At 33.0% G+C, this 72,089-nt stretch overlaps 8 protein-coding genes across 10 annotated transcripts; 3 read left to right on the forward strand and 5 right to left on the reverse strand.

Annotated features, from left to right (window-relative positions):
• Positions 1-6,338: 6,338 nt before the first annotated feature.
• LOC124530175 (rapamycin-insensitive companion of mTOR) lies at positions 6,339-25,267 on the reverse strand. Its single transcript, XM_047104179.1, has 24 exons — positions 25,059-25,267; positions 24,635-24,911; positions 24,399-24,530; positions 23,797-24,029; positions 23,456-23,678; positions 21,966-22,119; positions 21,738-21,842; positions 21,535-21,660; positions 20,787-21,452; positions 20,528-20,716; positions 20,242-20,450; positions 19,754-20,144; positions 19,427-19,650; positions 18,340-18,526; positions 17,593-17,857; positions 16,929-17,481; positions 16,113-16,231; positions 15,470-15,560; positions 14,909-15,058; positions 13,680-13,832; positions 13,304-13,437; positions 12,570-12,749; positions 11,231-11,334; positions 6,339-9,927 (listed from the first exon to the last, which is right to left on the reverse strand). The coding sequence occupies exons 1-24, from the start codon at positions 25,093-25,095 to the stop codon at positions 9,685-9,687; spliced, it is 5,145 nt and encodes a 1,714-aa protein (XP_046960135.1). The 5' UTR covers positions 25,096-25,267; the 3' UTR covers positions 6,339-9,684.
• A 444-nt stretch (positions 25,268-25,711) lies between these two features.
• On the forward strand, positions 25,712-30,157 carry LOC124530401 (zinc finger protein 43-like). 2 transcript variants are annotated; one of them, XM_047104564.1, is made up of 10 exons: positions 25,712-26,040; positions 26,394-26,485; positions 26,624-26,915; positions 27,440-27,665; positions 27,885-28,139; positions 28,318-28,465; positions 28,560-28,626; positions 28,769-28,912; positions 29,609-29,755; positions 29,876-30,157. In XM_047104564.1, exons 1-10 carry the CDS (start codon positions 25,906-25,908, stop codon positions 29,963-29,965), a joined length of 1,596 nt encoding a protein of 531 aa, XP_046960520.1. In that variant the 5' UTR covers positions 25,712-25,905; the 3' UTR covers positions 29,966-30,157. The 2 variants fall into 2 exon arrangements, with proteins under 2 accessions (XP_046960520.1, XP_046960519.1); XM_047104563.1 differs by having other exon boundaries at positions 29,609-30,157.
• A 147-nt stretch (positions 30,158-30,304) lies between these two features.
• LOC124530403 (mucin-2-like) lies at positions 30,305-31,825 on the forward strand. Its single transcript, XM_047104565.1, has 2 exons — positions 30,305-31,105; positions 31,214-31,825. Exons 1-2 carry the CDS (start codon positions 30,327-30,329, stop codon positions 31,242-31,244), a joined length of 810 nt encoding a protein of 269 aa, XP_046960521.1. The 5' UTR covers positions 30,305-30,326; the 3' UTR covers positions 31,245-31,825.
• A 514-nt stretch (positions 31,826-32,339) lies between these two features.
• LOC124530469 (prothoracicotropic hormone-like) lies at positions 32,340-34,677 on the reverse strand. Its single transcript, XM_047104649.1, has 4 exons — positions 34,658-34,677; positions 34,172-34,528; positions 33,533-33,577; positions 32,340-32,532 (listed from the first exon to the last, which is right to left on the reverse strand). The coding sequence occupies exons 1-4, from the start codon at positions 34,658-34,660 to the stop codon at positions 32,395-32,397; spliced, it is 543 nt and encodes a 180-aa protein (XP_046960605.1). The 5' UTR covers positions 34,661-34,677; the 3' UTR covers positions 32,340-32,394.
• Positions 34,678-40,101: 5,424 nt separating this feature from the next.
• Positions 40,102-46,742, reverse strand: LOC124530276 (putative zinc finger protein 840). Of its 2 annotated transcripts, none has more exons than XM_047104350.1 (9): positions 46,454-46,742; positions 46,266-46,351; positions 45,880-46,132; positions 45,499-45,577; positions 44,814-45,005; positions 44,241-44,388; positions 43,621-43,687; positions 43,267-43,410; positions 40,102-40,428 (listed from the first exon to the last, which is right to left on the reverse strand). In XM_047104350.1, the coding sequence occupies exons 1-9, from the start codon at positions 46,556-46,558 to the stop codon at positions 40,153-40,155; spliced, it is 1,350 nt and encodes a 449-aa protein (XP_046960306.1). In that variant the 5' UTR covers positions 46,559-46,742; the 3' UTR covers positions 40,102-40,152. The 2 variants fall into 2 exon arrangements, with proteins under 2 accessions (XP_046960306.1, XP_046960305.1); XM_047104349.1 differs by having other exon boundaries at positions 46,448-46,742.
• A 532-nt stretch (positions 46,743-47,274) lies between these two features.
• Positions 47,275-48,203, forward strand: LOC124530277. Its single transcript, XM_047104351.1, has one exon. The coding sequence runs from the start codon at positions 47,514-47,516 to the stop codon at positions 48,201-48,203; it is 690 nt and encodes a 229-aa protein (XP_046960307.1). The 5' UTR covers positions 47,275-47,513.
• A 17-nt stretch (positions 48,204-48,220) lies between these two features.
• On the reverse strand, positions 48,221-49,271 carry LOC124530278. The gene is made up of 3 exons (XM_047104352.1): positions 48,853-49,271; positions 48,755-48,773; positions 48,221-48,507 (listed from the first exon to the last, which is right to left on the reverse strand). Exons 1-3 carry the CDS (start codon positions 49,036-49,038, stop codon positions 48,326-48,328), a joined length of 387 nt encoding a protein of 128 aa, XP_046960308.1. The 5' UTR covers positions 49,039-49,271; the 3' UTR covers positions 48,221-48,325.
• Positions 49,272-50,212: 941 nt separating this feature from the next.
• On the reverse strand, positions 50,213-51,765 carry LOC124530279 (zinc finger matrin-type protein 2). The gene is made up of 3 exons (XM_047104354.1): positions 51,509-51,765; positions 50,890-51,131; positions 50,213-50,572 (listed from the first exon to the last, which is right to left on the reverse strand). Exons 1-3 carry the CDS (start codon positions 51,621-51,623, stop codon positions 50,333-50,335), a joined length of 597 nt encoding a protein of 198 aa, XP_046960310.1. The 5' UTR covers positions 51,624-51,765; the 3' UTR covers positions 50,213-50,332.
• Positions 51,766-72,089: the final 20,324 nt, after the last annotated feature.

The following is a 72,089-nucleotide window of genomic DNA, read 5'->3' on the forward strand; positions in this document are numbered from 1 at the left end:
CTCGCAAACTGTGCTCGCGCGCGTTCTCGTAGGAACGACAGGAAGAGCAGACGACGTGCGTCGCCGGAGGTTCTTGTGGACATGCGAGGTCGGCGGCGACGGCCGCCAGCCACGCGGCGAACAGCAGCAGGCTCGCGGGCCTGGCCCGCGGCCCGCGCGACGCTCCCAGCGCACGCGTGGTGCGGCAGAGCGGGGAGGCGGCGCGGGCAGCTCGGCTGAGCGACGAAGCGTTGTGCGACCGCGGGCGGCGCGTGCGACACTGCGCGCGAGTTGCTGCAGCCGCGCCGCGCCCTCACCGGCCCGCACCGCGCCGCCCGCCCGCGTGTTCCAAGCGTGACTCACCTCGCAACTGCCGCTGCCGCTCGAGCGTTGCGCTGCACGCTGCAAGCTCTCGATACAAGAAAATGCGCCCAAGACTTTTCCCCGCCCGCCCCAAGCCTATATTTTATTTAATACAGTTCTTATACACAAGTAATCCATGCTAAATTTTAATTTATATCTCGTTGTAGCATAAATATACAAATTGTTATACAAAATGGATAAAAATATCGATTTTATGACCATTGTCAAACATTGGATAAATCTTGTACTTTTTTCGTAAAGCTGAAAAATGTATGAACATGCAAGTTGTATTTATTTTAAGAATAATTTTATTCTGGAAAGTAACATGTGAAGTAGTTCGTTTATATCAGAATATATAAATATTTTGACGTTTCACTAAAGAAAAGATTAAGTGTTGTACGTTTATTCTCAAGACTGTTTCTCGATAACATACGAGTATGAACTTTATGGAGCCAATCGTCTATCTTTTTCAGGCAAGGTGCAAAATTTATGAAATAAAAAAAATATGTCTAGCATAGCTATAGATTATAAGTAAATATGTTTCTATTTAAGTTCCAAAATCTATAAAAACGTACCATAATCTTGAAAACAAAATTCGTTTCCACCATTGCCATCATAGCAAGTATTAAACACCATCAAAAATAAATTTAACGTGTTATTACGAAAGAACATTACATATACATACATTTTTTATTAATGTTCAAAAAATCTTAAGCTATACAGAATAATAAATTATATATTTATTGAAAGAGAAAAATACATTATAGATGTGTAAGATATGGAAAGCTCCAATTGAACCTGATTACGGATTACTAATGATGGTAAAAAAGGTAAATATCCTGTTTTGAATAACTGTATCTAATTATTAATTTTTTTTTGTTACCAATTACTTATAATTTTAGAAAATTTGATGATGTTCTTTAAATTTTATAGTTTTTAGAAATATTATATCTTCTACACTTTCGCACTTTAATTTTTTCCTAAAAATAGTTTAGATTAAACTTAGTGATATAACTGAATATTTTATACCAAACTACAAACATCTAAATCCTTTTAATTGTACCCTTGAATCCCAACCGGCATTCAACGGTTGGAATTCCCCAATGGAGAAAAATTTACTCAAAATTCCGATGCCCTCAAACAATTCGATTTTATTTTCATCCAAGTAATTTAAGATATACATAATTTAGTAGTGAATTTTTACGCTATTCAAATTGGCAGGTGAAAGAAGAATTTTTGAAAAAACATTTGCTATATTTTCACCGATTTTGATGAACCTTGAAAATTTTTTTTATTTGACTGCCAAACTACTACTTGACTGCTACTTGACTTGGACTACTTGTAATAAACCAAATTTAGTTCTACTTTAGTTACAAGCAGATACTTTTAGTTTTAAAATTATTGTCATCATCATTCTGGGTGAATATACAATATACCTATATACTTAATATATTTTGGTATTTTACTTTTATGAAATCTTATAAAATATGCTTTTGGGTCAATGTCAGAAGGCTTTTACAAGCTCTTTTGAATCGTCATTTAAAAAAAATAAAAAAAATACAGACGAATTGATAACCTCCTCCTTTTTGAAGTCGGTTGAAAATTAAGCAAAGATACCACCGGTTCGGAAAGTAGATTCTACCGAGAAGAACCGGCAAGTAACTCAGTAGTTACTCTACTCTACTTCAACATTTAAAAATACAGTCATATTGGTTAATACTTTTTATATGTGTGTGTAATGTATTCTGCCTGGAAGTCAACAGGTATTAATTCCACGCTTTTTTATCATCTATAAAATCTTGTATCAAATAAAATGCATTTGTTAAAAACATCCCGAAGAGAGTCTCTAGCTCCAAGATTATAAATGGACCGGATTGCTCTCTTTTGTAAAATAAAGACAGATTTAATTTCTGCAGCGTTACCTCAAAGTAATATGCCATATGACATACTATGTGAAAACAACCAAAATAAACTAGACAAGTGGTATCAATATCAGTTAGTTGTCTAACTTTTTTAACCGCGTATGCTGCGGAGCTGAGTCTTCCTGTTAGGGATAATAAATGGGGACTCTACTGAAGTCTAAAATCAAATTTTACTATTCCCAAGAACACCGTAGTATCGGATACATCAAGACGGGCCACCGTTTAAAGATTTTGACGACCTCCGTGGTCGAGTGGTGTGTACACCGGTTTTCATGGGTACGCTACTCTGAGGTCCCGGGTTCGATTCCCGACCGAGCCGATGTAGATTACCATTAGTTTTCTATGTTGTCTTGGGTCTGGGTGTTTGTGGTACCGTCGTTACTTCTGATTTCCATAACACAAGTGCTTCAGCTACTTACATTGGGATCAGAGTAATGTATGTGATGTTGTCTCATATTTATTTATTATTTATATATTATAATTTTGCTTTCTAACATTGGGTGGGTAAAATCTACACATTTTGTTATTTGAGCTTTCAAAACCAAATTATTTAATTTAAACCAATCTGTGATAGTGCACCATTCACATCGTCATAGTCAGTTTTTTTCCTGACGACCTTAAAAATCTGTGAAGTATCGTCAGCAAACAATACTATATCACAAATACCTTTAACATAGAAAGGAAGATCATTTATATATAATAATAATATATAATACAAAAATATATGTAATTTATTCTGATTATAATATGAAATAATAAAATATATCACGGGAACAATTTTATTTAATAGTATATAAAAGCATTGACGAGCGTTATGAAAAAAGTAAAAAGAGTATCTGAATTTTATTGTATTAAGTATTAACGCTAGGACGCCTAGAACACCCTGTTAGCATACTATAAAGTCTATATATTTCTGTGTATATATACATAATATAAGTAATTCTTGTAATCACACTGAAGTAAAAAAAGAATTTTAATATAAAAACTATTGCTCTCTAAACTGGTGTACAAATCTTTGATTCCATAGTCAGTTAAAATGTTTTGTTAATAATATTGCCAAATTATAGGTACTACTGAAATTGATAATTTTTTGGAGCTACGATTTTCGACAATAGGACCTTGACCTATTTTTTTAAATAAATGACATTTTTCGGATAATTTTTCTAAGAACATATTTCTATTTCATCATTTTTAATGGTAGTGTTTACGTCAATAATATTTACATAGTTTAGCTATGTAAATAAATAAAAATACAGAACACTAGTAATAGTATTTTGTTATAAATTTACGAAGTAATTATAGCTGAGAGGAACGCAAAATCCTTACAACAAAATGGTGTCCAAGTATGATTGCTAGCGACAGATGTTCGACCCTTTAATAACTTATTTAAAGTGGGAAATCATCTCTAATATTTGCCTTAGTGGATGTAACATGGACGTTAGATATAATTTTATACCTGTCATTGGTCGTTCGGTCACCCTATTGGTAGTGCCAAGCTGTATACCTCCAAATTGAGGTGAAATGTAAAAATTCGACCTCACACGTAGTACGGCTCACATCTCTGGCTGGGAAATTTTCAGTAGCACCTTCGTTCATTTGTCCATACCCAATACAAAGCTTTTTGAATTATCGACAGTAAATTGATCCTTTCCATCATTGATGTTTTAAACTTTGCTTAAAGATGTTGGCCACTCGGCATCTTATATTTTTTTCCGGAGAGCTGAAGTTGAAGTTTTATCTACATTACCTAGGTGTCCGAAAATCCGGGGTGCATGTCAGTCACCTCCTCGTGGTGTACCCTGGGCAACGGGGCCGGCTTGAGCTTGCTCGTCGGCCACGGCTTAGACTGGCGGGAGGGATGCCGCGAGGCTGCTTCTGGTACGTTCCTGGTCGGCGTCAGGGCGGATCATGTGAGTGGCCTCGTTGGCTAGGAGGGATGGGATAGGGAGGATGAGGAGGAAGGCGCGCACTAGGCGCGCTTTCCACGGTAGTCATTCAGCCGCCTTACGGCGGCTGCCGCTGGTGGGGTCGCGGTTGCATGCCCTGGTCGATCCCGTTGCCTCACCACTCGGCGACATGGTGGAAACCCGAGGATGGTTTTAGTGGGTAGAACAGGGCCTTCAGTCCTGGCACGGGGCCCTTGTGGCCACGGTTGAGTCCCACATACCCGTCCCGGTCCCCCGGCCGGGCGGGAGGCGTAAATGCCTTTCCTCCTCGTAAAAAAAAAAGTGTTCGAAAATCAACAAAATCACAACGGCGCGATTTTTAGGCATTTCACTCTCACACATCTTCTATGACACCGGTTATTCCGAAATTATAATATTTAAGAACATTCAAGAAAAGAGCTTACACTTTTTTAAAAGCGTCCATTCCAAAAAGAGATACGGTAAGGCAGTGGTAATCACTTTTCATCAGGTAGGAATCATTTCCGTTTGCCACGTATAATAAAAAAATTGAATTGGACTAATATATGTATGTATAATTTAGACCTATTCATGAAAAACCGTGTTAAGGTCATCGACCTTGGTACCGGGGCCTTCTAAGGTTACAGCCATGACCACTTTGTCATCAGTAACTCGGTTCTCGTACTGAAACTTTGATATGCCGATATATCTTTAAGTCAAATTGACCACTTTAAAGAGATTGGGCAGTGCCCTGGTTTCGTATAAATCAAAACTACCTATTCTCAAATTCCCCAAATGCTGAGGATAGTGGCTGGTATATGCATGTAGTCTACGTGGCTTTCTTCGTCACATTTTTGCTCGAGACGATTCGTAATAAGTCTCGAATGCAACTTGTAAAACATATCTTAGCAATTATATAGGTCTTTAATTCTCCAAAAATATATTAGATTTAACTAGATTTTATTGACTAGATAATTTTGTATTGACATAATTTCGATAAAATCGCAATTGCAGGTTGCATTTCAAGTGGTATCTAAATCCTATTTTCATTCTTTTGCAAACTTTGTAATTACCCTTCCAATAATATGGCAAGTAGAAAAGTCAATCATCAAAACTACCAAAAATTCTTACGCAAAATTACTTTGTATGACGTGTCCTAATACGTAATTTGGCCGGAGTTATCAAAAAAGAATATTCGGAGCTTCCGAATTTCTTCCTTTTCGGAAGAAACGGCATCTCTGTGCATTTTCATCAGTAGCAAATTATTCTCAAGTAATACTTGGAATTAATCATTTATTTCTAGGTACTCTACATTTTTGAACCCGCGAACTAAGCTAAAATTTATATAATTTAATCATTATATAAAGTTAATAAAATAAATTAACGTTTAATGTAAGCGTTTAATAACAAAACGATATGTACATTTTACGTTTTCTTTTAATTTCAAAAATGTATATTAAGTGTTAAGTATTAAGTATACTAACAAATTTTGCCGATGCTACACGCATTGCCATAAAGACAATTTAAGGACCACAAAAAGATTGCCTGCTAGCATCGATTTTGCCATAAGATATTTGGGGATTTATTTTTGTATGTTTTTTTTAACATTTAAAAAAAACTTAAACAAAGAAACAAACAGTCATAAGATATTAGTGTTAAGAAAGGATTGCACGCAGTATACCGCGGCCGAAGTAAAATGAGGGTATGACGATCATCATACTTAAGAAAATTCGCTGATTTCCGCCAAAACTGGATGTATCCTTGACCTTGACGCTAATTATTATTTTTTGAAAATTACGCTCTTGATTGGATGGTTTTGAAAAATCTATTAGATTATTTCGACTTCGCGAATCCAAAGAATATGCATACATTCCATATGAATTAACTTTGATCCTGATATATTAGTTGTATCAATTTCTTTTAATAAAAACCACGTACTTATTATACAAATATTACACATTAGGAAATATGAGAGCCAGGTTGAATTATCTCTTGTTTAAACAGTAAACATTGGATCCAAGGAAAATAAAAAAAATGTAGTATAAAATTATATAATGATTACAATTTATAATTAATGCGAAATATCTGTTACAATATGTTAAATATAATGAAAATGTAATTAGTAGTCAAGGAACTGGCTCAATGGCACTATACTTCGTTATTTTTTTTTAATATTTAGCAATGTTTTAGATTTAATATGAATGAAAAAGGATTTTATCTACATTATATAGCAACTTTAAGAAAATCTTGCTCAAATAATAACTTTTCTATTGTCTTTAAAATAATCGCGGCATCGTATACCTCATATAGACTAGCCTTATCGACGGAACAACTGATCATATTTCACGTTTACTTTATGATATCTAAAAAGAAACACCTAAAACTATATAATATAAATGCAGATGTCGAGAAGTCTAACTACAACAGAAGATAGGCTAAATGTTTATAGGAATACTGTAGTTTATCTTTGAGAACCTTAAATAAAAAATCATAATTTAACAAATACATCTAAAGGAAAAGATAACTTAATCTATACATTATAATATTGAGACGATAACAAGTTATTAACAAATATGTATTGTAAATAAGTGACACCCTACACGTTTAAATCATTTATTTGAAATATCATAACATAAACTGTATATATTTTAGTTCAACAACGAATGAAGCAAGACAAATGCAAATATAAGATTCGCTAAATGTTTGAACACAGCGGTGTATTAACTACGAGTTGCATATAATATATTGGAGTCATTTTTTGACTTTAGGTGGGATACATCACTAGAATAGGCAGAGGTGAATTTAATTGTCATCAATTAAACTAATTTGATAGTCGCATAAATAAAATAGTACAATAGTCGCTATCGCTTACTTGTTAAGGAATTAAATGAGAACTTTGAAATTTGCCTTTATGATCAATGTGTTCATTGGATATTCTTTATCAATATTGTTTTACACAATTTAGATGTTAAATATCTTCACGAAAATTAGATACATAGACATTTATATTGTCAAAGGCTGGTACATTTTTAAAATTATTTCAATATAAACTAACACATTTCAATTAATACGGTAAACTAATTTTACAAGTGTATATAAAAAAATATAAAAAAACTTAGTAATGTGGGCAGTTAAGTTCAAACATTGGCAGTGGTTTAAATAAACAGGAGTAATATATATTAATTGTATATGAAAATAGGAAACTGGAGCGATATTTAGTGTATTGAGATTTTAATATAGTCTATTTTATTTGGTTCTGTACAAAATAATAAAAACAAAATCCGAATCAACTTGACAAGATGTGTTTAAAATGTTTTCGTTATTTGGAAAGTAATTAAATACAAAACATTGTCGGTTGTTAAATATTTTGTACACAGTCTATGGAATCAGTACGAAACAAAAAATGGTTGAATTCTAATCAATTTAAAATTGAACTTTTCTTAGTCAGTTAAACGGTGTATTTAACATAAACTCGAAACAAATACATATTAGATATACATAGAATATAAATTAAATTGATGACTAATAACATCCGTCGGCTAGGAGAATGTATTTCTGACGCTTGTCATTAATTGGTCATAACTAGTGATACAATACAAAAAAAATAGATCACATAACCAACAACCAATGGACAAAACCTAGCAAAAAATCGCAAAATTATAACGTATACTTATTATAACTTTACTTATAAACATTATTTGCCGGAGGTTTAGCTAATATGAGTTTAACACTTTCATCATTAATTGGACATACGTTAAAACCACACCCGACATAACATTTACAGGTAAACCGGTATTATTTAATGATATTATTCGTTAGTAGGACATTTATGATGATAATAGATTTGTAGTGAGTTCTTCGACACCTCAAAGTTACAACGTCTATTAGATCAGAGACCTGTCACACATTCTCTTAGCGTTCGAACATTACATTAAAAATTTTTGCTATAGGATTCGCATATCTACAGATTGGAGAGAACATAAAAATAATCACACAAACTTTATACAATAAAAATCAATTCTTAAACGAATACCTGCATCTATATTCCACACATATATTTTTTATAATAAATATACAGAACCTCTTAATTAAATATAAATAGGGGTGCTACATATGTATATATATGTACTCCCAGGAACAAAATACTACTAGCTACACTTGCTTGTGTGGCAATTTGAAGGGCAAACAAATTTGTTTGTTCAATTTACATTAACAAATGAACGCACACAAACTACACGTGTCAGGCAACTGAACTCCACACATAGTTTATATCTAAAACACGAGGTAGTCATATGGGGAAGGGACATGCCACTGCTCGTTCCAATGGCAGCAGTAAAGACAAATTTGACCTTGAGTTGACATGATGCTCTAAAATGGTTTGGTTATGGATACGATTAATGTCGGTGAAGTTGTCATCGGAACTTTGAAAGGAAATTGAAATTTAAATAGCTAAGTGGAATAGCGTTCAATTAAAAATAAAATAATTTTTAATCAATAACTACTTGAATATGAAAGTGTAACATTTGTTTATCTATCTTCTTCTGGCACTGGAATATGCTACATATGCAAGTAACAAATTAATGATTACACTCTTTGCTTGTCATGGTTGAGCGGAACAGCAAAAACTTTACATCAAACCGATTTTTCAAAAGCTTCAAATACATTTTATAATATATTTTTTTTAATTTTTATATTTAGATATTTATGCTCGATACCCTATTTTTTCAACTACGACGTGTCTTTTGGATAGGGATCCGTGAATATTCATATGTGAATCTAGACTATTATTACCCTACAGCTATATAAGTATAGTTCGAGAAATACAATAATAATTTTGGGAATGTTAAATTATTTGTTAATATATATGCTCAGTAATGGACTGTTATTATTTATCAATGGCGTGATAAAAAGTCGGAAGTTTATGTACAACGGGTTTCATGCTCAATATTCTCTTAAAGGTATTAAGAACCACATATTTCTGGCAATCATTAGTTATTTGGCAATACATTATAAGTCTATTATAAGTAAAGCAATATTTCAGAAGAATAACAAAGCTGAGATTCTAGCAAATAAATACATTTTAATATTTAAGAATTTCTTATTTCTCACGAACGGTACCTATCGTTTTAATATTTTATTTTATTCGATATATTCTTGTTTTTTAATTTCTGTTCTTCTGAATTTTAGGTGTTCTAATATTGATTTATTATAAATAATTCAGAATAAAGCTAAATACGTTTTAAATGAATAATACTAAGCCAACGAATTAACTTTCAAGACAAAGGCCTCACTGTGTTAAGCAACTTCGCGTAGTAAATTTGATTAATCATACAGTCAGCCATGAACCCAAATAAAATTAAGATTCGGTTTTCGATCCTAAATTTCTAAGAGATATGATTATTATTAACAATAGAAACCTTACTCGTACAATCTCATAATAAATATTTCAACATTTTTAAGAAATTATATTGTTGCTGCTGACGATGTACCGTAAGAGAAATGATAAATAATGAATACTATTGCGTCATTTCGACAGTCGGTGGTAAGGTAGAGGTTATATTGTTGTGCCGCGAAAGTATAGCGGCTGGCTCATCGAAGAAACAGTCGAAGTTCGTGTCAAGGAACAGTTCTTGTAGAATTCGACGCGAGTACAGCATGTACGTGTCTCTCGACAAAAGAGCGCACACGTCGGAGTACACGCAGGGACTACGAAACACATCTGGGTGTCTTTGCTTTAGAGACAGCAACGCGGAACGTGCCTGAAAGTGTTTAAAAACAAGCGGTTATTAACAATGTTCAGATCAATAAAAATAACAGTATTCGCTGGGTGCGCGATGACAGCGCCAACTAGCGGTTGCTAGCCAAATTACGGTGGCCTCCGAAATGTCAAATGCCCGGCTGTCATTACGACGAGTTATTTACAAACGAACAATTTTAAGTAAATATTGTAATTTACATTTATGCCAATAAATATTCTAAATCTATATAAGGTAAGTCTTTTTTATTTTGAAAATGGCACAATCAATAGATATCGCTTAGTACATTACGGATTTTTCATGGCTGTCGTCATGAGAAGTAAATAAAGAAATAAGCAAATTTCATCGAATAACGCATTTCATGTAAATAGCAGCTTGTGCCCTCAAGCATCCATCCTTTTATGTATTTTCAGTTAAACATGGCTAAATTAATCATAAAAACTGGATTCCAACCAATCACACACGACATCATTTTCCAACCACAAACAACATTGAAAGGAAAACAATTAGTTTTAGCTCAACATGTGCAAGGTGTAAAAGAAATTAAATATGAAGATGCTATGATCTACACCATTGAAGCACATGTTAATTTGTAGAATATTTTATCACTATTTCTGCCATTGTTTTTGCAATTAACTAAGCAGCAAGCTTCGTGACTCATGTTTATTTACTAAAAACGTTCATCTCGCTAGTAAAAAGTGACAGCGTCCGCCACAGAAAGTTCCTTTTTTGGCCACGACGCGCGCTGCGATCGTTTCGTGGTTCCCCCACCCTTATACTTCGTACCCAGCGAATACACTTAGAAAACTTGGCACTTTAGAAAGAATCCTACTACTATTATAAAGGCGAAAGTTTGTAAGTATGGATGTATGGATGTTTGTTACTCTTTCACGTAAAAACTACTGAATGGATTTAAATGAAACTTTACCACAATATAGCTTATACATCAGAATAACACGTAGGCTACAATTTTTGAGGTTTCTAATGTGAGGTCGTAAAAAAACACATTTTTTGCGCTTACATTGCAAACGCTGACTGAATCCTACAAGATAGACCAAAACAATGTACTACAGTATTGTACAACTTAAAAAGGTCTACAAAAAAGTCCGTGATGGTATATGTTTATCTCTTAGGAATAACCCACAATAACCATTTTTTATCCTTTACTTTGTACGAGAAATAATGGCTTATTTACGAAGCGATTTTAAGCGATTACTAGACTAGACGGGACGAACCTGAAGTCCACGCGAACGAAGTCGCGGGCAAAAGCTAGTATCAGATAATTTATCCAATGAACACAACTGACCTGCTTCAAGTGTATGGGGTTAGACATAAAGAGCACGTGACGAAGCAACTGCGCTTGCGGGCTGCCTGCTTCGCTCGACACGCGCGCCTCGCCGCACGCCGGCTCTGCACAGTATAAGTACAGAGATATTGAAATGTGTCATTCGCATTATATATAGAAATAAATAAATAAGTCAGTTTGTCAGTCATTTACTTAGTTGCGATATAGGCCATATTGGTCAATATAGATATTTAGTACAACACAAATTATACTAGCGGCAAGATACGATGGCCGTTTTGACATATTAAAAAAGTGATGTGAAATGTAAATTTATTATCGATATAATATTATTTGCAAGTAATTTAATTCAAGCTTTTGTTGCAAGTAGTATCTTATTAAAAAGGTTTAATAAAAAATTATAAAATAAATTTAAGTAATATATTCGAACGAAATCAATTTAAATCAAAAATTGGAATTAGAATGAATAACTTTATAAACACATTATATACAAGAAATAAATATATACAAAAAAGAAACCAAAAACACTAGTGGCTATATTTAATCGGAGTCGTCCATACTGCTGCTTTCACTCTCACTGCTATCGTCACTGACATTAATTATAAGTTCTTTTTCTAAAATATTATCTATTTTCACATTTATTACATAATCATCCTTTATTAATTGAATAGTTCTATTTACCCCAATATTTGTAGTTTAGAAATAACATTCGATGAATTTTCTGACTAACTGCACGTCACTATTGTCAATAAAGAACAACAATTTGCTTCTTTGATGTAATTATTTACTAAATACGAAACTTCATGAGCGGGCAAACGTCAAAATGGCCATCATAGCGTGCCGCTAGTATAGATGTAGCATCGGAAAATGCAATGGAATGAAAATAAAACCGATTACAGCCGATTTACAAAACCAATAGAAATAGCTCCCTATCGCGCCATTCGGCGCAATTCGTCGCTATAGATTCACGCGTCAGAGAAAGCAATTGCATGTAAATCGACGAATCGAATTGACGAATATATTAGATCATATGATATTATAAGTTATTATGTTTGTGCGAAGAACATATTTGCGTGAGAAATAAATATCGATAATTTGGGATAGCGTACTCAATTCGGATGTGATCGGTTTTACGAATTTTGCCGATGCTACATCTAAGTTGTGTCGTACTAATACATTATCTCGAAACACTAAAATTAAAAGCCATAAACTTCTAAGAGTTCAAAAGCTATGATAATCAACAATTACAAGTTGCTTATATCTGTATGCACATACAGATGATATGTAGATGCGATGATTCACATGTGTGAGTCATTGTAAAAAGGTAAGGGAGGCACGGTACCGGCGAAGAAGGCCTCCCGGAGCTCGTGCGAGGAGGGCGGGCGCGTGCGCACGCAGGCGAGGCATTGCGAGGTCGCGTGGCGCCACGCCGGGCCCGCCTCGCCGCCCTCCCGCGCCGCCCGCCCGGCGCCGCCCGCGTCCGCGCCCGCCACCGCAGGCGTCGCCGTGCGCACGCTCGTACCTATCGACGATGGCAGCGGTATCGTGTCAGTATATGTGCACACTTATAAGTTAATTTAGTGGAAGTAGTAGTACTATATATATCGAATAGCCAAATAATAAAAAAAATATATGAAGAAAGTTTGAAATGAAATCACTAATTTAACAAGTTCAAATTCATAATGTGTGGCCTAAGCCCAGCTGTGGGAAATTTACAGGATATTGTTGTTGTAGTTGTTGGGTAAAATAAATCTCTTTAGTAATAGTTATTGCAAAAATTGAAGGAAATTTCAAATCTAAAAAAGGCTTTCAATTAATGTTATAAGTTGTCTTATGTATAATAAATAATACTTTGTAACAAGTAGGTACACAAAAAGCTTAATTTCACAATTATTATTTTTACTTTATTTTTAGCCTTACTTTTATTATTATGTATATTGGAAGCACATAATAACAAAAGTAAGGCTATTAAATAATAGTATGTTTATATTGTATTTACAATAATAGTATGATAAATACAATATCCTAAATAAATCTATTGATGGTAATATAAATTTAAATCATAACAATACTCACCCTTATGAAAGCTAAAGCTATGGTTATCAGGCGTACGTGATCGATTGTCCAAAGTCGTAAATTCTCCTAAATAGGATGTCACTCTATTTCCACATTGATCCTCGTCACCATCTGCTTCCTTTTCTTCGTTGTCGCTAGGTATAAAATTAACCATCATTAATAAATAAAAATAAAATAAAATAAAAAAGCCTTTTATTTATTTACTTAAATAAATATTAGTTTTACTGTTAAATTTTTTTTTATTGGTCACGGTTTAACCAGCATCATTCGATAAAACATTTCATAGTAGTTCATTAGGTACAGTCAGCATAAAAAAACTACAAAATTGAGAACGGATCGCGTGAGACACGTTAATGGTTATGACGAGGACACTCACAAGGGGAAGAGGTCTAGCAGGTTGGCGGGCAGGCAGATGCCCATGTAGTACAGGGAGCGCGCGGCGGGCGCGGGGCGGGGGGGCGCGCTGGGCGCCGCCGCGCGCGCCGCGCCCTCGCCCGCCCACAGCGGCTTCCAGTCGTACTCCAGCAGGCTGTCGCACAAGTTCATATATTACGAAAGAAGTCTACTCGTCGAGATTGCATAATCTCGATCGTTAGAAAAGCCGTGAAAGACTTGTGAGGAGCTCGGTGGATAGCAGTTTCAAATTCTGTGAAGATGAGTTTTCATGTACCTATTACAGTGAGTCGAGATGGCCCAGTGGTTAGAACGCGTGCATCTTAACCGATGATTGCGGGTTCAAACCCAGGCAAGCGGTGATCCATGTGCTTAATTTGTCTTTATAATTCATCTCGTGCTCAGCGGTAAAGGAAAACATCGTGAGGAAACCTGCATGTGACAAATTTCATAGAAATTCTGCCACATGTGTATTCCACCAACCCGCATTGGAACAGCGTGGTGGAATATTTTCCAAACCTTCTCCTCAAAGGGAAAGGAGGCCTTTAGCCCAGCAGTGGGAATTTGCAGGCTGTTGTTGTTGTTTGTTGTTGTTGTTGTATTACAGTAGAGTCCCGATTATTCTAATATCCAATTATCCGGACTCATTCGTCTCGGCTCCTATTAGTAATAAATCTATTTAAAAATGTTTTGACGGCGCAACAAGGCATGTACGACAAGTTTATTCTCGCCACCGACGGTATACTCCCGTTCTCATTTGTTTGCGGGATCAAAATGAACCCACTAGATATTAAAAAATATTAAATTTTGAAATATTGTTAGATTTGCTTCAAAATCGGTTATCCGAATTTTCGATTATACTGAATACCCCTGTTTTTTTAATTGATCCGGATAACCGGGATTCTACTCTCGTTTAAGAGACGAGATGGAATATGTTTCGAACTTTCTCCTTAAAAGGGAGATATGCCTTAAACCAGCAGTGGGAAATTTATAGGCTCTTGTTGTTGTTTATATGTACATCGTTTTATAAAGCTTAATTAAGTAAATGTAATTCGTCAATTCTCGAATTTCTTTCAGAGTTTCAAGCTATACTTTACTTTTTATTGGTGTCAGAGTAGCTTTATATGTTCATACAAAGAAATCGTTTCTTTAAATGGTACAATTTTTTATGTGTATTTAATTCAAACACATTAATTGTGATAACAACAATACCTTAGTTTAGTCATCCTCTCACGAATTGACTTTGCTCTATCCCGAAGGGAGGAAAAGGGCTTCGCACGTTGATTGGAGTCGTAGGGCAACCAGCTCAAAACATCGACATCGCTGGAACTCATTGCATCACTTTCTGATACATGATGCGGCCTGTTTAGTGGTGAAAGTTCACTAAGAATATTAAAATTCATAACACTATTTTCAACAACTAGTAATGATAAAAATTGCACAAGGAATAATTATTTGTTTACACCTTATCTTTTTATATAAATGGTTACACTTTTCTGATAAAAATATTACAATTTTTCTATAGCATGTCAGATTATTGTGCTTTTCTAATAATAATCCAACAATTCATTAACAGCCCCATTCTGTCTTAAATAAAAAGGTGGCTTACAGTTAACGCGTTATTTTAAACTTATATAGACCAACGATTTTATTTTTACACAGTCGAATCTTAAGCTTATTTAGCGTGCAAAATATGTGAAATTATACAATTATAATATCGTATTGAACGGTTATTTATAATATAAATGGCATATATCTATTAAATAAAATTACCTTCTGTGTTTATTAAGAGTTTGCAGTGTGGCATATCCTCTCAAGTCCATCTGAGTAGGAGGTGAACTGGCAACGTCTGGTGTTGTAAAACCTGAAATCGAAATGAAATCGTCAATTAGTTAGAACTAATTCAAGGAGTCCAACCAAGAAATAACATGATTTAAGGGTTAATTGAAGCTTATAATTTTCCACGTACACAGAAAAATAAAATGTTGACATTTTCACGATTTTAAAAGATTGAAATACTGTTTAATGTTACGGGTATTATAGGCTTATTAAATAATAATTACAGTTTTCAATATTAATTGTCTTTCTCAATTACTTAAGCGCTCTCTCGGTACGATGTGTTGGCAGTTGGTACGATAAGAACATTCGAATAACTAACATGTATGTAACAGTAACATGTATGTAACAGTTAACATGTATGTAACAGTAACATGTATGTAACAGTAACATGTATGTAACAGTAACATGTATGTAACAGTAACATGTATGTAACAGTAACATGTATGTAACAGTAACATGTATGTAACAGTAACATGTATGTAACAGTAACATGTATGTAACAGTAACATGTATGTAACAGTAACATGTATGTAACAGTAACATGTATGTAACAGTAACATGTATGTAACAGACTCACTGGAGGTGGAGGTGCGGCGGCGCACGTCGGGCGGGCGCGCGCGCTGCGTGGCGCCGCCGCTGCGCGCGCCGTGCAGGCTGGACGAGCTGGGAATGGGGCTCAGCTTGGGCACGCGCTCGCTACGGACACGGATTTACTTGTATTCTCAACCAGTATTGGATGGGATCAATGCAGGCATGATGGTATAATTTCAAACAACATATTGTTACTATTTCTTTTCATTATATAATGTTTATAGCGACAATAGGCTATTTGACAGGTTTTTAAAATACAATTTATATTATTTAGTAGAAGTTAAGGAACCCAGTAAAAGTTGATTTTTTTTATTTCTAGTACATATTTGCCGAAAAATATCGTATTAAAAATTCCATATTTAAATAGCGCGCAAAAACGCCGCTTGGACAATATGGCGCTGCAATGGGGTCGGTGACGTCACTTTCCTGTATTTTAATCTGTGGTACATATAGTAGAAAAGCAAGGTTTACAAGAAAGTGACCTCATCGTAAGCCCGGCCAATTTTCGTTTTGCGGCGTTTTGTGTCACGTTACAAACGTTTGAAAAAAATTTTTGAATAAATTAAGTATTATTTTCAACTTTCGTTAGTAAATAACCATTTATAAACTCATAATATACACTGATTACAATAATTCACAATTTATTTTTCGTATTGTCAAATAGCCTATTTTCGACGCTGTGTCTGTGATAGTAATTAAAGTGTAAATTGAAGTACAAGTTTCTAATAGTAACTCAGCGTGATAAAATCATTGTGCGTGATATATTGATCAAGTTGTAATCAGTAATAGATTATATACTTACGGGATAACATACTTCCCGAGGAACGAATCGCAACTGCTCACTCCGCTAGTACTCGATTCACTGGTGTGTCTCTCTCGGCCCTCTTGCGAGTGGTCCAGTGAGAAATTCCTTGTATATTTATTTTCCATGTGCAATCTGTAAGGACCGCGTTCGTAACTCGAGCAGTCTCTCAGAATGTCTACAGTTCGAGACTCGGTTAGCGAACGTTCGTGCGAGCTAGATCCTTGCGTTGGCAGCGTGTGCGACTTTCTCTTATCGGCATCACGACGCTCGAATATGTTTATTTTAGGATCCACTACATCTTGGTCCTTGTCTTGGTCGGTAGATATCGACCCGATGGTTCGATTTAACTTCGTAATCTCGGAATGTAAGCTTTCCGCTGTGCTTTGATCGGTGTGATCGGAGTGTTCGCTCAAATCGATGTCAAAGAATCGTCGGTCGGGCGAAGTGATAAAAGCATGACCGTTGTCCTGAAGATCCATCATCTGGACGAAGTTTTCATCGGGAATAACGGGGAATTGATCGTGTCTCGTATGTCTGACGCAGAACCAACCTACATTTGGGAAAAAGGCATCCTTTAATCAATATTTAATTCAAAAAGTTTTATTACTATGAAACAGTAGATTTTTATCAAAGGAAATTTGAAAATAAATAAGCATATTACCTAAATCAGCTAGGAGATTTGCGCCATCGTAGGTGCTACCAATCAGCGCGAGGACGTAGAAGGCGGTCGCTCGCACCGAGTACACGGGGCTGTACTTGGCCAGGCGCACGATGTGCACGGGCACCGCGTCTTCCAGAAATCCGTTGCTCAAGTTCATCAGTTGCTGCAAGCCTTGCGGAGTCACCGCCGTATTTCCGACCGCCCACAGGGACGCTTTCAAGTCAACGATTTCCTGCTCAGTGACGCATTTCTTTTTTTGCAGAATCTGTTATGAAAATAGGGAATTAAGAAATTAATAAATCGACTTACTCGATCATCATTTTCTTCAGATCATCTTAAGCCCTACTTGGTGGTAGGGCTTTGTGCAAGCTCGTCTGGGTAGGTACCACCCACTCATCATCTATTCTACCGCCATATAACAATACTCGGTATTGTTGTGTTCCGGTCTGAAGGGTGAGTGAGCCAGTGTAACTACAGGCACAAGGGACATAACATCTTAGTTTCCAAGGTTGGATGGCGCATTGACGATTTAAGGAATACTTAATATTTCTTACAGCGTCATTGTCTATCGGCGATGGTGACCACTTACCATCAGGTGGCCCATATGCTCGTCCGCCAACTTATACCATAAAAAAAAAAGCAGAAGGCAAGCGTTTTGTTTTTGTTATCTCTTTTTTGAGGATATGTCACGGTATGTTTCCAATAAATACATTGAATGGTTAAAGCGAGTATAGAATTCGGCGTTACCCTGTAGTGGTGCGGCAGGCAGGCGGCCAGCAGCGCGCCGGCGGCGGGCGCCAGCGCGGCGAGCGCGGCCAGCGCGCCCAGCACGTGCGGCGGCGGGCGGGCCGTGCGGCGCGCCGCGCGCGGCCGCCGCCCGCCCTCCGACAGCGCCAGCGCCTCGTGCACGCCCGCCTCCACCAGCCGCACGTATCTGCACGCAGGCGACAACATCATTTCAACATATATAATAGGCTCCCGACTACACGTTGCCATTTTGGAACATTTAACTGTGAGGACCCCGACGTTTCGGAATACAAATTCAACCGGCGCGACTAGTTCTCGCCTTCACGGAGCAAAGTAGCTACTCTTAACAATCCATACAAATAAATAAAATCGGAGTGTCTGTTTGTAATATTAAAATAACCGCTTTCTGCTACATGCATTTGTCTTTATATACGGTACACATACCAAATAACACATTTTTAGAATTTTTGTCTGTCTGTTTGTCTGTCTGTATGTCTGTCTGTCTGTCTGTATGTCTGTCTGTCTGTCTGTCTGTTTGTTCCGGGTAATCTCTGGAACGGTTGGGCCGATTTGATCAGGACTTTCATTGGCGGGTAGGTAATGTACTAAGGCGTAACTTAGGCTACTTTTTATACGCAAATAATACAAAGTTTAGGAAATATAAGCGCCCAACTTAAGTTGAGCTCTTTCTAAAATGGTTGTCGATATGAATTGGGGGTCAGCTTATACTGGTACTTTATCAGGTGTATGTTGCGTTGCGTTTTGCAAATTTCCCACGCCACGCGGACGTCGTCGTCTGTTTGTAATTTTTCTACTACGTGGACATGAATGTATATACGGTACCCATGCCAAAACGTATAATTGTAGAAGTTTATAATGTGATGTCGTAAGCAAACAAATTCTGTAGTATGTTTAGTATCAGTATTTCACCCGTGCGAAGCCGGGGCGGGTCGCTAGTATATTATATAACACATTCGTTTCCAATGCAATTTTTATAGTAACATGTAATTTTTATGCTTAATAATATTTATTAATTTAGCTATAGTCTTTAAGATGTGTTAACATATTAGTAGCAAATGTGAAATACCTGTAATTGTACGACTTATTCCAAAAATCGAGATGTTTTTTGACGAAAGCGATCGAATATGCGTCGGTGTTTTGCGCAGCGGAGGCCACTTCGAGTCCCAGCCATAGGAGGTAGCCTCTGTCGCCGACAGCTGAGAAATCTAACGACGAAGGTTCGGCCGTTCTATCCAGCCGACAGTTTTGCCCGAGCGAATCCTTCATTGTCATTAACTTCTCAAAGAAGACCTGCACACAAGAAATAAAGGTCAATCAAAAGTCATCGTGTAGATATTACATCAAAAAGTCAATTTAAAACATTCTTTGAACGAATAGTATTGATAAAACTCACTGGTACACTATAGGCTTCTTCTAAGATGGTCAGAGCGCACTTCACAACAGTTTTAGATTCGTCTTTGATCTGTCCGACTAACATTTGCAGTATCCACGTGTCCATGTCTAACCCGTTCGTATCAGTTTCATCTCTAGACGTAAACTTCCATTGCTCCTGTACAATGTTCTTTTTTAACTTGGATTTTTTTCTGACTAAATCTCTCGATTTACGCGAGGCTCGTAGGAGTACATTTAGGAACTGTGTGGCGTATAATCTCGACGCTAGTATATTGCATGTTAGTGTTTTGGCAAGAATATCTCTTGGACTCGAATCCAACGTGTAATCTAAGCTCGATATCACTAATTTAACGTAACAACTATGATGAGTTTTTATTGACAGTTCAAGGAGACTGAAAAAAAAAACAAAAATAATAATATAAACTTCGTTGCTGAGATAAATTAAATCAAAATAGGAATATTTAAATAAAAGGCATCACTATTACTGACTTTTCATAAAGCCTCGTCTTCTTAAAAAGTCTCAGTCCTGTATGCGAATGACAGAGTTGTCCTATGAATAAAAAGTACATCTGACACATAGTGTTGCACATGTGCTGTGGACTGAAGAGGCACTCGTGAGCCTTACGACCAGTTTCAATCGCCTCAATCTGTCGACTGACGTCGTTAAATAGGTCTTCCAATAGTCTTTGTGAGTCAGCCTAAAAATAATTGATTTTTGTTTTAGACACATATATTTTTTCTACATTAAAAGTTTTTAAAACACTATATCGCTTACATCATTGTGACACAACAGCTTTCTAATTAATTGACATCCAGCGCGAGTGGCGGAATGTCCATTACCAATAGTGGACAGATCAGTATGAGAGTATTTATTCGAAGATGGTTTTAAATAGTTTATAATGCGACTGGCCCATGCCTTGTGTCCACTATCACTCAAATTCAATAACGGCGTGCCATCGGTTTCCTAAAAAATATTATTTCGAATTAATAAATCACCAGAACACATCACATAGCAATCACAATCCGAATCTCACCTTCAGTATAGTTCGTATCACTTCCCAATTCCATGTGTTACCGTCCTTGTTCTGCATGACGAACGAAGACCTGAGCAGGCTGTCGCAGTCGCGCTCGAAGAGGCTGAAGAATTTGGCCGACTTGGTGACCTTGGTGACGGCGGCCGTGGTGCGCGAACTGACGCTCTTGCTCTTGACGAGCGCGCTGACGTTGCGCGTGGAAACGTCGGCGCGCGAGCCCACGCTGTGGCGCTGCTTGGGCTCAAAATCCGCGTCCGATTCGTTATGATACTCGCCGTTTTCGTCGTGCGAGTCCCGGTTGCACTTCGGTTTGGCCATGTCCGCGTTGTCTCTCTCCTTCCGGCTCTTCGAGAAATCCTCCGCCTTGGTCCGGAAGGCACCGCTGCAGTACTGCACGATGTGGTCCAGGAACAGGCTGTTGCTGGCTGGCCGCGCCTCGAGTGTTGCGTGCAGTCGGCACAGTGCCGCCACAGCCGCCAACGCCTGTGGTTTCCCGGCTGACGCTTGCGAGATCAGTGACGGCAGCGCCGGAGTTATGCTGCATATTTGAGGAGGCACGAAGAGGTGTATCAGATGCAGCAGCTGACCGAGAAGCACGGTCGCTCGGACCGATATAAATGTATCACTAGTCACTATCACTTCCGCCAATCCGTCTAGGAGACCAGCCTGAAACGGAAATAAAGCATTATAAAGGCGGTCATAATTTAGCCGTCACCATTACGAACTAATGTGTTGAAAATAGACTGACCTCTAAAAAGCACTGTAGTAACAGTGCGAGATGGTTTTCGATTATGTCAGGGCCGGTAGCACCGAGGTGCGGTAAAATGGCAGTACCTTCAGCCGCCACAAAACCTTCATTCAATCGCCAAGAATCCTATTAAAAATAATTCACCATTTAGTTCAAAAATAATACATATTTAAAAATTATAATCAATGACAAATAAAACTCACTTGAAAATCAGACGGGTCAACGGCATCCAATGCTACAGAAATTTCATCGGTCCAATCTGGTTGCGGCAGTCCAACTAATTCATACAGCAAATCCAATATAGCTTTCTAAAAAAAAAAAATTTTTACTAAATCTTTATTACTTCAATAGCCCCGATCATGAGATCAAAGCTTTCCGTCATAAACAGCCAAGCCAAGCGATATGGGAGAAGACGAAGTGAAGTTACTCACTCGGACCTCTAGCCGCGGCAGGTAGAGCGCTGCGACCAGTGCGCGCAGGCCTCCCGCGCTGCGCGGGTGGCAGAAGTGCAGCAGACCGGGCCAGCTGCGCAGTACGCACAGCAGAGCCAGGCGACTGCACGTGAACCGCATCTCTCGCTCGTCTCTACAATCACACATATAATAATAATAATATAATAAATAATAATAAATATGAGACAACATCACATACATTACTCTGATCCCAATGTAAGTAGCTAAAGCACTTGTGTTATGGGAAATCAGAAGTAACGAAGGTACCACACACAACCAGACCCAAGACAACATAGAAAACTTATGGTAATCTACATCGACTCGGCCGGAAATCGAACCCGGGACCTCGGAGTGGCGTACCCATGAAAACCGGTGTACACACCACTCGACCACGGAGGTCGTCAAATAATATACAACAAAAAAGATTTGTCAGTAATACTAGAATAGACTAGAAAGGAACCGTTGAAACAAATTCTACATAAATCTTTTTAAATATTATACTATTAATAGGGAGATACAAATAGATCAACTTTATCTTAGACTCCATTATAACCGCTTTATGCTGATACTGATAAGAAACCCATTTTTAGGATTCCGTAACCAGATGTATTCTGAACCGCATTAAGATTTTCACTTGCAAACATAAAATTGGGCTAAATTTCAGTATGGGAAAACATTACCCATATTTCGCCATACTGAACTGAAATTCAAAATTTTTCATTAAACCCATATTTCGATACACTATGGATATCCTATGGTCTTCAAAAATGATATTAAGGTTTATAGTATATTTTTTTTCTAAATTGAAAGAATAATTTTTTTTTCTAACTGAAGATGTAAAATATGTATCCTTCCCCCTGTAACTTCTAAAATAAGAGAATGATAAAACAAAAAAATATATATGATATACATTAACATAAAAACTTTCACCGAAATTTGGTTTGAACGAGATCTACAAAGTAGTTTTTTTTATAATAAGTCATAAATCATAAACTGTTAACCTTTCATTCAATCATTTCATACAATTAAAAAATACAGAAACATAAACCTTATCCATAAAATGTTAACCATTATTTTCTAATAATAAATCTGTAAGAGATACCTAAGTAATAAAAATATACTATTATTAAAACATCAATCAAAGTTATAACAAATTACGAGAACAATGTTCCTTGCTGCTACGGAACCCTTCACAGGCGAATATGGCTTGCACTTAGCCCTTTTTTATGTAATAATTCAATTTAAACAATTATCTCCATTTAAAAACCATTTACTTTTCTGACATAGAATCATTCTGTTTGTTTTTATTGTGTGTTTGCTCTACATGGTACTTTTTGTAGCTTCATGTTTTTAAGTCACTAATGTAATTAACTATTAACCTCATACAATAGTACCAGTTTAATTTGATTAGTAATTTTGCCTTGAACTTGCGAACTTCTGAAGATTATTATTAACACTTAATTATTCACCTGCTGGTATCAGTTCCTGCTGGTTTATACTGAAAATCACAGTAGGGTGAATTGAGACATGTTAAATCAATTCTAGCAGCATTTCGTGACTTTGGATCATTGAGTGTATGTAACAGGACTCCACATAAAGCCTCTGCCATACGTGGTGTGGCACATTCTGCAAGTTGTCTTGTTACTGCTGTTACTCCTCCACATGATATAAACAGATCTGGATTTAAAACACCTGTAAAAACATAATATCTTAAGTGACCTACATTAATGAATATTTCAAAAATACAAATTAAACTTGACAAACAGCTTACAAACTAAATATGTCAAGTAAAATTATGTTATGGACCTACATATTTCAGCTAGAGTCGCAATAGCAGGTCTTGATAATCTGTTGCTACTTCCATCTCCAGCGCTTCCTGCTCGAGCAACAGCTGCTAAACAACGTAACAGACCCTGGTCTATGTATGCTGCACGGTAGCGCCTTTGGCCTTGTTCAATAGCACCAACAACAGCAATGACACGTCTCACTACTTTTAATGCTTGTGCACGTTCCTCTTCATTATGAAGCATTAAATCCATAGACCTTGCAAATAAAAAATACAATAAATGAGGTGTTAATTTTAATTCTACAAAGAAATTATTATAATTTACACAATTTTTATATTTATTTAATGATATTGTTCTGCTCTCTTATATTATTGTTATCACTAAAGTTCAACTTACACGTTCTTAAAGGAAATGTATAAGTTTATATAACTCTATATTACTACACTATGTAAACATAACCACATACATATTCCACAACAGTTTAACATTTTTTATAAAAATATACACATATACTTTTAGAGCAAAAGAAATCCATTTAAAATTATCTCAGCAAACAGAAAAAAGTTAATTAATATTATGTAAACTTAATTAATTCAAAAACAAATTAACATAACATTCAAAATACCTGATAACTAGATATGGCAGTTTCAAAGTATTAAAGGTAGCAACATCACTTTCTGTTTTAATTAAGTATCGTAAAACTCTCAGTGCAGCAGCTCTTATGACCATAGATTCATCAACAAGACTTATTCGGATGCTGAAATAGAAAATCAAAACACCAGTCAGCTGATGTATTTTATATTACACAACTTTCTGTTAGATATATAGTTCACAAGATCTAAGAAGAATATTTTCACTTACCATGTCATCAACTCATCAGAAGTAAATCCGAGTTTACTTCTGTCTTCCTTATTAAGTAAGGTGACTAATGCGTCTAGATAGGACCACCTATAACTGTCAGAACTACTTTTCTGTGTTAGCCTGCCCAGTCTAAAGTCTGTAGGCAAATTTTTGCTGGTGGGTGATGTATCATTGTGAAACGATTTCTTTGAGTACAGACCTTGTATTATTTCTGTTATATTCTCTTCAGGTGTTTTATTTTTAGTGTCTAACCTATACGTATTGCCACCATGTTTACCTGCAATATTATTGATTCTTCATATAAAATTACACACTTCACTATTTTCTAATGTATACCGATTAAGGAAATATTGATCATTAGTATTTTAATACAGTAGGTAGGCCTATGCTATACACAGAATGTAAACCAATAAAAAATATTTACCTTTTCTACGACTCAACCTATTTTCAAAAGTGGCCATTATAACATTTTTCACGACACAAGTTTAATTTTTACGAAACGTAAATAAGTTGAGAACATTTAAAAGAACCATCTATATTATCTAAATTCTATTATAAAGAATTGAGACTCAGATAAAAAATGCGTTTCTTATTCCTGTTATCATGAGACGCATTGTAAATTTGACACTAATATTTATCAATAATCTGTGGTTGTCATCCTTCTGGTTGTCACAAATATTCTATTAAATTATTTAACGGCTCTGGATAAAAGTCTTTTTAACTTTAATTATTTTTTGGAATTCTCTTCCTACACATAAGTATTAACTATTTTGCAGAACAGTTTTTATAAGCGATAAGGTCGATCTTTGATCTCTTAATATTAAATATTTTATCCTTTACAAATATGATTTGTCGAACATCTAAAAACACAACAAACGATATCCCAAGCAATAAACAATATAAGTGTTAGTTGAATTAAAGGCATTATATATATTTTTTTTTTATATTTCCGAACTTTACTAACATTTGTATCGATAACCTTTGGTATCGAGTAATGATTGATTTTTTTTTAATGGATGGCTATGGTTTGAATGTCTAAAGGCCGACTCGTAAGTCGTAACATTACAACCCATTGTGTCTAACATTTGTCAAACTCTGCGAAACGTCAAACATCCCTAAAGACTTTCAGTAGAGTTGGGCTAAGAATAAAATATGTCGAAATCAAATATCTGTGTTGGCTTTTAATCGACATCAAATAGATTCACTGTGTGTCTTTGATAAAGTTACGGATTTTGTTCATCACTTTAACCTGAGAAGTTTTTATTTTCAAAATGATAGAACCTAACAGCATTAATTTGTCATCCTGTCGAATATGTTTATCGAACAAGAGACCCTTGTGTCCATTATTTAAATATAAGCTTTCTGGGAATTATGCAGAAATGCTTACAGCAATAGCAGACGTTAAGGTTAGCGTTTGTGTATATTTATTGCTCGGAAGTAGCAAATGCATTACCGGCATCACTATACTTCATAAAATTCTGCCAATACAAATTAGTATCGTGGTTTTTTCATGTTTTCATTTAAAGAAAACAAAACTGCGATATTGTTATATTCGTGTATTGTTTTCGAATTAAATTTGGCCAAAATAATTATATAGGTTTTCTAAAAAGGTGCAAATATTTTAATTGTTAAATGAAATACAAAATAACTAAAAAAAATATTTATACTAAAATATTCTAAACCTTCTAATTTATTGCTACAAAGTTATCGGTTTGTTTGGAATTTTAAATAAATACTTAATATTTTGTTATATTGTTAGGTTTCCTCAAATGATGGATTACCTGAGAAAATATGCAACAAATGTTGTACATCTTTGGAAAAGGCTTTTCTTCTCAAAAATGTTGCAGAGAGGTAAGTGCACATCAATAACTTTTAAGTAAAGTAAAATGAGCTAATTTATACTACAGTAAAAATTTAATGTATTATATAAATATTTATTTTTATAAAGTTTCAATTTATTGTCTATAAATTAAAGTAATTTTATTAAAGGTCTGACCGTGAGTTAAGGAAGCTAATTGCAAAAGCAAGTAGAAATGTGCCAACCAAAAAAATTGCATTTGATTCTTTTACTGATATAAAAAGTGAAATTGGACCTCTAACAATTAAAAATGAACCAAAATGGGAAATGGAAATAGATGTCCTCGATAACCCTAATGAAGTGGTAAAAGTTGAAACTATTGATGGTAAAGATATTGTTATAGCAGACACAGTTATAAGAAAAGTGGAGTCCGGAAATGGCTTTAATATATCTCGGGAAAATTCACAAACCTTCAATATTGATGTAAGTTAGTATTTGTAAACATTGTTAAATTTGTATGTATTTAATACTTTTTTAATCAATATTACTTATTAAACTAAGAATGTAGCAATGGGTAATAACAAAAAGTAAAAATGTGGTATTATTACTATGCACTTAATTTTTATATTTATTTATAAATGATTAGTGACTATTAATATAATGATTTGAACAATTCAAATTTAACTATAGTACTTTTAAGAAAGGATATTTATATATGTTATATATTTATGTATGTGTAAGTTGCCCATTAATATATTTGTATAATTTGTTATATTTATTATTTAATAAAATAATTATGATATAAGTACCTTATATTCTATTATTATAAACACATTGTCTATTAACATACAATGTAAATTTTTTTGTCATACTTCACTCCCATGTTATATATGCTAAATAAATATAAATATATACTTATATAACTTTTTTATTAAACAATAATAACTTGTAGATTTACAATTTAAGGCAGTACAATAAAATGTTTGAATATATCATGTTTATTCTAGGCTGAATATTTAGATGATGACATATATCAAGATGATGATGATGATGATTACGTCCCACCCTCAGAGAAGACGAAGAGTAAATTTAAAAAGCCAAAGTTGTCAGAAATAAAGGTGTTTAAGGCTAAAAAACCAGTTGTAAAAAAAGTAAGGGTTGTTAGACAATTTAAACTCGATCTTGATGAATCTTCTGGTGGTGATGAAAAGAAATCAACTACTATTACTTGTTGTAAGTATTTTTTAGTAATTTGTTGAAACTTTTTATTTAATACTATTTACCCATTTTATTTTAAACTATTTAAAATTAATAATTACATAATGGATGATCTGATAACACAAAACAATACATGTGAAATGCAGTTATATACATATACAGTTAAAGGTAAATTAAACATTATTTTTCTACATTTGATCAGACCCTTACTGAAACATTGCTTTATTTTGACAGATCCAATAATGAAAAATGGTGCTAAAGGACCACCAATACTCTTGAAGAGACCAAAAGATGCAACGTTATTGAAAATTCATCCAAATTACAAAGCCAGGGCTTCAGGAAAGTCTGATAGTAGGATTATAAGACGAGATATTTCTATAAGAAGGGTGAAGAATACAAAACCCATTTCAAAAGAAAGAGAAAAGCTTGTATGTCCAGTCTGTGGTATATTGACTTATACCCTTGGCAATCATATAGCAACTCATGAAGGTATGCAGACTATATATAGATTTATATATTACATAAAAAGTTAAATTTACATTTACATATTTTTGTTAGAATATCTCTTTTTTCATTTAATTCTTGATTTAGAACACATGTTATTATAATCTAAATGTTATGTAGGTTTTATTGTAGTTTTATTGACATTTAATGGTGATTCTTTCAGAAAAAAAGAAGTACACTTGCTCCGAATGCCCACGATCCTTTGTACAAAAAAGTAATTTATTAGTTCACCTTAAACAGCACACTGGAATTAAAGACCATATTTGTGAAATTTGTGGTGCAGGGTTCTACACACAGAAATCACTAGTAAGGTAACTAAAACATTTTTGATAGATAATATTTATTATCTAATACAGTGTTTTAGTTCAATTCAGACATTGATCTATTATAATTTTTTTTTTATAGGCATAACCTGATTCACAAAGGAGAGAGACCATTCCAATGCAATTTGTGTTCGAAAAAGTTTATTGCTGTAAGTAAACGTTTTTGTATTTAATATTATTATATTAGTAAATAAAATCATAATTACTATTTCTTTTAATAATATCTATTGCATTGGATTCCATTATGCTCTATCATGTATTCATAAGCTTAAAATACATTTATATTTCCAGCGTTGCGATCTAAACCGTCATCTTCGTATCCACGCTGGATACAAACCATTCAAATGCGCGACTTGCACCATGTCGTTCAATGCGAAGCACCAACTGCAAAACCACGAGCGTATGCACACCGGCGAACGCCCTTACTCCTGCCAAGTGAGTCTGAGTACTTAGTGATATGACTGATATATGTGATAACTGTTTTTTTCTAATAAACAAACACCTAATCAGTGATTACCATAACTGTAACTTCAAACTTAAGTGATGAGTTGTCAACAATGCATTAAAATCTGTCTTTTATTTAGACATATGATGACCATACTATCAAAAATGACGAATTTTCATACAAATTTGTTGTGACTGTTTGAGTACTTTTACTGGGGTAGAGGACTTAAAGTTTTATGAAAGATATTCATCTTGATATTTCTGCTAACTCGTCATAAACTTCATAGACCAGTGTGCATGTCTTAATTTTTTCCACTGTGTCAGAAAATGTGAATTGGTTTTTTTTTTGTAAAGCCTTTTGGTTTTTCGTTTTTGCTCGTTTTCGTGTTATCCATTCTACTCTGATTCAAAAATCATATGTTAACTCACTCAACATACATTACTGTAAATTGAGGATTAGCTAAATAATATATGTTCACAGCTTGTATAATTTTGAAAATTAAAATATATGATATTTCGTATTCATTATATAATTATATACCATTTAAATATTGCAATTGTTGCTTATCGTTAAATGTGTTGCTTCAATAATTCATCATCTCCCTGTCCATATCGTTAATCAATAATTAACGTTAGCAAATTGATATTTGAGGTGATCCATACATAAATAATATCGGTCATTTCCAGGTCTGCAGCGTGGCGTTCAGTTACAAGGTGAACCTGAACAACCACGTGTTCAAAGTGCACGGCATTAACCTGAAATTCAAGTCGATCCACACCGTGACCGACGAAGTGCTGCGGCGCGAGATGGGCATGCTGAACGAGGCGCGCGAGGCCATCGCGCACATCATGCCGCAGCTCGGCGACGTGCCCACGCCCGCCGCGCACGAGACCGTGCACCACACCACGGACTACAGCGTGTAGCGTGCGCACTAGTGGCCCGCCCGACGCGAGGCCATCGCGCACATCATGCCGCAGCTCGGCGACGTGCCCACGCCCGCCGCGCACGAGACCGTGCACCACACCACGGACTACAGCGTGTAGCGTGCGCACTAGTGGCCCGCCCGACGCGAGGCCATCGCGCACATCATGCCGCAGCTCGGCGACGTGCCCACGCCCGCCGCGCACGAGACCGTGCACCACACCACGGACTACAGCGTGTAGCGTGCGCACTAGTGGCCCGCCCGACGCGAGGCCATCGCGCACATCATGCCGCAGCTCGGCGACGTGCCCACGCCCGCCGTGCACGAGACCGTGCAACACACCACGGACTACAGCGTGTAGCGTGCGCACTAGTGGCCCGCCCGACGCGAGGCCATCGCGCACATCATGCCGCAGCTCGGCGACGTGCCCACGCCCGCCGCGCACGAGACCGTGCACCACACCACGGACTACAGCGTGTAGCATGCGCACTAGTGGCCCGCCCGACGCGAGGCCATCGCGCACATCATGCCGCAGCTCGGCGACGTGCCCACGCCCGCCGCGCACGAGACCGTGCACCACACCACGGACTACAGCGTGTAGCGTGCGCACTAGTGGCCCGCCCGACGCGAGGCCATCGCGCACATCATGCCGCAGCTCGGCGACGTGCCCACGCCCGCCGCGCACGAGACCGTGCACCACACCACGGACTACAGCGTGTAGCGTGCGCACTAGTGGCCCGCCCGACGCGAGGCCATCGCGCACATCATGCCGCAGCTCGGCGACGTGCCCACGCCCGCCGCGCACGAGACCGTGCACCACACCACGGACTACAGCGTGTAGCGTGCGCACTAGTGGCCCGCCCGACGCGAGGCCATCGCGCACATCATGCCGCAGCTCGGCGACGTGCCCACGCCCGCCGCGCACGAGACCGTGCACCACACCACGGACTACAGCGTGTAGCGTGCGCACTAGTGGCCCGCCCGACGCGAGGCCATCGCGCACATCATGCCGCAGCTCGGCGACGTGCCCACGCCCGCCGCGCACGAGACCGTGCACCACACCACGGACTACAGCGTGTAGCGTGCGCACTAGTGGCCCGCCCGACGCGAGGCCATCGCGCACATCATGCCGCAGCTCGGCGACGTGCCCACGCCCGCCGCGCACGAGACCGTGCACCACACCGCGAACTACAGCGTGTAGCGTGCGCACTAGCGGCCGGCCGCCTGACCGCCGGTCACGTGATATACCGTATCACGTGACCCGTCGCCCGGTCCACCGGTTTTGTGAATAAAATTTACAGCGTGTAGCGTGCCCACTAGTGGCCGGCCCGCCCGACCGCCGGTCACGTGATATACCGTATCCCGTGACCCGTCGCCCGGCCCACCGGTTTTGTGAATAAAATTGAAGTGCTGAGAGGAAAGCTAACGTGGTCAACGTTCGGTGCATATGAAAAGGATATCATATTTTTTGTGACCTATATTTCTGTGATGTTGAAACTTCCATGTAGGAACTTGTTTTTAATCCGATAATAAAAGTGTAGTTAAATATATTTTTATAGTTTAGCAATTTTATAAGAAGATAATTGAGCTGAAATTATGCGCAGTCCTAAGTAGAGGATAAATGTATATGATTACATAAGAGGTTTCAATAATTTAATTGGTTACATTTGTGTATCCAATTGTTAAAGAGAAGTTGAGAGAATACTGAAACACTTAAATATATATGTTTTAGGACTTTTAAATAACTTAGGAAAGAATAATTGCGTGAATATGATCCTGGCTCCCATTATTATTCTTCTTTGTATATAATTTTGACCATATTAAACAACATGTACATAAATATTAATTTAAGGCGTTGCAAAGGTTGTGTTTTAAAATATGAGAAGTCAATTTTTATTTCATTTTAAAACCTTAATACTATAATTTACTTATGAAAGTTTTGATTAGTTATAAATATTTTTAAAAAGTGAATAAACTGTTTAAATAATTGTTTTTATTATTTATTAAATAACAATGCATAATTGAATTCTATTGTCAGCTCCCACGTAATATACAAAAAAATATTTCGTCTTAAATAAATGCAACAACATTTTTCGTAATAATTATTAAATACCATAATTAATCCTATTGTGTCCAAAACAACAAATTATGCAATAACAATAATATAAAAATCACAAATAAAAGTTGTCGAGATTTAAAGTAGAAAAACAATAATTAGTGTCAATATAATATTTTATTTTATTGACTTTGGTTTTCTTTTCGTTTACTATTCTTATAGTTCTGTAGGTTGGTGCATTTTTGCACAACACAGTATAATTTATAGTCATTATGTTATAACTATAGACATAACTAAAGAGATCAATTTTAAGTCAATATTTTGATATTTATACAAAATCATTGTATTAATAAATATTTTTATGAGATGACTTAATTAAAATTAAGATTTTTAATCGTTTTATTATATAATACTTTAACATGTTTCACAGTCAACATGATTCTCTAGAACGTGATCTTCCATAAGCTGATCGTTAAATTTTGTCAATAGTTATTTCAGTCCGTGTAGTCTCTAATGCACATACATCCGACAGTTACGAGTTTCTTCACGGCGACCCATCTCTTCATGAGATCATCGGGTAGTTCATCCTGAGATTCCTCGTCAGTGTTACGCTTTCTTTTTAACACAGTTATCTGTGAAAAACAGTGTTATTTTCAATTAATATATTTCATTTAAATTCATTACTATATATTTTAACTTATTGTTTCCTCAAGCCCTTTCGGCTTGGGGAAACAATAAGTTTATTACGAAATTAATAATTTTTATATTCGGCAAATTTTGTTTTATGTTTAACAATACAAATGATTTCATAATGGATTATATGTGAATCTTGTAATCGATTTGAGAGTGTTTTGGAATATACTTTATACAGTAATTTTATAGACACATAAATGCATTTTAATAGCATATTTTCAAGTTTTTACAAATTAATATGGTATAGTAACCGTCTCTACCATAGGGGCCTACAGGGCACGTACCCAGAGCCACCATCCTGAAGAACCAATAATTTATCTAACACGTTGACTACTATGTATATGATCATAATTGTAAAAAATAACGAAAATATTTATCAAAACGCTAGTGACGATAGTCCATATTAAAAGTTGAAAGTTATAAACGCGCTCTTCGTGTTAGAAATGATATAATCAAATTACATAGAATTTACGAAAATTACCGCATGCACAAGAACCCCAGCATAGCTGGAGATGACTCTGAGTATAGTAGTAAACTAGTAGGCGCCGCGGTTTCGCTCGCGTTTTAGAATGTTGATTGTTGTTGTTCCGCAAAGAAAGTAGCCTATGGCCTTTTCTAGACTTCAAGTTTGCTTCATACCAAATTTCATCAAATTCGGTTCATCGGTTTGGTCGTGAAAGAGAGTCAGACAGACAGGGGTACTTTCGCATTTATGATTTTAATAAAATACATTTAAATACTTACGTTATGAAAACGTTTGTGGCAACCATAGGGTGAGGGGCATAGGCTTTTATTGCAGATTCTGGTTTCGATGGAGCGAGGAAAATAATCGTCACCCAAAATAATCGGTTTCTTCTAGAAATTATGAAAGCGTTAAAATAACACATCAAAGATTGATTGAAAGATGATTAATTTATGAGGGTTTTAATATATACTTACGGTTTCCTCTTCACAACTACAAGGTATATCTTTTCCATCTCCTTGCTGAAACAAACATGTAATTTATTTAAAAACAAAAAAAACTATTTCACTTTTGCCGTTAATTATGTTTAGTGAACAATTTGAACTATTATAAAATTGCCATCAATTATACGTTAAGTAATTGTGTCTTACAAATTCTTACATAGAAGTTTTTCTGCGCTATAATTTTCTCCCTAATTCTGTCATCACCAACTGACTACAGAATACAGTAGGTGAGAATATTACTTTGCATTCCACAAAATTATTTTGTAACAAATTCTCAATATACTATTATATAAATGACAATATAGTTACAACAATTCGTGTTTTTTTACAAACACAAACGAACCACTAATATTAGCAGAAACGCCTCAAATTCATAGAAATGTTTGGTGACAACTGCGCTATATTTGTTCTTTATTGACAACAAATATCCAGTATCGTTTGTATGACGGTTTATTGTACAAAACAGTGTTTATTTAAGAGTTAACCGCTAGGCCAAACATTAAACAAAATGTTTTTGAATATTATAGATATATACACCTAGATCTTTATTTTGCATTTGTATCGTGGCGGTAACCAAATCGATCAAAAGTAAAGATTAAGCTGTATACTTACACCATATTGCTCCCTTTTAATATTTCCTCTCCTAGTCCTTGTTTCGACGGAATTGTCTAATAAAATAATATCGTTTCTTATCATATTGGCGTAGTCTACTATAAATGCTGGTAATTCTTCAGTATTAGCATTAGGGTCGAAAGGCTCAGTGACATATGTTACTCCTAGTTCAGCATCGTCCATGTCATTGTTTAAAGCTCTTTGTAGAACATAGTTTTGTCTCATACGGGTTCTCTGATTTTGAACCATAAACTCATCAATATTGGATGTCTTTTTGAAAGCAAGTGTTGGAACTGATAGTTGTATAGTGATCAGAGCAGCGGCACATGTTTGAAACAGCAAAAGTGATAATCTTATCTGCAAATATCCGTTTAATTTTAAATCAACAAACGAGTAATTTTTTTTGGGTTTTTAACGAAAACTACGAATTAACACAAATTATTAAAGCAAATAAGAATAAAGTCATGAGAAACGGGTAAACCCTACCATGGTTATAAATATCTTGACTGCTGCTGTTACAGGAATGATCATAGATTTCATTTTCTCTACTTTATATACCATGATTTGATTGAAAGGTGTTTGAATAGGTCCATTAGTGTCGAATAACTTGATCGTAATTGATACTGGCATTTTAGTAAAGGTATTAAATGATACCATTTCATTGTCTCGATATGCTATTGTTTCTTGATATTGTTTGGTTTACTTAAGAGAGATTTTATCTTCCAAGTTTTTCTCGTGCTTATATCAGAATTTGCTATAGATATCGACATAGGCACGTATGTACCTCTAACGCCGGGATGTGCAATTGTAGTCGGAATACTAAGTTACCAAATATATATAGTGTATTTATGAAATTTATTATGAATACATGAAATATATGTTTCTATATCAACCTTTGTCAATTAAATCATTCATTTTAATAAATTAGAAGACGTTTTGTTGGTTTCCTTACCGAAAAAACGACTATACCGATTTAGGTACATAAAACTTATAACAGAAGGCGCTACGTGTGTCAAAAAGGTTTCAAGCAAGTATGTAAAACATTATTATGCAGTACAATTTTTGCTGACAGTTTTGAATATACTATATAGAACTCTGTTATACAAGTGTTTAAACGAATTGACAATGCTGTAGTTGGTACGAGAGGATTACAACTTCATATTTGTCTCTAAGGGACTAGCATAGAAAACTTTATGTTGTATACGCAATGGGTTAAATAAAGATATATTTTTTTTATTTACCGTGAAACCGTCATAATTATTGTTATTGAAAATATTAAGGATTAGGTATATCATGGAATGGTTAAATATAGATACGACTGTAAAACTATGAACATTGTGTCATTTGTGTCTATTTTAATTTATATCTATACTTATAATAAATCTGTAGAGATGTCAATTCTGTACATAAAATATTTTTACAAAATAACTATCAGGGGGTGATCAGGGGTCGATACTGATGGCAAAAATGCAATCAGTAAAATTTTTGTCTGTCTGTCTGTCTGTCCATATAACCGTTATAGAAACAAAAACTACTCGACGGATTTTAACGAAACTTGGTGCAATTATTTTTCATACTCCTGAGCTGGTTATAGTATACTTTTTATCACGTTAAAGTCCATAGGAGCAGAGCAGTGAAAGGAAATGTCTGAAATACGGGAGAAGTTACCCCATATTTTGACCTTCCGTCCCGTGTTTAGCCTTAATGGTTAAAGCTATACAGAAATCACGTACTACGAAAGTGTTCTCCCTAAAATTATACAAAAAATATCCCATGACAGCCTATGTCTATCTTTTGTGGTTGACTCACAATAACACGTGTCACTCCCAATAGCGTAGTAGTTCGAGGCTTTCTGATTATATTTGTCTATTCCTACGATTATAACACTCTCAATCATCCCAAATTACAAAAGTTAACAGTATTAACTATTCCATAAAAAAAAATCATAGAAATCGGTATAGAAACACCAAAGTTATACATAAAATACGCTAATAATAAAGCTATCGCACGTCAGTACTAAATCTATACTATCATATAAATCTCTAGAGTCTGTCTGTACACTTATTTTTGTCGTAATTCGTCATAACTGTGTTCTTTGGCTGACTTAATTTTTTCCATTTTTGAAATTTTTGTGTGTCTGTATCTTTATAAAAATTGGCATACAGGAAAAACATGAAAAAAACCTACTTGCGCAAATCATAGGCGATCTATACATACAAAAGTATATATAGATAGCCAAAAGGATGTTTTTGTATGTGTGTCATCGATAAATTCAGAAACTATTTGATCGATCATTATGAAAATTGGTATGTTTATCTATTGTTTTATGGAGAAAGTAATTATTTCATCCGTATCATTAAAAATAACCAACAGATGGCCCTTACGCGTATCACCATGCACTTATATTCCGATCAACCGATAATTATAAAATATGAAATAAAAAATGAAAATCTATTCAAAAAGCATAACAACTAACTTAATTTCCGTCATATGCCAATAAACATAAAATAACCACAACAATAATAATTGTCATTTTAAAATGAGATAATTATTATAAATTACATATATGGGAAGAAGTGATTAGCTGTTCTGATTATAAGAAAGTAAATAATAATCATTATTGGTAAGTATACTCATAACTCCAATAACAATGAATCTTTAGTATAAAATGTAAACGTAAGACACATAACAAAAAAAAACAACTTATTTATATAAATTGAAACCACCATGCCATTGAAGAAATAGAAGATCGGAATATCAACAATATATGCGTAGCGTCATCCAAAAGAGCTACGGAAACAACACACCAACAAGAAATACGTTTAGAAACAAATAGAATCCGAATTTCTACTTTAAGAGCTGCCAAAACAGTTAGTCAACGAATGATCAAGTTCCAGATCTTCGAACAAGCATCTTTATCGAGAGATACTGATAAACCTGACAAGCCCAATGACTGGATGATGAACGATTAAAATAGACTAAGTCAAGAACTAGAACCAATCTTAATAAATCAGCCTTCAATTACTATATAGGTTATGACAACAAGATGAATCCCGATGTGATCATTGGTTCAATGAATATAGTATGCCCATATTGTCACGCTAAATAAACTGATGGTATATGCTACTCCACTGGTAAAATGTATTTACCACAACTGGTTGAATCACCAGAACCTCTTCTTACCTACGTGACGGGAACTATTAAGGAGTCTAAATATTTCCTTCAGTATATTAGATATTACAATTCATGCTTTTAAATGACATCTTTTGGAGCAACAAATATTGTACAATACAATAATTTCGCGTCTACCTTTAAAGTGTATCATGATTGGTTCACTTCTTCCAGTATCTAAATAAAATCCCCAATCTCTAGACATTTATTTCACGGACAACGTAGAAAAAAATTGATCTTCGATGCATGTACAGTACCACAACTAAGCGAGAAATAATCGCTAAATTTAGGATTATGCCTAAAACTGCTCTAGAAAGTGAAAAAACAAATGATTCAAAGTAATTATCAATGCAGATAGAACGCAGAGCATAAAATACACAAAAACAATCAAGGTGTCGCTGAAAAATATCAATCGTATGACAATTATTATGATTATGCGAGCAGTAGATGGATATCATCTCGGACTGTATCAAAATAATCTCACGACTGGCTCTGTGACATCGAAGAGTTAGATTTTATGCGTATCGTATAATTAGAGATAATTAATCTAACCATATTCTGAAGTATCTCGCATGTTTCTTGATTATTTGTACATTCTATCAGTAATTAATTACAAAATTAAAAATTAAAAAAATATTTTTCTACGACTAATGCCCAGCGAAGCGGGCGGGTATAGCTAGTCACAAATAAAATAAAATGAATTATTACTTTTTTTTGATCAGTCAGTTCAACATTTAAGATATGATAGACTAATTGTGTATGTAGAAATTGATTAATCATTAATAATTTATAATCATAATTGTTTTAAATCAATGAAATGTCCTTGATTTGCGAATAATAATATTCATAACGTACTTAATTATACATATGTCGATGTTTCAGTTAAACGACTATTCGGTGTTTTGGTAGGTAAATGCTAGCAACCAGCTCCGGCTTCGTACGGGTGCTAATACTAAATATACTACAGAATGACATTTCAATTACATGCTGTAAAGGGCCATATTTATTTATATTTAAGGCTTAATGTATTTAAGATACTTAACCCTTTCACCGCCAGACTTTTTACCGATTGCCCCCGGCACATTTAACAATAAAGTAATACCTACAACAAATAGGGTTGTGGGTAAATTTTTTTATGTTGATGTCGATATTTCGGTATAATGATGATATTGTATTTACGAGCTTGGTTAACCAACAACTACATACATACTTACCTACTACAGTATACTCTACTACTACTACTGAATGAAAATTTAAAAAATGATACATTACAATTATTATTATAATTTTTATATATCTAAGTCGACAAACAAGCGTAGGGCTCACCTGATGGTAAGTGACAACCGTAGCTTGTAACACTAAAAACTAAAAGCAAATAAGACTAAAAAAACTAAAATAAAAATTATAATTACTGTTCATCAATAATAAAATCTTCGTCTGACACAAATTCATCATTGTCATCACCTTCTAGAATCCGTATTAATTATTCAGCAGTCGTCATGGTAATTAAAACAGAAATATAAAACTATTACAAAAACACGCGCAACACTAATTGAAAGTTCCATACGGTTGTGACGTCATGAACGGTCGTGTTTATCCGACACAGGCGCTGGCTATATTAGCAAAATGGACACAGTCTAGGGATGGGAATTTGCATTTATAGTTGTCCATACAGAAATAACTAAATCGCTAATTTCTTAGAAAAATATATATTTACACAGTAAAAACAACACGTTAAGTTGGTCTTTAATACAATATTTTTGTTAATAAATATTCCATATCTTATAATTTTTTAACATTATGTCTCATCACTACGGTCGGATAAATACGACACAGGGGTTGGAAGTCAATGCATTTTCTCCTGAATAATATTAGTAAATTTACCGTAATGAAATAGTATTTTATTTTGTTTCTTGATATAGTAAATGTGAATTATAAGACCAAATAAAAGGTTGAATAGATAAACTTTCGAAAAAAAAAATATTTTAGGCTAAAACATCATAATACCTTTAGAAATTGAATACATAATAGACAGGGTTTTGCGTCGGATAAATCCGACTCAGGCGGAATGAGCTCGAAATGTTTTGTCGGATAAATCCGACTCTGGCGGTGAAAGGGTTAATTGGATAAGGATTAATGATTATGCTGTATTGCTTAATATAATAGTTTCGTAAGTAAGCCAATATTTCTTGTAAAAAGTAAAGGATGAAAATGGATATTTTTGACAATTCCTAAAAGATGGGCATATACCATCGCGGACTATTTTGTACACCTTGGAAGGTGTGATCTATTACGAAGGGTTCAGCCAGTTATTTAAAATTAAGCAAAAACCGTGTTTATTTATGACATCATGACATCACATTAGAAATCTTTAATATATAATGCATATTTTATGCATAGAAACATACCTATTGATTTTTTTTTTTTAAAACGCATCAAAATCCTTTACGTTGTTTTAAAGATACATAGGGACGGGATACTATAGTCATAAAAACAATAAAATTTCCTTATTTGTTGTTAATTTTTTTAATGAAATGAAAAAAATGTTATGTATACTAATCTAACATAAATACTTATAAAATAAGCAAAGAAAGTTAGACATTATTTTTAAGTAAGTTTTTATAATCAAATATAAGAAATTTAATATTAAATGAACTCATTACTGAGGGCGTCTATATCTAATAATATATCACGGCTAAACGAGAAGGTTGGATAAAGAAAATTGTCTGTCTTTAACTCATCAATAAATAAAACAACTGTTAAATTTAACATTTTAATAACACTAAACATAACATTCAAAATGTTACGTTTCATAAATTAACATCAACAAGTAGTTCTTTGTTTTGCATTACTTTGACGGCTTTTGCGAAAGCCAATGCACCTTGCGGCCCTTGAAAATAGTCCAATGGTTCTCTCTCTGTTTTAATTCCATGCAAACGTAAAATAAGATCTTTCATCAATATTTGTTCTTGCTTTAATACCTCTTCGTTCATTACAGTTACGGGTCTGCGGTCAATCAAAACACCGTGTTTTTTTAGGCAGTGCCTGTTAAAGTCTCGCTTATAACTATAAGGCTGCGAACAAAGCTGAAAGAAAAAAAAGCATATATCAATTATTACATTTTAATTCATTCATTGAGAAAACACAATAATATATTGAGTGAACCAACTTTAAGAAGCTTACATAAACCAGATTTTAACCCCTCGATAAGTGGTGCAATAATAATTTCAATAATCATTTATTTATCTAGCAGTATCAATGAGCGATGTAACCACTTCCCAGCAGGTAAATCTGGTAAACAATGCAATAAGCATTGTCCATATGGATGGACAGATGGATGGAAGAATGGGCGACTAACTAAGACAATTTCTATTTTATACCGAAATATCATCACATAAATATTATTTATAATATTTTCTTCAATTCAATTAAATTCTTAGTTTAATGGCGTTTAGTTGTGCCGGCAGGGCACAGATTATTTCGCCAATGTCACGTAGGATGGAGAAGACACGAATGAGATTGATCGGTACAGTTGAGACACTAAACTCAATTGAATTTTAAAGCCAAGAATAGTAGTATTAAAATATTTTCTTTTACTGAAGTGTACTGCGGAAATCATCCATCAATTGACATGCAACGAAAAAATGTTTTATTTTTCCCCCGAAAACTGTCCAAATATTAAGCAAATGGTCATCCATTGAAAACGCATTTTTAAATTTATTTATATATATATATCCTCCTCGTTGCTTGCATTTGTAAAAACCGTTTCTGTTTGATCACTATTTCGTGGTATCGGTTCGCCGTGACATCGGTTCGCCGTGACATCGGTCGTTAAGTTTGAGAGGGAAAGATGTACGTTCATGTCTAACAGTTAGTTAGTACCTATTTGTGATTGTCAAATTGACCGATAATTAATAGCACATTCCGGCACTGATTCAACTGTTGACTAAGTGAAAATATTGCACATAACAGTTGAGTCAGTATAAAGCATTAAATCTAGTATCTCCGACTGCCATAACCAAGATCTGGTTTGACTTAAAGTTCAAATACATGATATGACAAAATAAATAGAAATATAAAAAAAAATCAAGACTATAATTTACGATATAAAGAAGCGGTAGATTTGGTAAATAAGTTGAAAAGAGGTTTAGCTTATAAACAGAAGTAGGAAAACTTAAAGAAAGAAAATTGTTCTTATAGAATGACTAATAGAAGTGAAATGATACAACAACAACAACAACAACAGCTTGTAATTCCCACTGCTGGGCTAAAGGCCTCCTCTCCCTTTGAGGAGAAGGTTTGGAACATATTCCACCACGCTGTTCCAATGCGGGTGGGTGGAATACACATGTGGCAGAATTTCTATGAAATTTGTCACATGCAGGTTTCCTCACGATGTTTTCTTTCACAGCACGAGATGAATTATAAAGACAAATTAAGCATATGAATCAGCGGTGCTTGCCTGGGTTTGAATCCGCAATCATCGGTTAAGATGCATGCATTCTAACCACTGGGCCATCTCTACTCAATGTGAAATGATAAGATGTAGTTAAGTGAATACAGTCATTAGTTATTAAAGAAAATTCATTAGCTGTTCTCGGTCGAGCATACAGGAAAAAAAAACATGTAACATAAAGATTAATAAAGTTCTAAGTACAGTTAAACAATAGTTGTGTCATTAATTACGCATCGTATGGACATCCTAGCTGTATGGCGACACAAAGCAGATAATATGTAATTAGGTAGCTTTTGTTACCGCGCGGTACTTTACCTACGTCCAAATGCCGCCACGGGTATTAACAGGATAATACTAGTGGCATCAGGATAGCAGGCTACCTTTGATAAAGAAGCATGATCCAAATCATACTTTAATCCTGGGTAAGGTTAGGACAGGCAAGAAAACTGAGATATTTCTATTATTTAAGTAATAAATATGCTGACTGGGGAAATATATATAGTATATATCTAGTTCAAGTATATATATTTTTAGAACCAGAAGTAGGAAGTAGGTTAACCTCCAAATAAATTGTCTTTAATTTAAAATAACAATCTACCACAATAGAAAAACATTTAGTCTACAACACAAATAACCATCAATAATCACATTACACCGTAATAATTATATTCGCCATCTCAATGTGTGAGCCACGAATCTCCCGCCTTTTTTTTTAAAGGGAATTTGTGTGACTTGACGCAGATGTTGCTTGTTTATTCCAACAAATAGACTAGGTTTAAATGTTGTGATTACCTCTAAATTGTCTAAGTGACATCATCGCAGGTCCGGGAAAAATGACTTGCTCGATTTTCATACTGTTAATGAGCATGACGCGGTATCAAGCCTACTAGAATTATGTGGTTATGACTTATGTTCATGAAAATCATACAGACGTAAGTCCGCTCTTGTATATTTTATGTCAAGCTTGTGAGGAATAAACATTAATTTAGGATTATTTTTATTGGGATTATGATTAGTTATGAAAGTATTGTGATCCCGATCTGCGGTTCTACACCAACGCGTCATTTCCACGGTTCCATATCATTTAATTTTCATGTTATTCTCAATAGTTATAAGTTTTTAGCTGTCACTCCTGCCAGCCTTGGAAAGTATGGTAAACCATTAATCCTTGTGCATATATTCTCTAATGAGTTAGATTGCCGCGAGGTATTTAAAGTAAAGGAATTTTGGTCTATCTTAAACTGTTGGCTAGCTCGGTTGAAAATGTCCCTCAAGCCCGTAATCAGTAAGAAGGACATCAATCCTCAATTATAAGTTTTTTTTATTATGATAACGTCTGCATTATCATAACACTGCCTAACATTAAACATAATGATAGTACATTATAAGAGCTATTGATGTATCGATATTTTATCGATAGTTCTGCAACACAGATAGGATAACGACAGGAATTTGCGAGTATACGTACCTCGCACTTGTAAGGTCTCTCTCCAGTATGCACGCGGTAATGGTGTTGGAACGCGTACTTTGTAGCGAAAGACATCTTGCACATTTCACAGTTGAATCGCTTTGCAAAATTGTGTATGAGCATGTGTCGGTGTAGACCACTTTTCTAAAATAAATACGAAAATACAATTACTTTTGTATTATTTTAATTATTGGATCGATTGAGTTGTTAAGACATGAAATCTTAATTAACTAACAAGATTACTTTCGCATTTATAATATAATTTAGAACTTAATCTGATGACTTATAAACAGTATTTTATTTTTTCTTCGCTATGATAATTAATTAAATAATTAATTAAAAATAATACCATACCCATTTGAAGGTTTTCTCGCAAATTTTACAGGTAAATTCTCTGATGTCCGTATGAGCTACCATATGTCTGAAACAATATTAAGATTCAAACACACAAATTGGCTATACAATTTAAATTATACGTAAAAGAAAAGTTTTAATATTTATGAAAGTTAATTTAATACCATTTAATTTACCACGACATAAGTTAATTTAACACGACATATAATGCTTAATGCATTATATGTCGTGTTAAGAAATCATATTATATTATAGAAATCATATTTCACGGTTCACAATATTTCGACAGTTTACAATCTGACGTGAGAGATTGTAATCTAACGAATTTTGTGACCTAAACCTATACAACTTGGGAACCATCAACCAACACACCTGTAAGCCCCCAGGTGTTGCAGATGTCCATAGGTGTTTATATTTACTTTCTATGAGGCAAGCTTACTATTCATTTGCCTATAAACTTAAAAAAAAAACTTCTATTACCCATCATTCATCATCATTCACAAGAATGATGCCCAATATGGAACATAACATTTTTCAAGGTTCAGTTCTCAAGGCTATTCATAGGCAATAGCCTATTGGCGATGTATGGAATGGTCCACATATGACATAAAAAATCCTACCTCGCTAATGCTCCCTTAAAATAAAAACTGGCAATGCAGTGGTCACACTTAAATTTTGGATCCACAAAATGCGTCTTCATATGCGACTCTAGCTTTTGTTTTGTATAAAAGCTTCTGTTACAGTTGTTGCAGCTAAACTTTCTTTCAGCTAAAAAAATCATGTAATTCACAATTCATTAAAAAAACTATCGTTAAAATTATTTTTCAAATCAGAAAGAAAAATATAGTAGTTTTTACTATAAATATTATATTTTATTTTATATCATGATAGCATAAAACTGTTCATCAATGAAGACGGCACGGATACAAAAACAGCCTGTATTAACAGATATTATCTAGTTTGTATGTTTCTTACTTTCTTGTCCGGATGGACGGACGGACTGGGGGCATCCCTAAAACTCCGTAAGCCCTACTCGAATCTAGGACTCGATATTGTGGAGCTATTTTGCATAAAAGCGTGCCTTCGTAAGTAAACAGATCTACATAATTCATTATTTTAAAATTAAATAACAAATTATTCATTAATTATATTTGTTAATTATAAAAAATAAAAATTTAACAATTATCATTCACCTGTATGCTGTAATATATGACTCTTTATAGCTTTAGTCTTTTTCCCACAGTATGGACAAATATCTTCTCTCAGTGTGTTTGGTTGGCCTTGGATTTTACTTTGTTGTTTGTTTGTTTTTCGAATGTTAGTTTTTATTAATCTCAAATCTTTCCGATATACTGGTTTTAAACAAATACTTTTTTTAACATTGTCTTAAATAAAAAATAAACATTGTATTATATAAGCTGTACCTTTATTAGATTATATCGTTTCAGACTGAAGAATTGAAGATCCTAAGTTTGAAATAACATTATAGCCGTCTAAACAATTATTCTTTAAAAAAAATCTCAATATTTAGACAATATTTACAAATTCAATGTTGATAGATCCATGTTTTGTGAGGCAAGTACAATGTCCTACACTTAAACTCTTTTTGGTCATATCACATCTACTATGCATTAGATTTTGAGACTGATAAAATAGAGACCACTTTTGTTGTATACTGTACTGCAAGTATGTATACTAAATAAGTTGGTATATACCCTAGGTAATTATCTAGTCTCTTTAGACCTGTCTGCAGTGAGCATCTATCTTTTAGCAAGGTATCAGATCATGTCAAATTCAATTATCATAGTAGTTAATATCTTTTTAACCAAGCAGTCACATTTTATAAAAATTAAGAACAGGTGAGTGAAAAATTTGCACCTTTACTTTTTCTTTTCTGTTTCTTCTTGATTCTATAATCTTCATGTTTCAAACTTGTATCACTTTCTGACAATTCCATCTGTAAATTAAGAATATACATATGTTGTTAATGTTTTACTGAATAATGAAAAGTATGTTAAATTTATTTGGTATTTATCAATACTCCAGTTTTAGAATTAATTAAAATCATGAAACAATATTTGCAGGGGGTATTCAAATGTGGATAGATAAAATTTTTATTGAAAAGAGGCAAATGTGTGTTATAAGTGGTCACTACCAGTCATATTTAATATTAAACATCAGTTAGGTTGCTACCAACCGTCTGAATTAAGATATCCCTTGTCACAAACAGTTAACATTTAATATATGCAAAATACTTACATAGTCATGCTCATCATTTTCATATTTCACAGATTTCAAAAAGTCTTCTACTGGTAGGGGTTCTTTTTCTTTATCCTTATTTAATCGTTTTATTAAAGTATTATTATAATAGATACTATCACTTTCATTTTTAATAATACTACAATTGAAGTCAGTATTCAAACCTTTTTTATCAACTTCAAGCATAAGCCCAACTTCATCTATAGAATTAAATTTTAACACTTTCTTAGTTTTATTCAGCTTTACATCAGACCTGGAATGAGAAAAATTACATCTGCACAATCACTTTAATTAATTATATATTTTTTTTTGGATTATCTTCATAAATGTTGAGAATTAGTACAATAAAACAATTTATGAGTTATATGAAATATTTAAAGGCCCACCTTTCAATCAACAGTTTGAAATCATAGAAATCTTCAAGTTTTTTGCGGCATGACTGGCATATCATATCAGTACTCCCTTTCGCAATCTAAAAAATGTTAAATATATTTTGGTACTTATTTAAGCTGTCTCATTAATTTATATTTATTTAACAGTAAGTAAGTATGCATAATAATATCCATGCCTTTACATTTGAGATAGATGCTATCATTGAAGCACAATTTACACCGCTATCACTATCATTTAAAGGATACAATATTTCTTGGTTTTCTAAGCATATTCTACAAGAAGTCATTTTATAGAAAATTATTAAGCATTAAATAGCGGTTAGATACTTCGATAATATATTGCTTCTCGTTAAAAAAAACTTGCTCTTTAAATATTTATGTTGCACGCTTTATTAAAAAATGCACGATTATCAGTTAAATTATATTGTTTAATAAATAAAAATTAAAACTAAAAAGATTATGACAATTTGATGTTATGTATTGACAAACAATAAGGATGTTCGGTATTTATCGATACTATAAGCCATGATATTATTTTTATATTTTAGCATCATCGAAAATTTTATTTATCTTTCTTCTAATTTTGGTTCTCAATCTTTGTAATCGTCCTATGTGTTCGTAGCACAATAATTTTATAAATTTTTAATTCAATCTAGTAAATATTTCATATGCGCGATGTGATGTCTTAGTTTTAAAATAGTGTTCACACGTTCTAAACATTATTGCATTATGTAATGTACTCGTATATGTGTATTCTTGTCGGAGATCCTTAAAACGAGATATACAATGGTATTTCTAGTGTTACATTGAAAACTTTTTAACATATCAATGTTTTACGTGCATTTAATTTGTGGGAAATATATTTTTTAAATACGTAACATTCATAAGTAAAGTATTGATTTTTATAAAAGATCAAATTGGATCTTAATACACTTGTACTCATAAAACTCAGCAGTAGATACATAATAAAACTAGCATGTCACATCTCTACATATGTCTGATTGACAATATCACTGTCAGCCGTCAGGTTCAACCTTGAAGTTTTTAAATTTCACCGTTCGCACTTCACGTTACTTTTACGTTTATTTGTTATTTTTAGTTAGAATTAAGCTCTTAGTTCTTTATTATGGTGATTTGACTAATAAAATAATGAATATTCATAAATATAATCATTGAAATCCGGCTTAGTATATTTTCTAGTTATATATTATCAAGCAACATTCAGTAGTGATTTTCCTAAAAATGGAATTTCCGCCGATTATTGACAAAAATGACTCTTTAAAAGGGTGGACAAAAGAAGATAAGTTTCAATTATTGCAGGCCTTGAAAGAGCATGGATTACATAACACAAAGGAAATAATCGAATGTTTTGTTAACAAAAGTGAAGATGAAGTCAAAGGAGCTATAGAATATTACAAGAATAAGGCACTCGTACATCCAAAAATGCAAGAAAAAAAATCAAAGAAATGTAACAGTCTTCCAACAATACCTTTAGCTAGCTGGGCAAAATTCTTAATTGAATCTTATGGATTTGAAGATCTACAAACTGAGACAGCTACTGCCTTACGAATTATAGCAGACTTTGAAGACAAACCACCAGCTGTCTGCACGAATAAGTTTGATTTCAAGAAAATATATTATATGCTTGCCGATGCTTTGGAAGGCAAGCCTATACCACATGACAAACTGACGATGGCTATGTTTGATAAATGTATAGTAGAAACAGCACTTACTAGTAAAGCCTTTATTAGAAGCACAGCATATAAACAGATCCTACAATCAATAAATATTTCCGAAAAAAACATGAACGTGTTAACAAAGCCAACTGAAGATAATGAATTGTCAATTCTGCGACATTTAGCCTCACAAAAAAACTACAATCCACTGAATATACCTGAAAACTATTTAAAATCTTCTTCACATACATCATAAGAATTAATTTATTTCGAGCAAAATCTGTTTGTTCTAGTATTTTTATATACTAAATGTTAATTTAATAAAAAATAGTAGTAGCACTTATATATATTTAATTAATAAATTATACAACTTTTTTTTTAAGATGAATTTAACCATTCAATAAATTTATTGAATAATCTTAGGGCTACTTTTACTACTTTATCCCAAAATCCAGATTCTTCTCCTGTTTCTTGTGTTGATGGTGTCGGGTATTCATCATCTTCGAGATCTTCAAGCTGTCGTTTTTCTCTTATTAAAGTAATTGTCTTTAAAAGATAATCTGAAAGCAAAAAAATTATTTATGTATCAAAAGAAATTGTTTGAAATTATAAAATTTTAAAACAAATTATAATTTGAAATAGAAAGAGGATACAATTATGCAAGTCAATTTATAGATATATATACAATGATTTATTTATTTTGTACTACAATTAAAGTGCATAATAAAATATCCCAAAAATGTAGGATATTGAGTTAGAATTTTATTTTTTAAATATTAAATTGATGTAGATGATGTATTTACTTACTTGGTTTATCAACTGATGACTGAAAATGATTAGCTAAATTAGTTAAGTGTACAAAAATATTTAAAAAAATTTTATATGTAAAAAATATTTGTTTATACCTGGTCTTGTAATGTAGAATCTATTAATAAAAATAAGAAAGCCAGAGATACTGATAAATAAATTATATGATGTCGCATGGCGTTGGATTCAATTACCACATTAGTAACTGCATGACTTTGAACTTGCGTTTTATACCAAGGCGTGGTACTGGTTGGGTGTAGCGGAAAATCATGGCTTATAATCATTTATAGTACTTACATACAATAAATGAATACCGAATCGTTGCTTTTTGCTTGTTCTTTTGTTAAATTAGCTACACCGGTTACTGACGATAAAAACACGCTTATATTCATTTATAGATGTTAGGGTAATTTTCTTATCTCAATACGCTCCTTTCGTTAGGAAAACAATCTATCTATTATTTAAGTTGGTATTATAATTTAATCCAGTCCTAACTTCTATCTAATTTTTGATAAAAGCTATATTCACTGGGGACTTGAGCATGTATTAAATATTTTATTTATTTAAAAAAAAACATGGAATTTGAAATATTATAGGAAATGTTGGTCTACATAATATCTAAAATTATTAATTTTCACGTTTGTTGGGTAAGGGGGCATTTTTCACCTACTCGTCAAACATTTTACCGCTCAGCAGTAGGTACTTAATAATAAGTGTCGTTGTGTTCTTGTTTGGAGCTTGGAGGGTGTGTCAGCCACTTCGGCCGGTGTAACTACACATACGAGGGACATGACATTAGTGATATTAGAAATGATTATTAGGTACTTGTTATAGTAACATTGTCTTTGGACCCAACTACATCAGTTAACCCATTTGTCAGTCCGCCTATGTTATCGATATAGTATATTTTTACGTTTCTTATTTTAGCACTTTTATAAGCGACTGTATCAGATGCATGTAGCATGTTAGAGTTGAAACGACCTTCGTTCCACACGATGGCACACATAGAATACATGTAGGTATAGATCATTGTATCAGATTTATAATAAGACTGCTATCAGTTCCTGTAAGCATTTTTTTTAGGTTGATGTGAGCTTTAAATACTAATTGTATTTGTAAATTATTCATTGGTACTTATTTATTTATATTGTATATTTTTTAAGTATTAACTATGTGTGATGTGTTTTTTTTTTATTTTATTATTTAAAAAAAAAACAAACAATAGAGAAAGTAAATTATTTATTGTGTTGAAATTTATTTTATTCTATTAAAAACCTTGGTACTAATAATCAGTTTTTATTTTTAATTATTAAGTCTTGTTTTAGAGTAATATGAAAAAATATATGCCTTTATTTAAAATAGATTTCACATCTATTGTGTATTATAATAGAGCTGTATTAAGTGATGAATGGCCAGGGATATAAGCTTCGGTATGGATATGAGAACATAATTTTCAGATGAAAACTTAATCTTATTTATATTTAAAAATCATTAATGTTTGGCAAATATTGTTTTTACAAAATGCTTCCTGAAGTGTCTTATTGTAGTTACATAAATAACAGTTCAATTATATGAATATTATTTTTTTGATGCTCCAAATCCAGAGAAACCCATTATTTGAGCAAGTTCAGATTGAGCGGGTCCATCTTCTGGATCTTCAGTTTCTTGAAGCTTGCGTTTCTTATCCCGACGCCGTTCACGACGAAGTTCCTTTAATCGTGCTTCTTCCTCTGCTGCTTCTTTAAGTCGGGTGTCAAGCTCATATTCATGTTTTTTCTCCTCAAGTTTACGTTTATTTGAAGCAAACCTTGCTTTTACCTGCCAATACATGTTTAAATAAGTATATAAAAAGCTATGGGTTAAATATTGCTTTAAAATGGAAAATTTTTTAAATTATATAAAATACTAATACATAATTAAAAAAATTATACAAACTAATGTTTGGTAAGCAAAGTAAATGCAAGCCATTTAAATGTGGCTAAAATAAACTAGTATCATTAAAATTATAAAAAAATCCTAAATAATTTATTGAAAATTAAGGCCCTATCATAATTTATAAATAGTGCCTGATTATTGTGTTAAGGTTTTTTCGTGATTCGTTAGCTAATAAAATATATATTTAATCTATGCTTTACCTGATCTAAAGAACTTCTTTCAATTTTCATGGACATGCCAAGATTTCTTTGATGTTTTTTTCCATTGATATGGTCCAAAAAGTTAATAGAGTCTTTGACAACACAATCACAAACATTGCAGTAATAGCCCCCTGACTGTGAAGTAGGTGTATTTTTCGTAATAACGACACTTTTGCCTAGTTTTGAATCTAAATCAACTTTATAATCACGTTGCTTCAGTAATTCCCTTTTTATTGGTGGAGCTGAAAAATATAAAGTGTTCATGAACAATTTTTTTTTATCAGGCATTTATTATAACATTATATATAAGTATATGAAAGATTTTCATGTTCAATGAGGATTTCTTCAGTGGCATTACCCAGAATTAATATACATAGTTTATTAGATCATTGTCTGATGAATGCTATATAAGTAATTTGTTTTATGTTATTATTTTTAAATATCTGCTATGTCGTTTTAGAAGTTTTATTTTAATTTGTGAAATAAGGTCTAAGGCTTTTGCGTTCTTGGTGAGTTCAGTAATTTAAAGATAACTGAGAAGTAAATAAAGCAAGGAGTACAAAACGATCAATTTTGATTAATGTTATTAGTGAAAACCAAACTTCTGTTTTTCACATACCTTTCTTTTTAGATCTCTCTTCTTCTTCTATTTCCGCTTTTAATCTTTCAGCTGCAATTCTTTCGAATTCATCTTTATCCCACTTCCGTCGATGGTCATCGGGTCGCAAACTCATGATGATCGCTTATGTTTCTGTAGTGAAAAGGTGTAACTTAACAAATTAAATTGTTTACTTTTTGCTCCCGACTCAATATTAAAACATTTACTCAGATATCTGACGTATGACAGTGACTGTGTCACAAATTCACAATTATAACGTACATAGTGATTGTTTAGTGTTTAATCTGTGGTCACAGATTAGTAATATACTTGTAGCCATAGAGTAGAGCATATTAAGAGAGAGGAAGTACATTAAGATTGAACTCCAGTATATTATAATATTTATTGTATATAGAAAAAACTATCGGTCTCAGTAATGTTAAATTTGGCGACTTTTATATTTTGGTAGTTTTTTTCGGTCTTTACCTAAAAACGACTTCTGAAATATGGAATACAATTTTATTAATTGAATAATTTGAAATTATAAAGTATGAATGGTAAGGTCTTTGTTTAAATTTGTATCAGAAATTAGTATTAGTATTTTTGCAGATACTGATTTGTTAATATACAACAGACAAATTGCAAATTATCTCACTCACCAACAAATACAATATACAGTGTATGTGTTGTGGATGTCCACTATGATGTTATGGATGTTATGTAATTTCAGATCTAAATATGGATATGGATACCAAGCTATGGATACAAATAATATTTTACCGGTTTCAGAAATGAAATTATTTCAAATGTTTCACGGACATTAGATTATTTAGAAATTCTAAATGAAAATATTAATTTGACTTTATTTGTAGACTTTTACTTAGTATGAATAATAATCACAGGAAAAAGAACTTATTATTTATTTTTTCACAAATCGATTTTATTGAAATATTTTATATTTCGAATTGAAAGTTAAATTACAAAAACGATTATTTCCATATAACGATATTGAAAGCTAATCTTTCATAGTTTTGCTAGTTGTAAATACAGAAAGTACCTATATAATACGCAAGTTAAAATAATGCAATTGCGAATATTTGTTTCTTTTGAATATGAAAAGCAGTTACTAAAATTGCCTTTTTAAAATGTAAATTTTCTATATTCACTGTGTAAAAGCAGTTTTCTAGGTCGGCTACTCTTTCGTACATAGGTACTTGAGAAATCGAGTTCGTACTTTTGATTTTATATTTTTCCGCTTTTATAAATGTTTCTTAAGTGTTTGCAGTTGAAAACAAGTATTATCCAACATATTTTGACAAAGCCTGTGTTCTTATGAATATGTAATATGAAGTTGCAATTTTTTTTTCATACCTCGCCTTAACCCGGTTGAATGTTTGCCTATGAAAAAAGTTATCCAATTTTTTTGAGTAGTAATTATAAATTAAAATTAAATGTGTAAGCAATTCAGATATGTTATAACAATAATGAGTAGTAATATAGGACCATATTATATACATTATAATATAGGATCATATTATATAACAGGGTCGAATAAGTAAACTTCGTTCTTCCTCCACTATCAATTTTTTATGACTTCAGATCCCGGTCAACCTATGTTATGTTAAGTTAATATGTTAGGTGCAGAGTTATTGCTGTGTATTGCGGGTGGGGATACCATAGTGTCAATTAGTCCAATTTCAGTTATCTCTGTGGTCGTTCTTGTAAACAACGCAGGAAATCTTAGTGCATACATTTATGGAGGTTCTTCTAATGACATGTTTTACAGTCTGACCAATAACATATGTGACAAAAACATATGTATATAATATATTTTAACACATAGTCAAATTTTAATTATTTAAATAATTCCAGATTACATTATTATTGAAACTAAGAAGATTACGGTTTTGTTCTTCGTAATTTTTTTATCTGGAATATGTGCATAAAAAAACTTATTGTTTCTAGTACACATAATTATGAAACTCGGTGGTTCGAAATACCGTTTCGTAAAACTGTCAGATATCTAAATTTTTTTTTTCAAAAAAGGAACGCTCGGTTACGAGCATTTGTTTCACGTTTCACTTTTGTAACGCTTTACTTAGAAGTAATCTACTAAAAGACAATTTGAACAAAAGTCCGCGTATTTCATAGTCAGAAGAAGAAGGGTCTTTGTGGCCTCGGGATTTTACTGAGGCTTCGTTGGAATCTACAATGATAACTAACTGCACAGCTCGAACATATATTACTACAAACAAATCCCAGGTTTCAGCGGATTTGCTTCACAAAACAAATACGTATTTATTCCTACTTGTAAATGGAATCAGAAAATACCTCCTGGTTGAATTTGTAAAATTTACAATATTACTCTTTTCGTTCGAGTGTTTTTATTAAAATTGAGTTGCAAAACCTGTGAGTTCATTCGGGTAAGACATGAAGTGTGTTCATATTCTGCTTTGTCGTTCTTTCGTTTTGTAACAGTATGAGCTACTTTTTTGTTATACCTAAGCGTTTTCAGACTCGCCGCGCAATATAGTTATATTTTAAAACTTATTTACGTGTCTTTGTTTCATGGCGTGTCACATTATTTTACCATAGTGACGCAGTTTTTTCGGAACGGATCTCGTACGGTGTCTTATTATAAAAAAAAAACGCTTTTTCACAATTATCATATATTCTAGTCATATTAGGGTTTTTACCTCGGTATGTTATATACTTATAATTTTTAGTAAATAATTAACGTAACCGTAACTTACGCTTGACCTTGCATTAAGCCATGTATGATTATTCGGCATACTTCGCGTACCACCGCAAAAACAATTGATCGTATGAAAAAAAGGTTTAAACAGAAGTTGTAGAGAATGTTACCCTCTTTAACTTTTATATTGGTGTAAATCTCATTTAAGCAATGGAAAGCGAGATATTAGAGAAAAAACAATAACCTTTGAACTTCAATATCTTAAGACGCGGACACGTTAGCACTAACAATTGAGAGGTTTGTACCAATTAACACCTTGTTGTCTTTCATTCCGAACTTGGCCCTCTTTTTACCTAATATGACTGGGCTATATATCGACTATCAAAATAAGTCTGCTTAAACTTTGCTCTCATATGCTCATTGGCTGATAAAAATCTAACACTAGTTTAAACTCCATAGAAACGGTGAAAGAAATTCTGCGAGTTTTTATTGATCTCAAACTTTACAAGTATAAATTATAATAATCAAATTATTACTTTATGAGCCTGGATGAGATTGTTTCGTTCCCAAGGCTTGCAATCGTCTAAAAATACATTACTTTTTTATATCCTTCAGTAGTTAAACGTTCCTTAACGATTCTTTTAAACTTTAAAATTGAATACCTTACCTTACCTACTTACTACCTAATTGTTATTTTAATTTTACAACTTTATGGATATTTTAGGTTGGTTGCATTTCAATATTGTAGAAGGCTATCTGAAAGTATATTGTGGAAATTATTAAAATATTTAGAACCATGATATCTACGTCTGTCAACAATTCTAATTATTAATAATGTTACTTGCAAACATGTTTTATACTCTCGTATTTTATTTTAGAATCTATAGTTATTTTTTAAAGGAATTATGTTGTTATATAAGAAGTTGTATTTGTATAAGATTTCTTCCGTTTTCATAACTTGGGCGGAGTTAAAACATTAAATAAAACTCACACTTATAAAAAAGCAAAAAAAAAAAATGTTATTATATCAAATGTCTGAAAAAATACAATTTAATACTTCAGTTAAAACTGAACTGATGATTGAAAAATTGGCCCTTAGCGAAAAATTGCTTATACAGAATTCTCGTTTTAGTTTTCTTATCATTTTTATAATACAGATCAATTTTATATTTACGATCTGTAGGAATTTATGTTCCTATCCTATTACGCAATGGGTAATAAATCAGAATGTGTCATTCTTTGCCTTGTTTAAAAAAAGGTTCAGTTTTTATATAAAATACGACATTTCATTGAAAAATGTTATTAAACAAAAAAAATAGCTACTTCATGCAAGCCCATGTAGGTACATAGGTACAACCCACTCGTCAGATATTCTGCCGCTATTACTAACGCAGATATTTGGCAAAAAAGTTATTTTAAAATATTTGCGTATATTTTATTGTAACTTTTATAATTATTACATAATAATTAGGCGTGGTAAAAATTTTTGGGGTCTTCGTATTTACTAAATAACATCATTGTACAAATAAATTGTTAAAAATACTAAATTTAATTAAATTTTAAAACAAATGAAAGTTTCGAGCCTCATTGGCAGGCAAACCCGTTAATTATTTATATTTCAGACGTTTGGAGTTATTTTTGAATGAATATTTAGAAGAGTTGAGCCTGTCAGTTGTCAGACTCTCTTGTAACACGCTCTCAGTAAAGTGCTTAGACGCCTTAACTTAGGAAATACTTGACGTTACAGCTTCTATTTTTGATTTCATTGTTTGGATGATATAAGCAGGAAATTAAAATTTGTAAATTGTCTACTTTAAAAAAGTTTGTTAATTTCACGGGTACCTCGGAGGGAGAGGGTCTGATCATAACCAGTATAAACCCTCTTAGATCGTGCCTAGTAATAGTAGAGATAAAGTACTTACATAATATGTTGAGTTTTTTTCAAGTAAACAAGAATCAGACATTCCTTACTCGGGTTCTGTCTTGTTACAAAATGGAGTGTAACCGCGTTGTTCATTTATTTCCTTACATGAACATTTTCTGTTTTAAGAAGACTACTGCTTTTAAGGCGATATATTATATTGTGTTCTTGAGTAAATGCGTTTAGGCTCAGTCTTTGAGCTTATTTTTAGCATAACTTAAAATTTAACAGCTTAGCAGAAATGCTCTTGAATTTTTTGTTTCTTTCAGTAAAATTTTATTTAAATGTAATGAAATTCATTGACTAAATTATGATGCAATTAGAATTGAATTTAATGTAAATTGAGTATTAAAATAGAGTGGGCTTATACATAAATAATTAAACAAAATATCATGCATTAGTATATGACAGTGATACGTACAATATTGACTTTTCCCAATATGAAAAAGTCAATATTGTACGAAACCGTGCTGCATAAATTGCTTTATGGACTGTTCTCTTCAATTTAAACTTTGTTTTGCTTCATATTGACATATGAGGCTTTGACCAGCAGCGATGAAGCCTGCTAAAGTTTGCAAGACAGTGTATAAAGGCATATATTAGAGTTAGATTACATGGTTTAGAATTTTTAATAACTATCAGAAAATGTAAAATTAAATAAATTATTTTCGATTTTGATAGAAACGTTTGTTTGCTTGCTATTGACACGATAATTGAGTAATTGAGATATAATTTATACAAACAAATATTTTTTATCTTAAAAATAATTTAAATAAGATTAATGTGTACCTATATTTAGATTCGAAACCGTATGAGATATGAATCTTATTTTGCGTATGATGTGTTTTTTTACAGTTAATAATATAAAAAACGTAAGCAAATTACGTTAAAGAACTTTTCTTCACCAAAATTAATACTATGTATATGTTGATAAACAGCTCTCTTTTCCTTTGCTTCCAAGAGGATTCCGCGTTTTATTTCTTCGTCCTTTTCTGTTTTAAAATTAAATTTAGCCCCGTTTTCTCCAAGAGGTAGAAAAAACTTTCACGCTGTCGTTAAGTTTATTTTTTATCGACTTTTGATTTGATTTCCAACAATTCTTTTCTCTCGGAATATGTGTTTTTGCATATTAAATTTAATTTTATTTCAAATTTTCATCCAAGTAAAATCTGACATAATTGTAAATAATTGATAAATGAGTTAATTTTATATTCTATGATTATTTAATTTAAACACACAATTGATAAGGTATTGTTATATCCTGTTTTATTAGGCAATAATGTACATGTATTTGTTCCAGTAAATGGAGCATGAAATCTATGTTTTTGTCGTGATGATATACAAGTTACGTATATCAAAATCTTAAATAAAAAGTTTAGGACTGAAATGAAGATCTACGTACAACAAAGCCCATTCTTTCATTTACATTAGTATGGATATATTTTTATGACAAGCGGGTAACGCCTCAGGCAACAGAAGTTGAAGAATAAAATGAAAACAAATTATAAAAGTTGAAATTGCTTTAATAATATCAGTCCTCGGTTAACTTAACGTAACTCTTAACTTGCGTTAACTTAGCTTAAGTTGCGGAGATTATAAACTCTAGAAGTTGCATTTGATACTCAATCGCTGTAAGAAATTGCAGCGGATACGACGAAGTAAAATAAATAAGATTAGAATTGGCGAGATAAACTTATGATTGTCTTTTGTCAATAGATATATAGCGCCTTGCGAGGTCAATCAGTATTCAATGTTCCTTTTTTAATCCAATTTAATATTTATTTCTTATCTAGACGTATAAATGCGGAGCGTGATCAATGGTGAATTATGAGTAAGATGATTTCAAGATCTTAATTTAGGCGTTTGTACACAAATTGAATTAATTGAGATTCATACAGCTAAACGTATTTGTGATACTCAAAATATTAACACTTAGAACAAATGCACACCTATTGCTTGACTGTATTATATTATCCTGTGACTTGACTGTATAGTGTTATTCATTTTTTTAGTATAGCAATGCATAACGTGATACCTACACATGAAGCCATATTTTTTTTTTTTGTAAAAAAGAGGTTCTATTTTCATAGATATTTCTGAAATATGAGTAATTTATTTTGCAAAAGTATTTGTAGTTAATTGTTTTTAATATGACCATCATACAATGTAGGTTTAGTACAACATTTAACAAATGATTTTAAAATAATCTATTTTCATTAAGAATTGTCTAGCGTTTAATATATACCATAATATATATGTAAGTAATAACTTTGTATATTGCAGCCGTACCGGTGCCGGGCCGCAATGTTATGTATACATTTCAAAATCGTCCGGCAGCCGAACCGGCACCGTGTCTGAACCGCAAATTCCCGCATCGCATTACACAGTCTTGCACATTATAATAATTATAACAGAAATCTAATAAAAAAAAATTAAATATACATTAAGTACAATGTAAATAATCCTAATTGTTAAAAGGTGTTGCCATATTATTTTATTAATTTTACTTAATTAATTAATTGTAACTGTTTTATTTTTATATATAAACAAAATTTATACATATAAGATTTTAAATTAACATTGTTATTTTTATTGTTACAGTTATTAGTCACGGGATATTTACCTACCATGTTTTTTATTTTATTGTTCTCGTGAACAAGACATTCGTAGATAATGTTGAAATATCGAGCTTCAATGGATAAAAATAAAAAAACATGGTAAATATCCCGTAACTAATAACTGTAAAAATTAATACATATTATAATTAAATATTTAAAATTTTTTCTTATAATTACATGTATATTTTTAAAAGTTTTGCTCCCTTAAATTTGTCTCCGTATGAGACGATAATTGTCAGACTCTCTAATGATAATAAAACTCTAATGATATTAAAATATTGAATACAGGAATGTTTTGTGATTAATTAAAATATAAGTTATACTTTTACAGCAGTGCCAATGTCAGTCCCACGCGGTCCATAAAGGGTTTATATTTGTATATAGTCGAGATTTGCTGGCTGGGCTAGCAATGCAAATATACTGGCACGATAACATAAAAATACTGTCAATCTTCTAGGCTATGAATATAACGCCGACCAGTTTAAGTAATTACAGTTGTTTTTGTAAAGCGTTTTGAGCTGTTATGCAAAGTTCCTAATGCTTCACTTGCAAAAATATAAATCTTTAAATATAGGTAAATGAACATACTTAAAAGTGCAACGTTTAAAGTAGTAAGATATATAACATGTTTTAAATGACGTATACTCAGATTAAATAATAAAAGGAAACTAGAGTAACTCAAGACTTTATGTGAACCGCTTAGCTTAGCACTATGATTCAGTACAAACTTTAAGATAAAGAATTCTTGTAGTAATAAAGTGTAGCTTAGCGAGTAGTTACCAAACATATACTATCTAAAACTAACTATTAACTAGTACAAAACATATTGAAGTTTTATTGATCTTTAACAAATGAATATATATGTGTGTGTGGAACAATATTATAATGCATTAATCAATTGTTATTTATGATTGAAATAATAAGTTTATTAAATACATGTTTTTTGAATACGTTTTACTTTAGTAAATGCCTGTCATCACCAGCATATGTAATTTGGAATCATTACTAGTACAGTACGACTGAGGCAATGAGTTGTTCAATCGCAGATAGACGCTGGTACATTATGTGTATAATAGTGACCGGCCCCGGCATCGCACGGGTGCAATACTGATACTAAATATTGTACAGAATTTGTTTATTTACGACATCATATTAGAAAGATATAAAATTATCATGTGTCTTTACTATATTGTCTATGTATTATATACAAAAACCTTCCTCTCGAATCACTCTAGCTATTAAAAAAAACCGCATCAAAATCCGTTGCGTAATTTTAAAGATCTAAGCATACTTAGGGATAGACAGCGATATGTGACTTGGTTTTACATATATCATAACATAAAGATAATTATGATGATAATGATTAAGTACAAAGTAAGTGTATATTTTCCTAGTAATTATATTATATTGAATACGATACTTACGGTTAAGATTTTGTTAGCTATACGCAGCTAATATATATTTATATTATGTTGATATGCTCAGTGCTCACTACAACCAATCCAATCTTAGCGATTGTACGAAGTTCATGAAACTTCGATTGCTGTTGATACGTCGTGTGATTATTGTTACGAAGGCGTTGAACTCATCAAAACATTTTGATACGAATTCATTTAATCTCACACACCATGTTAAGATAAAATAAAGGGTCGGAACCATACTTACACTATAATTATATTATGAATAATATTATTCATGATACGAACGAAACAAGGACGATTGAAACAAATCTGACCCACGGGCTATAAACGATGTTTCATTTCATTTTAAATTACGTAATGAATTATTATTAATTCAATGACCAATTTAGAAAGTTGAAGATTTATTCGTTAAATAATTTAATTTAACATAGCACGTAATATAAGATGGACCATTTACGGTAATTAACTTCAAAGATTTATGTCGACATGCTCGGCCTGACTCTGATCGTATTAATATAAGCCGGATAAAGATGGATCGATCTACGCCGATGTTACTCTGAAAACAGTGTCGATATTGTAATTATTTTAAAGTAATGTGGGACGTTGTATGTATCCTTACTTGTGTTGATAAAGAAGTGTGTGTGCAATTTAGAGTGTGTTCTGAAAATTTCGGTAAGAATAAATGATGAAATGAAGAATAAATGACACAGTATGGACTCTTTCTACCTATTGTTTTGACAGTGGTATTATGTCTTGTGTGGCAGCGATACGAAAAATTCAATAAACAACAAAAAGAAACCTACTAAGATTCCACAAAATGGAAATTAATCAATTTAACATCATGCGATCCCACTGAGCTTCGATGCTCTCAGACGTAAAACATTTGAAGTCTTTTGTTGAAAATCGACAGAAGCTCCGTTACTATATCACGAATGCCAATCATGTTTCAGAAGAGATGATTTTACCCCCATTTTTATACGATAACATTTTGATTAGATTTAATATGACATTAATTAAATATTTTTTCACAAGTAGATTTAAAAAAAATAGTAATCTCCGTTTCATCAACTATGTATGTAACTTACGCTATTCTTTAAGTTAAGATAAACAAATATATTAAAATGTTTAATATCTATTGATAAAAACAGCTGTAAGTTATTGATTTTTATCTTCTAAACGGATAATTAAAGAAAAAATTAAGTATTATATCTTTAGTATACCAACTTCACACAAACAGTACTCATTTTCTCCAACAGTTGTCAATAAAATACGAGAAATACCTTTTACGGTTCGTAAACTCAGTTGATCTTATGAATTGACCTCGTCATCTTTGTTTGACTTTTGTTGTACATTATATTGTAGGTATAGACGTGATGGATGCCTACTTTTTATGACTTTTATTAGATTTTCTTTAAGAATACATAACTACGTCTCAAATGACGATTCACTCTACGAAATACATTATTAACGGCTTGCATTAGTATGAATCGGTTTTATTAAATTTGCCGATGCTACATCTAAGTTGTGTCGTACTATACTTCGTATGAAAAGATGTCGTAGTGCGTGAAACGACAAGAGCTAAAGTGCGTGAGATTGTCAGTCGTAGAGTAACAAGAATAAATAAATGAAGTGTGTAATTTTGTTTATTTATTTAAATGAGAGCGAGGACACCAATTACATTTACTAAAATATTTTAGTTACTTATTATATCAATTATTAATTTAAACTTATAAATTAATTTAAATTCAGGGAAATAAACATTATTTTTTACATTCAAAAACGAATACATTCTGTACATGCATTAGTGTAATACCATGCCAGTGCAGGCAATAACCACACGTATTATAGCTACGCAAGTTACCCTTAGTCAGCTAGGCGCCGTGTTGGCATTACGACATTTATTTTTTGTAATGTGGTTAGCAAACGACCAAGTGGCTTGCCTTATCAAAATTGACTACCAATACCATGAATATGAATATCTGCAACACCGAAAGACACCGAAAAAGTGAATAGGCTTTTATCTTGAAGGTACTCAAGTCATTTCAATTCGAAAAAAACGTTAGCGAAAGAGTGCGAGGCAGAAAATGCCCAAAAATTATATTTTTATGGATTTCCTGATAGCGATATAGCTAGTGTAAATGTAATTTGGAATTCTGACTTGATATCTGAAGGTAAAATTCAGAAGCCGGGATTAATTCATACAATTTCCTGTAAAGAATGTGGTGAAAGATCCAGATTGATTTAATATCCTTTATGCACAGATGGCAAAGGATCGAGCGGGTCGGAAAGGGATTGGTCTGCATTAATTCGAACCGCTATGTGTTGAATATGGTCAAAAGAAAGCTGTCACTGAGGAGTTCTCGCTCAGAGCCTCAGCTCTAAGCTCCTCAAAGCAGCATTCCATGTGAGGCCGGTTTGCGCTTTTTATAGTTTTTACCAAAGCGATTTCCAGTCGCGCTTATTTTGGGAACTGTATTGATTACTGATTTTATATTTCAAAATTATACACCTGTATGATTTTGAAATATCAAATCATCAAATATGAAATCTAAACGAACATTTAATTAATAATCAAGTTAGCTCAGGCTGTATGTAATTGTAATTTAACTACTTACAAGTCGTTAATATCGACTATTGGTGTAGTTTGTATCAATAGAATTTTTTTTATACTTGCAAGGAATCTCCTTATATGCATCAATTTTGTAAAAACTAGCTCTAACTTTAGTATTTGTCATTTAAGACAAGTCACCATGACGAATTTCAAATAATTGTTAAACGTTCTTTAGCAATATTTATTAAATTAAAAATTGAAAAGTAAAATAAAATATGTCCAGGCTTTATGAAAAAAATACATATTCAGTTCTCAGAATCCAATGTTTAGATGTCGTTCGAACAAAAAAGGTCTAGTTTCTGTTTTTCTAGCTCGAAGACAAAAAAGAAATAACAATATTTTTTTAAAACATTTAACAAAAATATATTTTACGTTTGATGTTCATTTATCATATTACTACTATAATCTTGTTTTGTGTAACATTTACTGTAATACAAAGATATTTAATAAAGGGACATCGCCGTGACATTTGAATAGCAGTAAAGCAAGGATGGAATTTAGTAAGAATTTCTCTACACTACATTCATTATGTTTTCAAGGGCTCACGAGATCATTGAATCGTTTTCTTATGGCTGTTTAAGCAAATGAAAATTAAAACGACTAAAATATTTCCTTATATAATATAGGTATAAAAATAAAGTTTAACCAATATTTTACGGAGAGAGATTTTGTATTATGGTATCTAAGTAATGGAAGATTTTTCATGCTTGATCGTAGAAGGTAATAAATCCTTCTAAAGGATTATTTTATTTATTATTATTGTTTAAATGAAGCGGAGGAGCAGCGTATAAGTGTGCTCAGTGCTCAATCACACTAAGCTTTTCCTCTGTGGTTGTGGTCGGGTTCATACTCGTATATCTTAATTTGCAAGTGCTGCACGATGTCCATCTGTCTACACTGTCGCTTACGTTGAATTCTAAACATAAAATATATCTTGCATAATTCTTAGATACCTCAATCTTTTAAAACGTTATGTAATAAATTATTAACACTTTATTAAAATATATAATAAATAAGGGACACAACGTTGTTGTGGCTCTATACTAAAGAATCTCATTTAATACAAAAAAAATATATATATTTCTATGTACATATATATGTATATATATATTTTCTCCCGTGACACACAAATAACAAGGTTTGCAGCCTTCAGCGGCTGTCAATCAAAACTGATATCAGTGGTAACGTTTTCATTTTTTCGTTGTATATTCCTGTTTACTTAGACAATTGACAAATATTCTATACAAATTCTCGGATTGTATACTAAAACAAACTATTCATATTTTTGCATATTTTTATTCAAAAAATATTTAGAGCACAGACAATTTTATGCTGTTCATTTCAATTTTTTTTAAAACGTGATATAAATTAATTTTTGTTTTTTTATTATAATCATTCAATTCATGTCTTTATTAACAAAAGTTTTAAGTATATTGATAAGTAATTTAAATTGTATTACCTATATCTTATTATAAAAAAGAATATCCAGGGAAATTAACTTTTTGAAGTCGGAAACTTCAAAAAAAAACAATTTATATTCAAAATAATATATAGATAACTTTATTTCTATATTATTTTGAATATAAATTAGTGACAAAGTTTCATAAGTATTGAAACATCAACACTCTGAATATAATTTAGTAAAATTATATTAAAAACATAATTAATACGGACATAAGACATTAATACAGACAATTCAATTAAACGGCATTTCTTGCTCAAATGTAAATTAATTAATAATTATAAATGTAAGCATTAAAGCCTCTGTGTAAAGTGACGTAAAACAAGTGACGATCTCCCGATATCCCTCGTTTTTTCACTGTCAATAAATCTATCAAATTTAAATAAGCCCCCACCCATGAATATTAAATAAAAAAGATATCGTGAAAATCGTTTAATAATCGTAGAAGATATCACGTACCACCGTTTGGAAAGTCAGCTAATAAAAAAAGAATTGAAAGTTACTGTAATGATTCCGAGTTTTGGAAGTCTTTAACAAATTTGCACGATTAATGTCCCCAGAGTTCAATTATGAGTTTTAAAGATTCGTGTTTTTCTGTCTTTTTTTATATAACGGTTTCCCCCTCGCCTCGATTATCTTAACGACAAACTATGATATCGATGCAATATAAATAAATAACTTTATTCGACTATAAATGCTTAACAAACATTTGCTGAAGTTTTCACCGATGTAACTAAACAGCTTTTTTTTATTAAAAATTACCCGGCACGAATAGGCAACAAAACAAATGAATTTCTAAAATTGCTTTCGCGGTACGAAACGTTTATCGTTATTAATATGTTTCTTTTATGAATATAACCCATTCCAATTTATATCGAAAGATAAAAGATACACAACATTTTTAATTTTTTTTCATCGACTTAAATTAAAGCCGAGCCGAGCCGAGATGGCCCAGTGGTTAGAACGCGTGCATCCTAACCGATGATTGCAGGTTTAAACCCAGGCAAGCACCACTGAATTTTCATGTGCCTAATTTGTATTTATAATTAATCTCGACTTCGGTGGTGAAGGAAAACATCATGAGGAAACCTGCATGTGAACTGTAAACCGGTGGCAGCTCTACATTAAAATGATTCGAACAAATCACTCTCTCTAAAACTCAGTTATTTTATTTATCCATTAAATATACATTTTATTTTATGTTCATCTTACACATTTATATATTACGTATTGAATAAATATCTGGTAGTTAGAGCAGTATTTGTTGATATATTTTTGAGAATATAAAAGAATACGTAAACGGTGTAAAAAATGAAACGTTAGACAAAGAAAATTTACATGAAATAATGCATTACAGATAACGTGAATAGGTGCATCTCATGGGAAACATAAAAGAGTAAAACTTCACCTAAATTGAGAAGTCTATTGTAAGAAGAACAAACTGTGTTATACTGACAGAGTACGAAACAGGCTGTATGGCCTTAATAATATTAAAAATATAAAAAGAAAATGTAATAATAATGATAAATGTATTTTTTTTTTATACAGAACTTATTCATTTGAATTGATTGTTATTAATAAAATGTCCGTCCAATATGAAAGTAGAAACAGGTAACTTACTGTTTTATTCGTAAAACGTCGTCTCTTGGGGCTAGTACTAATTAATTAACTCTCTTATGAGTATTTTATTTTAATAAATAATTTTGTTTTAATAAAATAGTTTATTAACTGTAAAACATTATTTGCTGATCTAGCTTATGCTATTGTTTCTTTAAATATGTTTGCATTTACCCATCAGGATTCGGTGGTACCTATTTTATATGTTGACTCGTCGGAAAGTTTAACACAAGTGAGTGTCAACAAAAGCTTTTCAAAGTTGAAAACAACAACTCAATTGGATGAATATTTTAGGATCGCATGAAACACAAAGAAGCAAATCAACTCTAGGTTAAAATATAAAGATTATATTTTTAATTAAAATATAATATTACAAATCAATAAAAAAAAAACAGAAAATTTAATAATTGTCCTCAGAATAGACACTGGGATACGTCACTTGCATGGTTCTCCTAATTCACAGACAGACCGAAAGCGACTCTTAAGTTGTTAACGCTATCAAAAGCAAGAAGTAAGTGAGCTCGTCCATACCGCACACTCCATTTATGACTTCGGTGGATAGACTGATTTTGACGACCTCCATGGTCGAGTGGAGTGTACACCGGTTTTCATGGGTACGCCACTCTGAGGTCCCGGGTTCGATTCCCGGCCGAGTCAATGTAGATTACCATTAGTTTTCTATGTTGTCTCGGGTCTGGGTGTATGTGGTACCGTCGTTACTTCTGATTTCCATAACACAAGTGCTTCAGCTTACATTGGGATCAGAGTAATGTATGTGATGTTGTCTCATATTTATATTTATTTATTTATTGATTAATTCATGATCGCTTAGCGAGCTGTGGAGAGTGTTTTTAGAATTGAATGTATGGATGTGATTTCACATGGAAAAACGCTTGAAGAAAATAATCCAAGATAGGAGTCATGGGGTGCTCTGGGAGAGTCCTATGACCGGCTGTGGACAAACGCGGGCTGGTAATGATGATTAAGATTAAAGTTTTTAAATTTGAAGTTTTAATTGATTCTCTGTTTTAGAGACTAAATTATATTTTTGTATTCAATTTATTAAAATGATGAATATATTATAAGAATCAGAAGGGGTAATTTATTAAAAAAAACAATCTACCGACAAAACACTCTTATTTAATGTTTTATCAAAATAAATAATTCAACAATATCCTTTATTGAACTAGCTGACAATAATTACACTCAGCGAAATACTACCGTCTAGCGCGAGATGATAAGTGGCCTCTAATCTTGGAATCGCAAACCTTATATAGCTTGTAGCAGGTAGGCTGGTGTGGTAGGAATGACATTCCTTACAAAAAGTATTATGTAATACTTTTCGGATTATATAAATCATGCATTTTGAATCGGTTAAACATTTAAACATGAAGAAACGACCTAATATTATTTTTTATGAAATTTCTTCTATTGACATGTTCAATCACATATTTATTATATAAGTTATTGATAATGAAGAAGCTGGTATTAGATTATATGAATATTTTATAAGGTAGATATTAATTTAGAATGATATTTGAAGTCTGTTTATGTACGAATACTTAACCCGGCCGTAGCTGTGCTCGAGTTGTTCTAAGCAAGCTGAAAGCGATATTGAAACAAATCTAATTTAAAACCGTTTTCGTTCGCTGTCATCGCCACTTGCTCTTTCGTTACCAAATAAATTATCTGCTTCCTAAATTAATATCCTTGTAAATCTCGAGCTATCAACGTTAGTTGAGCGTTTTATTACATTTTAAACTTTAAGTCGCCAAAGTTGATATTACTTGGTAAAATTAAACAGCCTAAAATGTATTTTATTTATATTTATAGTATAATGTATTATTTTTGTATATTAAATATAATAACATATTTTCAGTTAAAAGTAATATTTTTAAATAACGTGCTGACCTGATCAAACACGAAATAAATCTGCATGTGTGTGAATTTATTCGCTTTTTGATCCCAATTTCGGTGTTCCTGGACCTGAAAACATGGTTTTCAATCAACCATTGACATTCAGACAAAAAAAGTGTACAAAACATTTTTTTCTGAATGCCATTGGTTACCATAGTGGAATTAGGTAGGAAAATAATAGGAAATGAGAAGATATAGCTCATATCAAATTACATGCATCCATATTTTAATATGGATATACATATACATTCCACAGATTAACTTTGATAAAATCAGTGATAATCATTGTATATGCTCTAGGAGTAAGGATAAGCTTATAACGCCAAGTTTCCGACTCCGCAAAGTCAATAAATCTTTCTTGGGGCAAGGTATCCGTTTCTATAATAAAATTCCGCAGACATTTTTAACTTTGCCGTCTCGTAAATTCAAATGGTTTATAAAAAATACATTGGTAATAAAGGCGTATTACTCGATACAAGATTTTGTAGATGATAAAAAAGCGTGGAGTTAATACATGTTGACTTCCACGCAAGATATATTAATTTTAATAATTGTATTATCTAACATGACTTTGTATTTTTTAAATGTTGAAAAAGAGTAACTACTGATTTTCTTGCCGGTTCTTCTCGATAGAATCTACTTTCCGAACCGGTGGTAGCTTCACTTAATTGTTAATAGACGATTCAAAAGTGCTTATAAAAGCCCACTTGAATAAAGTTTATTTTGATTTGATTTTGAAAGAATAAACAAACGAACAAACGAATAAATAAACTTAAAATACAGAAATTAAGAAAATTTAATTTAATAATATTGAACGGTAATGTGTTATAAAAATATAGTCTTATTTATTCCATCTACTAAAATTATTAGATTGTAGTATCACTTACACCAAAACTGTATGCAAAATTTCAGTTCAATCGGCTGGATGGTTCTCGCTTAAAGTTCACACACTATCGGATTTATGATCGATTATTTCTGTGCAAAACACGCTTTTAGTATTCATGTTCCACCTGGCCTATGTTCGATTTTCTAAAGCAAAATTACTTTTTATCTGAAAACAGAAATAATTTATTCTGTCTCTGATTTAAATGCATCGAATAAGTGCCAATTTTCCAACGCTCAGCTATAAACGGAAGTTCATATCGACAAGGACTTTAATATTAAATTTTCTGAGTGTTGTCGCATTTTGAGTTAAATTTTTGTGATGCAATGTTTATATTAATATAATAATGAAGTAATAGTAGTGTTAATAATGGAGTGCAAGTTTAGTTCTTTTTTTATGGTATCGGTTGGCGGACGAGCATATGGGCGGGCCACTTGATGGTAAGCGGTCACCATCACCCATAGACAATGACGCTGTAAGAAATATTAACTATTCCGCACATCGTCAATGTGCCACCAACCTTGGGAACTAAGATGTTATGTCCCTTGTGCCTGTAGTTACACTGGCTCACTCATCCTTCAGACCGGAACACAACAATAGTGAGTACTGTTATATGGCGGTAGAATAACTGGTGAGTGGTCTGTAATAGAAAAAAAAACGATTTATGATATACAACTGTCGAAAATATGTTAATGTTGCTAGTCTATGAAATGGGCTGATATTTCTTATCCGTAGTAATTGATATCAGCCATTTATGATTTTACTGGTATACTATTTAGAATATAAACAATTGTTATTTTTTCTCACTGACTTATATTAGGATATTTATTTTTTAAGACGAATCAAATCCTTTTAAACAAGTCTTAGGACTTTTTCATTTTTCATGTAATACGCTTGTTCACTTGTGTGATATTGTAATTCGACCTGCAGGTATTTTTCTTGTGGGGAGTATTATACGAGACATAGCCTTCAACGCGTTTCAGGCGTTGGACGTATTGTGTTGGGTATGAAAAGTGCATGTGCTCATCTATGCCCATACTTGGGGTTGAAGCTCGCTACAAATGAAAAATTTTATCAAATTCGATTCAGTGGTATGGTCGCGAAAGATACATAGAGTTACTTTAGAATGAATATATTTTGGCATGGAAGTTTGTCTAATTAATCCTGCTTTATTTTGGCCTGAGGATTAACGCGTTACGATTTACTTCGACTTGACACATCTAAGACCACCAATTTTGCCTGTAGAACAACTAATGATATATGTATAGACTACGCATAATAAAGATCGTGTACTATTAACAAAAATATAGTGTTCGTATAAACATAACATAATAAAATCACTGTTGTTATTCTTCAATGACAGTTCATTTTATTTTCAGTGTATCATTGGATATTTAACTTTTAGAGTGTGAGTGATACCGGACAGAAGAATACTAATATTTTATAATAGTTTCTCACCGAAATATTGGACATAAATTCGAAATTTTAATAACAATTTGAAATTTAATTAACTAAAAGATACTCATTCTTATAGAATTTAAATATCTAGTACTGAAGTCAGTAGTCATCCAGTCAGTTTATCTATAGGTTTCGTGATTTATGAAAGGCACATAGGACATACTTCGCCCGCTTAAGTGCCACAAACGAAGTTGGATAGATGTGCGTATGTTAGGGAACATTAATTTAATGTCATACAACATTAGGTGCGTCTCTTGGGACTGTGCGTCGCTTTATAACTTTGTTTCATTACATAATGTAACATATATATCTCAATTTAACAATAAATTTCTACTTAAGAGCCCTGCAGTGGAATATTATTTGAAAGTGATAATATACCGAATATGTTAAGAGTAAATAGCCGATATAGACCAGTGGTTAGAGTGCGTGTATCTTAAACGATGATTGTAGGTTTAAACATAGAAATAGCACTTCTAATTTTATGTCCTTAATTTGTGTTTCTAATTAATTTCATGTTTGGCGTTAAAAGACAGAACATTGTAAGATAATTTTGAATAACAAATGAACTTTTGCTACACGTGTAGCAAATTTTTAACAACGTCGAACAACGCGGTATGTAGCAGCGTAGTGGAGTTGACCCAACTTTCCCCACAAAAGGTAGAGGAGACTTTAGCTCAGCAGCATTAACAGGCTGTTACTGTAATGGAATATATAGGCAAATAACTTTATTGATTTATTTTTGTCATTTTCTTTCTACGATCGATTAAGATTTTTTTTATTAGATAATTTTAATGTTAGCAAAAAAGCTTATTATCGAAATCTTTAAATTCTTAAAAATAAATGCACATTTTTTTTTAATAATTTGAAATATTTGTTATCGATGTTTATTAAAAGGTTCAAAATAAATTGAAAATAAGATATTAAGCAAGTAAGTTGAATTCACCTCAAAATGTAGAAACATGATCAAACTGATGTAGTCCGAAAATGAAAGGACTACACAAGTTTTGTAGCCTCTCAAAGTTATTAAAGAGCTCTTTAGTAGCAGTATAATAACAAGTATCAGCTTTAGAAATGGAAAATGTTGTATTTAGAAAATAAGTATTTAAATTATTTTATTGAATAAGAGGAAATATCAATTTTCTTGCTGATATCATTCATATTGTTAACTGTATGATTGCAATAAATAATTTAAAATTATAAATTATATGAGACAACATCACATAAATTACTCTGATCCCAATATAAGTAGCTAAAGCACTTGTTATGGAAAATCAGAAGTACCACAAACACCCAGACCCAAGACAACATAAAAACTAATGATAATCTACATCGACTCCGAGAATCAAACCCAGGCTCTCGCAGTGGCGTACCCGCGAAAACCGGTGTAAACACCACTCGACCACGGAGGTCGTCTGATTGAATAATTTATATTGCATCAGTTTATTAGGTACTACAATAGAACAAAATGTAACTATGATTTAATGGATACGACAACATTGATATATTGATATTATATTTTATAGCTAGCTGTCTTTACTAATACTAATTAAAGTAGATATCTATCTCACTGATGTAATATTATAATTGTAGATAGATTAGTATAAAAAATAACCAATCTATGTGCTATTAAATACTGAAAACGGCCACGGGGAAGGTACACTGCTATGATAGACATCCTAAATGTTCTAAGGATGATCGAACACCCGTTTTTGAGTCGATTAAACCAAATTGCGAGAGTCGTTGAAGCTATGAATATATCGAATCAGCTACTTACTGAGAAAGAGATATTAAGAGTTTTAGTGTATTATGGAGATCCAACGAGACAATAACTGTATGTTATTGATTTTCCAGTAAAACTCATAAGATTAAAAGCATTTACAAGCGCTGTGCCTGGCACAGATTTGGGTGTTATGTATTAACAATTAATAATAATGATAAAACGATAACTTTAGAGTTTTTTTAATTATTCAAATTTCTATGAAATAAATCTTTAAGAAAG

This window comes from Vanessa cardui, chromosome 6, assembly GCF_905220365.1.
Source record: "Vanessa cardui chromosome 6, ilVanCard2.1, whole genome shotgun sequence".
NCBI classification, from domain to species: domain Eukaryota; kingdom Metazoa; phylum Arthropoda; class Insecta; order Lepidoptera; family Nymphalidae; genus Vanessa; species Vanessa cardui.

Bases quoted from the DNA above. Each gene is read 5' to 3' on its own strand.
- LOC124530276 (XM_047104349.1), bottom strand. From the start codon at position 46,558: ATGACTTCTTGTAGAATATGCTTAGAAAACCAAGAAATATTGTATCCT. The intron at 46,133-46,265 runs GTGGGCCTTTAA...TTCTCATTCCAG, and splicing joins TTCAAACTGTTGATTGAAAG to GTCTGATGTAAAGCTGAATA. The intron at 45,578-45,879 runs GTAAGTATTTTG...CTTAATTTACAG, and splicing joins AAAATGATGAGCATGACTAT to ATGGAATTGTCAGAAAGTGA.
- LOC124530401 (XM_047104563.1), top strand. From the start codon at position 25,906: ATGATAGAACCTAACAGCATTAATTTGTCATCCTGTCGAATATGTTTA. The intron at 26,486-26,623 runs GTAAGTGCACAT...ATTTTATTAAAG, and splicing joins CTCAAAAATGTTGCAGAGAG to GTCTGACCGTGAGTTAAGGA. The intron at 28,627-28,768 runs GTAAGTAAACGT...TTATATTTCCAG, and splicing joins GTTCGAAAAAGTTTATTGCT to CGTTGCGATCTAAACCGTCA.
- LOC124530278 (XM_047104352.1), bottom strand. From the start codon at position 49,038: ATGATTATAAGCCATGATTTTCCGCTACACCCAACCAGTACCACGCCT.
- LOC124530277 (XM_047104351.1), top strand. From the start codon at position 47,514: ATGGAATTTCCGCCGATTATTGACAAAAATGACTCTTTAAAAGGGTGG.
- LOC124530469 (XM_047104649.1), bottom strand. The intron at 33,578-34,171 runs GTAAGTATACAG...TGTTTGTTTCAG, and splicing joins TTAAAAGGGAGCAATATGGT to CAAGGAGATGGAAAAGATAT. The intron at 32,533-33,532 runs GTAAGTATATAT...TGTTTTTCACAG, and splicing joins GTAGTTGTGAAGAGGAAACC to ATAACTGTGTTAAAAAGAAA.
- LOC124530279 (XM_047104354.1), bottom strand. From the start codon at position 51,623: ATGAGTTTGCGACCCGATGACCATCGACGGAAGTGGGATAAAGATGAA. The intron at 51,132-51,508 runs GTATGTGAAAAA...TATATTTTTCAG, and splicing joins AGAGAGATCTAAAAAGAAAG to CTCCACCAATAAAAAGGGAA. The intron at 50,573-50,889 runs GTAAAGCATAGA...ATGTATTGGCAG, and splicing joins AAAGAAGTTCTTTAGATCAG to GTAAAAGCAAGGTTTGCTTC.
- LOC124530175 (XM_047104179.1), bottom strand. From the start codon at position 25,095: ATGGCCACTTTTGAAAATAGGTTGAGTCGTAGAAAAG. The intron at 24,030-24,398 runs GTATTTTGAATG...TTTATTTGCAAG, and splicing joins CTGCCATATCTAGTTATCAG to GTCTATGGATTTAATGCTTC. The intron at 13,833-14,908 runs GTATTGTTGTTA...CTTGTGCGACAG, and splicing joins GAGAGGATGACTAAACTAAG to CCTGCTGGAGTACGACTGGA.
- LOC124530403 (XM_047104565.1), top strand. From the start codon at position 30,327: ATGCGCACTAGTGGCCCGCCCGACGCGAGGCCATCGCGCACATCATGC. The intron at 31,106-31,213 runs CCGTCGCCCGGT...GTATCCCGTGAC, and splicing joins GATATACCGTATCACGTGAC to CCGTCGCCCGGCCCACCGGT.